The sequence below is a fragment of the Cucumis melo genome, chromosome 6, assembly GCF_025177605.1.
Source record: "Cucumis melo cultivar AY chromosome 6, USDA_Cmelo_AY_1.0, whole genome shotgun sequence".
NCBI lineage: Eukaryota > Viridiplantae > Streptophyta > Magnoliopsida > Cucurbitales > Cucurbitaceae > Cucumis > Cucumis melo.
The window spans coordinates 32,668,131-32,739,505 of NC_066862.1; the positions used below are offsets into that span (position 1 = coordinate 32,668,131).

Sequence of the window (71,375 nt, forward strand, 5' to 3'; positions counted from 1 at the left end):
CTGCAGTCCACACCAAAACTTTCTTTTCTTCTTGATTTTGGGACTTTTTAGAAAGTGTTTATACCTTGTACTGCTTTGAAAAAAATGTCCCATCTTGAATAGAGAAACAATATGCTTATTAGCTTCCCGAGCTTTGAGTACAGTACGCACATGGCCGATCTAAGCCTTCTTGGTAAAACCTTGTGTTATACTCTAAAGCTCCTTTTAGTAGCCACCTACCTAAAGTTTGATATCTTAAGTGTTTCTTTGATAACCAAATATTGTAGGATCAGGCGATTGTTCCGTAAGATTAGTTGAGATGCACATATGCTAAAAATCTTTGAAGCTCCTTCACAAGAACTGTTATTTTACCTTTTGAAAGTTTCATGTCCCAGGAACAAAGATACACAAGCCAAACATAATCACATTGTAACTTCAGGATGTAGTCAGAAAAATGAAATAGGAGCAATCGACATCAACAGCATTTACGTATATAAAGGAGTCCCGACATTGTCTCTTTCACTTCTAGAGAACTGGAAGAAGCAGAAATCGTAGTCATAATTTATATAGACAGAAGCAACATCCAGCAGCAGAAGTTCAGGCATATACTAGCAGTAGCAAGAAAATTATAGGATTGCAAATGATGTTTGAGGAACTATTTTGTCTCCGAGATTAACTTAGATAATAGCACCTCCACCTCCAGTCTGATGAAGCATTGCATCAATCTCATCTCCATCCTCCATTTCCAGCTGTGATCGTACACAAACAACGTATGAAAATGAAACTAGAAAACAGTTATTATGGTTTAATTTCTGAGGCAATGAAAGGGATGGCACAATACCTCTTCCGGAGTCTGCTCTGCACGCAGTCGGCGGCCGTCAAACAAGAATGCAATGGAGTTCAAATCAACCGACTGCCTGTCACAGTAAGCATTCATTAGCTTCTTCAGTTGGGTACTCCTTTTGATCCGGAAGAAAACTTCATTCCCATCCTATAGAAACATGGCCAGCATACAAGAGAATAAGAAACACATAAAGCAACTTGCTAGATCACATATTCAAGAAAAGTTTTATTGACTTAGGGGCTGTTTGGGGGCTGAAATGTTATGGGTTTGTAGTGTGATGTAATCCAAAACCCATGTTTGGATTACGCATTTTGGGTGCAATTGTGATACCAACCTCCTTCCATTCTGGTGGTTTTCTACCCAACCCTCCATTTTCATGCTTCACAATCCTTCGATTTTTCACTCATTACAACACTTCTTAGATCCCCAGTAATCCTGATTATATTTCAACCTCTCAGAAAACCCAACTCAAAGATACGCAATTAAAGCTTCAAGCAATCTAACATTAGTTGAAAAAAAAAACTTCACAGATTGAACATCTCAAATTTTGGAGGGAAAAGAAGAACATAGCTAAAACCCACATGGAAGAACTATAAGGGACCAGGCAAAGCAAGATAAAATAAAGCATTGCTGCATTTTCCTTCTCCCCAATACAAAATTAGTAACGAAGATACCATATGTAACGCAAAAACCGTCAATTCAACCAAAACTGAAGAGATAGAGAATGTAGATTCAAAGAATCCCAACTTGAATAGCTTACAAGCACTGTATACAGAACAACATGCATAACAAAAGTCCTGTGATCTGACCCCTGACCCATTGGTAAGCATTTGGAGTATTGAGTGAGATTATAGTCCAAATTCTAAGTTTCATGCAAAGTTTCCCAATAGATCAATAAGGTTTGTACAGATGCCACAGGTCTGAAAAAAAATCATTCACAGCTAAACATTCCTTGACAGTTCATACATCTGATTATTCACCCTATAAGTATTCCATCAAATTTACAAATAAGAAAAAACCCATCATACAAAACCCAAAATTCTAATAAATTTTCAACAGAGAACCAATCCCCACTATAACAAACAAAACCCAAAATCACTAGAACGATCCAGAACAAAAAGCATGCAAATTCCTCACGACCCATTATAGACTAAAACGTAACAAAAAGATCGAACCAGCTTAAAATCATAACCAACCCAACAAAACATGAAAAAATGGAAAGAAAAAAAAAATCATTCATAAGGTTTAGAAGATGAAGAAACCTGGCCCTTGACTTTGAGGTTGATATGAGCTGATTGATCGGTAGGTTTCTTGTCCTCTTCTTGGTTGGTGACACCCGACATTATTTGAAGTTGGAAGAAGGGAAAATTTTTGGTGGGGTTTGTTTGATCTTTGTATGTAAAGAAGAAGGGTTGGGAAAATCTGGAAGTGATGTTTTGGCCTCGGTTATGCACTATATGTGACTCTGAGTCTTCAAAAGGGAAAGTGGGTGGAATTTTTGAGGTTCTAAATGGACGGCCAGGATGTGTCGTTGGATTCATTAATCCAACGTACCTAAATACATGAGTAATGGAATTATGATGTTGCCGTAGAAACGACGCAGTTTTAAAATGCTTTGCTTTGGCTTTTGTATATATTTATAAATGGTAAGAGAGAATTGGGTGTGGATTATTCTATTTCATAGTGGCGTTGGGCACAACATTCTGTTTTGAAAAAGATTAATACTTAGGCTGCTAAAATCAGTAATCACATTTTATCAACTCATTTCTTAACTTAAATGACAAAATTACAAAAATTTAAAATTAATTAAAAGTCAACATATATTCTAAATTAAAATTGAAAACATAAATCGATTAAATTTAGTCTAAATGCTAAATAACGTCCAAATCCAACTAATTGAATTTAGAGGCTTGCTTTGTCCGTGGATCAACCAACGCAAATTCATAAATCTCACAAAAAAAAAATTATAAATAGAAGAGTTTTCTTAATACGTGGGATTTAGAAATTTTTACTATAGAAATTTTACTAAAAGACTATGACTCCTTGAAATTCAAGTTCACTTCTTTTTAAAACTTCAACTTTAAGAACATTACGTGTTCCATTTCCATAAATCAAGCAAACGTGTCCTGCGATCGAGAGAGAATTAGATGATTAAATACTAGACGTCGAACCACATTCACATCAAACTTTCATCAACACAAGTTTAACTCCACAAAATATGTTTCTTTACAAACCTCGTGTAAAAAGCATGACACTTTTGTGAGGTTTGAATGTTTGGCTTTCAATTTTGTTATTGGTGTATTCAAAGAAAAATAATTATTATTATTATACTTGATTGTAATCATTTTCATGCATTATCTTTTAAGAAAAAAATTTGCTACATGGTAATTTAAAATTAAGATAAACCCCCTAATTTTAGAATCAGTTTATAGAAAATGGTTAAATGTTATAAGTAGATTATTTCACATTTCCACAATCATAAAGCCTTTCGTATTGTAATATCTTATTTATCAATCTTACGATTGTAGTTCTAAAAGTTCTATACCTTCATATAAACCTTCTAAGTTATCATATATATAGAACTTTTATATGAAGGTATAGAACTTAGAAGGTTTATATGAAGGTATAGAACTTTTAGAACTACAATCGTAAGATTGATAAATAAGATATTACAATACGAAAGGCTTTATGATTGTGGAAATGTGAAATAATCTACTTATAACATTTAACCATTTTCTATAAACTGATTCTAAAATTAGGGGGTTTATCTTAATTTTTACCACTTGTAATGGAACACTTTGCAACTTTTATAATTCTAATGGTTGTCGTTAGATCTAGCCTTGTTCGTGTTGGTTGTCGTTGCGTACCCTTTATGGACTTGATCCCCATATGTTTTGGTCTGGTTTCACAAATTGATTCCATAGGAAGTAAAAAGTAAGGTTAGGATCCTCCTTTGAATATTACTTATTTACTCTCCCATGTATGGTTCTCGAATGAAACTATTTAATTTTATATATAACCCTCGGTTTGATACTTGGTTTATAGTTAAGTGTCTAGTGAAAGAAGTACTTATGGTCCTCAAGGTTGCTCGATCTTCCTCTTATAGTTAACTAAGGGTCATATAATGCATGAGGTCAATTCGACCAAAAGCAAAATCAAACTATCGACACTTTGACTTTTTCTTTTGAAACATGTGTTTTCCCCATGTCGCCTTCTGACACCTTTTACGCTTTGGTCCAGGAAATGTGTGAAATTGATCGAGGAGAAAAAAAAAACATAAACATATAGGTTTTGAAAGATAGAAAATGTGGAACTGAGTATTAAAAAAAAAGTGTCTTTCAAATTTTGTGTACCATTAGGCATTGATGGAAAAAGTTATGATAATTTAAGACAACACCAACTAAACTGTCCACCGTACCATAAGTCTTCTTTTAATATATTTTCTTTTTTTAATATGTTTTTATATTATTTCAATCAATATCATACGACTTTCGTTTCAATAATGGTTGAAAAATCAAATTGTGGTAAAAAAAAAATTGATGTAAAATTTCATGATATTTGTTAATTTTTCTAAACTAATTGTTCACAAATTATCCATTAATTTATATATTAATGTTAGGTGCAAAACTTAGATTTATTGAAATCGTGGAATAAAAAAAAAGGTTCTTCCTTTTCTCAAAATAGTGTTATCTTGAATAGATTTCTTTTTTAAAACTGAGTTAAATACACACTATTATAATTAATGTGACAACACTAAAATTTTAAATGCAAATAAGTTTTCTATTTTTATTTTTGATTGGTTGTGACATAAATTTGTGAACAATTGTAACTCTTTTTTTTAAAAAAAAAACTCTTTGGGTCTATAAGCATACAGACATCTTAGCTATGTGAACACCCCCTTAGTACCATTCATCATCTCCGCTTCATTAATATGAAGAAAATAGGTACATGAAAAGTGAAGGATACAATAATACAAAAGATCAAAGGACTAGAGTCAAGCCTCAATCAAAATAAAACTAGAAAGCATTGAGATTTAAGACAATGGTACTAGCACCATAACTAGAGAAGAGCATTGTTCTAGTAGCCCAAAGACCCAAGAATGAACAAACATCTTCTCATTGGTCGATTGGAAATTTATTTTTTTCATTGAAAATACAGTTGTTCCTTTCCAACCAAATGGACCAACGAAATGGAGATGAATCTGATGATGCCTTTTTTTTTCTTTTGATTTATGGAGTGGAGCTCACTTCAAAGAGAAGAAACATGAAGATGTTGATTATTCTATTGAAGGATATTTCCAAGCTTAGCCCAAAAAAATTTTAGGAGCAGAACATCTAATGAAAAGATGATCAATGTCTTCCATGCTTTGACGACACATGTAACGTCCTCAAAATTAAGATAATTTTGGAGTTAATTATCTTAGTTTTGTTTAACTAGATTTAATTTATTGAGTGTTATTTTAAATTCATTTAATAAAAATTATTTGATTTTGTGGAAATTAGAATTAATTAAATATTGGTTGGATGAATATTTAATTAATTAGAAGTTTTGGCTTGCACTGTTTGTTGAGTTTTTGATTAAATTGAATGTTATGAGGTTAGAGTAAAATTGGAGATTTTTTGTGTTGTTGAAATTAAATTAAATTAAATAATAATGGATGTTATTTAATTAAATTGTAGATGATAATTTTTGTTGGAGATTTGATAATTATATGTAATTATATGTATATGTGGAAATATATATATAATTATTATGAAAAAGGAAAAGATAATTATATTTGTTGAAATATAATTATTTAACGAAAAGATAATATGTATTTTGGAGAAAAGATATTTATTAAAGGAGAAAAAGGAAAATATTTATATTTTGGGAAAATAAAATGATAATTATTTTGGAGAAAGATAAATAATAATTAATTATTGTGGAAGATAATTAATTATTTTGGAGAAAGATAAAAAATAATTAATTATCTTTGAATAAAGATAAATGTTGATTTTAGAGAGAAGTGGTTATGATTGGGTAAATAAGGAAAGAGAAGAAATTGAGTTTATTTAAAAGAAAAATTGATAATTATATATTGAAATATAATTATTGGAAAAATGAATGTAACATCCCAAATCTTTAAGGAGCTTTTGTTAATTATGTTAAATTATTTGGGTGTTATATTAAGTACTGAAGCTAAAATTTAATGGTTGGGTTAAGATAATTCATGTTAAAGTTTATGAGTGATTTATTGAAAAAAGATTTGGTTGATCAAAATAATTGAGGATCTAAATTAATTTGAGATCTTGAAGAAAAAAATTGGTTTTGGTAGAATTGGATTTAATCGAGTATATATATACATATGTGTGTGTGTGTTTATATTTTGGTGAGAGAATAATAACAATAGAGAATTATTATTAATAATGGTTATAAATATTTAAGATTTTGTGCGTTTAATGAATTTATTTAGTAAAGATTTATATATATATATATATATATATATATATATATATATATATATATATAATGGATATTATATATGTATATATCATTGCCATATCGTTGCCGTCTCACCAATTTTAGTTCTGATCGGTCCCTTTGTCAAAGTTTGAATATTTAAAGGAATGAATTTTTCCATCAAGAATTAAGAGAATTTTTCAACTTCCATTTGAGTAACATTGGTAAGATAAGGTAATTAAAATAATAATTTGTTAATTTAATTTTGGATCTAATAGGGTTTCTTTAAAGATTCAATTGGCTAATTTGAAGATTTAACGTTGGATTCTTCCTAATCAAGGTTGAATTGGTTTCAACTCCAATTTTCTTTTAAGTTAATTAATTTGGGAGAATTTTTGGATGATAGTCAATTACTAATTTCATTAATTAAGATACTTAAATTTTCTTTTATGATTAGGATCAAATTAATTGGAGAATTTTTACTGTCAGCTAGGGAGCAATTTGTTTGGCTAAAATCTCTAGGTAAGAAATTCTCCGACTAGACCTTCGAACTAAAGTTAAGACCTTGCATGTAATTTTCCATTATGCATTAATGTAGTTAAGATGCATAATGTGTTGATGTTGATGACTGATATTATGTTGATGACTAATTTACATTGATGATAATGCATAGTATGTTAATCATAGTATATTAATCACATGATTAAGAACGTTATGATTAATATTCATGTCATGCATGCTACGAAGTTTATGATATGCTACATGCTATTAATGGACGTTCTGTTAACTTTGTCTATTAGAGTCGTACCCATATGGGTGTCCCTCAGGATCATCACCTTTTTATGACTGTGTGGTCCGTAGGATCACCAGTCTCTGAGATGTTATGTTTATGAGTGGTCCGACGAGATCATTTACAACCCGATTGTCCTAAGTGGTTTTTTGGGTTCACTGAAGACCAGTTTGTCTTAGGTGTTCTTTTGAGATCACCGAAGACCAGTTTTGTCCTAGGTGTTCTTTTGGGTTAACTAAAGACCAGAAATGTTCCTACGGAATCATTAAATTGCGTGTGTTTGGGAAAGAACCAGTTTAGGGGTACTTCTTTATAGGACTATAATGAGAAGTTAACAGCCACCTAGCGGGACTAGTAATGGGTTCTTTACTGAGTATATATTTATACTCTTTCTATGTTTAATATTTCAGGCAAAGGTAAATGTAAAGGAAAGCTGACGAGCGACAGAGAAGAATCCGTGACATGTCATATGGGGACTCAGTTTTGCTTCCGCGTCTATGTATCAGTGTTTTAGTATTCTATTTTTAATGAAAATTTGATCTTCCTCTTTTCAAGAAAGTGTATCTTGTTATTGTTTCTTTTTAATAATGACCTCAACTTAGTATAAAGAGTTGAATCGTTACAACATAACAGACACCAATTTGGATTTTAGTGGAGGGTAGAGATTTTTCTTTGTAAAATATCAGTAGTGTTAATGCACCTATGAATAAAAGACCACCAAAATCTACATATTTCTTGGTAATTTTTTACCTCCACAACTGTTTAAAAAAAAGTTAACATTTATATGTGTTGAACTTCCTTGATCAATGCTGATAATAGCTTTCTTAACCGAAGTTATGGAAAAAAAGTCCATTTGAATTCAGTTTCGAAGAGGAAAGATCTTGACCTCTGTTTTCACATGGGATCGTAAGCTCACGTTTGATAGAATCCCATTGTTGAATTTCCAAACTACGTAATGGTCTTCTAGGTTGAAAATCCCAATCCGATGGTGGTAGAATTCCAAACATCTTTAATCGACTCATTATGAATTGTGGAAATAGAAAATAATCTAGAAAAATACATTGATAAAGGGCTAATATCACTCCAAATGCCTTTCCAAAAAGAGAGATTTTCTCCATTGAACCACTATGCACATTTGATAATGTTTCTCCGAGGGGCTTTCATTGAGCTGTATTTAGCAATAGCCAGAAACTCCCTAATAAATGATTGAGAATATTTAGCAAGGATAATTCTCTTCAATAGTGGGTTATTTTGAACAGAAAATCTCCATAGCCATTTATTCAAAAGAGAAAAGTTTGTATTTGCCACTTTGAAAATACCCAGACCTCCATTTTCTTTAGAGGGAATGACTTTGTTCCATCTCAAGAGATGAGTGAGTTTATCGTTGTCGTGATTTTTTCAAAGGAAATTACGTCAAGATTTTTTCAATGAATTTGCAGATGCCAACAAGGGCTTTGAGCTTGAGAGAATAGAATGAATCAGAGTTAATTTTCCACCCTTGGATAGATATGAATATGTCCAGCTATACTCAATTTTTTGTGGATTTTTTCAATAATATTTTTTCATAAATTAGCAGAAGATGGCTTGCCTCCAAGTGGAACTCTGAAGTAATTTATGGGAAGAAAATGTTTTTGAATCCTTTAAAAGTTTGCAACGGCTTTTGATCTACAAGAATCAATATTTATAGGGGAAATTGTAGATTTTGATAAATTTATGTTTAGTCCAGAAGCCACATCAAATAGGAATACAGCATTCTTGAGATTCAAGATGTACTCATCATTATCTTCAACAAATATCAGAATGTCGTCAGCAAAAAGAAGATATGTAAGATTACAATCTTTATTGAAAGAAACAACCTTGATGCTGCCTTTTTGTTGGAAGTGTATTAACAATCTGCTGAAATAGTCCATGGCGAGAACTAATATGAACAGGAGAGAGAGGATCCCCTGCCGAATACCTCTTAAAGGTTTTATTCTACACTTCTTGGCTTGCCATTGATAATGATCGAGTATTGCATGCTTTTTGAAACAAGACTTCATCCATTTTCTCCACTGAATTGGATAATTTTTTTTCATGAGAATATAGTCAATGAATTTTCCATTCCATTTTATCAAAGGTCTTACTCAACATCCAACTTAATAACAAATCCTTTGACTTTTTTCATTTACCAGAAATCAATTGCTTTGTTTGCTATGAGTTGAGGATGACATTTGTGATCTGTCTACCTTTTACAAAGGCCATTTGAAAATCAGAAACAGTATGTGGAAGGGTTTCTTTCAATCTTTTAGCCATGGTTTTAGCAATAAGCTTATATATATATAATTGTTGCGAGACTTATGGGTCTATAGTCAGTTGTTGTGTTGCATTTTTCCTTCTTTGCAATGAGGGCAATGAAAGTTTCATTCACCACTTTGTTGATAATACCATTTTGGAAAAAAATTGTAAAGATAGCCAAAAGGTTTTGTTTAAGAGTCTTCCATGGTGAACCCGTCTGACCCTGGGGCTTTTTTTTCTACAAAGAATTGGAGAGTAGTTGTAATTTTTGTATCATCACCATCTTATAGAAAATGAACTAAATAATTAAATCAAAATAATGCACCTCATTCATTTTCTATAAGCCAAAAGTTTAAGAAAGTGAAGTTGTGTACCTTGAATAAATATATATATATATATATATATATTATGAACTATTAAATTATTAAAAAAAAAAAAAAAGTAGAAACCTATAATGAATACATAGAAAATAGAAATTAACAAACAATTTTTTTAATGAATGATTTCAATCTTTTATCTTGAGCATTAATGTGAAAAGCATATAAAAAACTTTGTGTTTATATATTAAGGTCGGACTCAAATAACTATTAGCCATTTTTTTTTTTTAATTTCAATTAAAATTCAATTTATAACGATAAAATACTATACGGTAAATTATTATTGTAATGATTAAATTATATATGTGACTTCATGCTAAAGAGAGGTGGAGGATAAACTTTTTAAAAATCAATTTAGGTAATAAGTTTTTAATTTAATATAATTAATTTTTGTTTTAAATTAGAAAAATGATAGAAATGTAATTATTAATTAAAATGTAGAGAGACAAATTGTGTAGTATATATACACTGATTATATTTCCCTCATTCACAATCATATAGGAGTTGGTGGCGATTGATATTGCTCTTTAAAGTAGCAAAAACAAAAAGAGAAAAAGAAAAACCTTGGAATCATATTCTTCCTCCTCCCTCTCTCTCTCTCTCTCTTTCATTCTCTCAATGGACAACTTCTCCCTATCTTTTTCTCCTTCTCAATAGATAGAAGTTTTAAGTAAAAGGATGTGAGTTTTTTTGTATCAAAAAACTTACAAGATGACTTTTTTCAGTCAAATATATCCAAAAAGAAGGGCTTAATTATTAGAAGTGGATTAGGCAATTTTTCAAACCATTACCTAATTGTTTTCACCCTCATCCCTTTCTTTTTTCGTATCTTCCCCCCTTGATTGCTTCATTGCATGATTGATACGATGCGTTGATTTATTTACTTTTTTTCAACCACATTCTTCAAACTTATTTGTTTCCTTCAATTTCAACTTCCTGCTTCCTACTTCCTAATATATAATTCCTTCCCTCCAAGATACATTTTCTTTTAAACCCTTTTTTTATATTAACTTTATAATTTAAATATTTATAGACCTTTTTTAAATGTTTATATACATAATTTTGTTTAAAAACCTATTTTTTAAAAAAATTTATATTTGAATTGTTTTTCAATTTCATTTTTTTTTAAAATTCATTTTAAAAAATTACCAAACACCTCAAATTTTTTTTTTTTAAATTAAACATTTAAAAAGTTAATCCAAACACACCTTTAATCTTCACAAAGATGTAATGTTGAGATCGATCATAGCTTTAATCTTTTAGAATTTTAGGAAACTTTAGGATGACCCATGATAACGCTCTTATTTAATTCATGTTCCTTAATTTTTGTTTTTTGTTTCTCGTTTCCTAATTCTTCCTTTTGAGAACAAGAAATATGATTATGTTTAATTACTAACTATTTCCATTTTCTGTTTCTTGATAAATATATAGAAACAAAAACATAAATTTGTTTGATAATTTTTTCTTTGTGCAACAATTATATATATATATATTGTGCCAACTTATATGGTTTTTTTGGGAATTTTTTCAAAAAAATAATAAAAAAATAAATTATTCAAAAGTAAATATTTGAAAATTTTTCATAAATATAACAAACAGCTAAAATAGTAACAAAATGAAAAAGTTCAGGAAGATAATCATTTTTTAAAATATTCCAAATTTGTTCTTCCTTTTCATTGTTTTTTTTTTCTTTTTAATTTTTTTTACAAATTATTATTTGGTTCAAGATCGTGCATATACTAAGGAATCTTAAAAATAATCATTTAGATTTAAAATAGCAAAATCTAAACAATCTAAACCATGATGTAAAAAAATAAATCATCATCGTGTATCAAATTAAAATCTTGAAAAAAATTGTTTTGATTTGGACCAAATCTAAAAGATAGTGCACAAAATCTAGATGTAATGAAATTAAACAATCGTCTATAAAAAAAAATCTTGAAAAACAAATCTAAGCAATTATGTAACTAAGTTAAAAAAAAAAAAATTAAAAGAGCGTGTAAAAAGAATTTTAAAAGAAAATTGTTTATGAGGTACTTTTGATATTTTTTATTGTGGGTAAGTAGCTTTTGCCGTTTTCAAAATTGTTCTAAATATTTTGTCACATTCTTATGTTTTTTAAAAGATTCATAAATATTTTGCTATTTTGGATGACTTCCTTTTTCTGTTTTCCATAAAATCAAAGCCTAAAAACAATCAACTCGTTTGGTACTATTTGATTTTTAATTTTTTAAAATTAAACCTACAAATGCCTTCTTCTACTCTTAAATTTATTGTTTAAGTACTATCAACATTTTTAAAAAAATCAGGCCAAATTTTTTTTAAAAAAAATAATAACTTATTTTTAATAAATATAATATATTATTGACTAAAAACTTTACTCTTATCGAAAAATAAGAAAAATCGGGAAATTGAAAAAAACGAAGTCATGCTCTATCTCGAGCGAAATCGACCATCCCTAGATTTTACTAAAATATTAAAATTTTCCAATTGAGTCAAGATGAACATAAATTTTAATGTTTTCGTGAAACGACGGAGTAGAACTAAGATGGGAGTAGAAAAGTGTTGCAACTACAACCAGGTTTTATAACACATAACCTGAATATGACACCAACTATTTCTTAATAAAATCTAATAAACCATTTCAATTTTCAAAACCAAAAGGATTCTAGAATAATAGGTTCACCAAAACACCTAATACTCTTTCTTTCCCTTTCTTTTACTTCCTCATTAATATGGTGTGATCAAAGAAGTTGGTTACAAGCATGGAATATATTTGTACCAAACATGGGAGAGATCCCTAAGCCAAACAAAAAATGAAGATATCAAACAAAGCAATTGCCTCTATCATCTCCTTTCTTTCAATCCTTCCTTTAACACATTCCTTCAACTATCACCAAGCTCTCTCCATTAGTCTCCTCTACTTCGAGTCCCAGCGCTCCGGTCGCCTTCCCTACAACCAAAGACTCACTTGGCGCCACCATTCGGGCCTCGCCGATGGCCTCCATCAAGGAGTATACTCTTCTTTCTTCCCTTCACTTTTTCCTTAAATAAAACGACTTCCATGAATATTTTCCATGTGTATCCTGAGTTGTATTTATTTCTTTGTACAAACCATTATACTTTTATGATAAGCACGTTCGAGTTCTTTTCTATGTGTGATTGGATGAGATCCATTAAGAGAATTATTTCAAACTAATTAAGCTGATTTTTTTAGGTGGACTTGGTTGGAGGGTACTATGATGCTGGCGATAACGTGAAATTCGGTTTACCAATGGCATTCACCGTCACAATGCTGTCGTGGGGCGTTATTGAATATGGAGAACAGATTGCTGCCGCGGGAGAGTATACTCATGCGCTGGAGGCTATCAAGTGGGGCACTGATTACTTCATCAAAGCTCACCCGCACCCAAACGTCTTATGGGCACAAGTAGTTATTAACCCAGCTACACCTGTTTACATGCATTCTTTTAATTATCACACAACAAGAAAAAAGAAAAAAAAAATCTGTTACACGTGAACTTGTGATCGAACATCTGAGTAGTCGATTTCACAAAAAATAAGTGCAGTAGCTCAAGTAACCAACGACGCATGACGCGCTCTACACTATTAGTCGTTATAATGAACAAAGGGTTTAATTTCAACCATTATTGCAGGTGGGAGACGGGGCAACAGATCACTACTGCTGGCAGCGGCCGGAAGACATGACGACGTCGCGACAAGCCTACAAGATAGACGAAAACAACCCGGGCTCGGATGTCGCTGGAGAGACCGCAGCAGCAATGGCAGCTGCAGCAATTGTTTTCAGTAGAACAAACCCACATTACTCTCAGCTACTACTCCACCATGCAGAAGAGGCAAGTTGAACAAACTTAACAAGTAAAATAAAATGAAAGTATCAACCAAAAAAATAATTAAATGAAGCATACATTAGATAAGAGTTTGTAAAGCATTAAAATAGGGTAGTTTTAGTTCAATTTAATTTAATAATTATGTGGTTTATATTATTTAAGAATAATATGAATATATATATATATATATATATATATATATATATATATATATATATATATATATATTAATTTGTTGTATTGCAGTTGTTTGAATTTGGTGACAAGTACAGAGGGAAATATGATGAGAGTATTGAAGTAGTAAAAGGGTATTATCCGTCTGCTAGTGGTTACATGGATGAGTTGTTGTGGGCAGCAATGTGGCTTCACAAAGCAAGTGGAAAAGAAGAATATTTAAAATATGTAATTGAAAATGCTTTGGATTTTGGTGGGATTAGTTGGGCCATCAATGAGTTCAGTTGGGATATTAAGTATGCCGGTCTCCAAATCCTTGCATCCATGGTACGTCTCTCTCTCTCTCTCTCTCTTCCCTTGATTTAAACTATTAATTATTATTATTTGAATTTTAGTTGGTAGTAGAGGAAAAGCAGAAAGAAGAGAAGTTGATAGTAGAAGCATACAAATCAAAAGCAGAGCATTACCTATGCAGTTGCCTCAACAAGAGCTCCACTAATAACAACCTTAAACGCACCCCGGGAGGATTACTATACACCCGGAAATGGAACAATCTCCAATACGTGGCCACCGCAACTTTCCTTCTCACACTCTACTCTGACCATCTCCAATCCTCAAATCAACGCCTAAGATGCAGCAACGATGATGAAGTGGGGGCTGAAGAAATGTTGAGTTTAGCTAAATCACAAGTTGACTACATCGTGGGGGACAATCCAATGGGCATGAGTTACTTGGTTGGGTTCGGTCCAAGGTACCCAGAAAGGGTGCACCACAGAGGGGCGTCGATGGAATCGGTAAAAGAGAAAAGGGGTTTCATTGGGTGCGTGCAGGGGTATGATGATTGGTATGGACGTGTTGATCGGAATCCTAATGTGTTGATGGGTGCGGTGGTGGGTGGGCCTAATGAGAGAGATGAATTTAACGATGAACGGTCTAATTTTATGCAGACTGAGGCTTGTACTTATAATACGGCGCCGTTAGTTGGTGTTTTCGCCAGATTTAATCAATTGCAATCTCAAAACTATGATTTTTAGGGTATCGCCCACAAGCTGTGTGTGTACCCTAAACTCAACTTTCCCAAAATATATTAGAAAGGAATGAAGAAATTAATAGAAATTGTCCTATGCATATTTAAGCATTTTTTTTAGGTAATTGTACCGTTCGTTGGATCGATTGTCATATTTTTACTTTTTTAAGCACAGAAATGATTGAGAAGCCTAATTTCAAAAGTTTGTTCCATTTGAGCATAACAAATATTTATAAATTGAAATTATGTGCCCTTTGTTAGGCACAAACCACCGGTTAAGTTGGGAAAAATCTGAAAAATGATTATTTCAATCCTAACCTACCTTCAATAAAAATACTATTTTGTCCCTCATTTGAGTATCTTTCGTTATGCCCTATCGAGGACGTTTGTCACCCTTGGAAGAGTGGAATGATTATATTAATCCACTCCACATTTGGGAAAGAGAGGAATGAGTTATATTAATCCACTCCACATTTTTCACAGTTCATCTTCTTCCCCAATCCATCTCCTTCCCCAATCCTTCTCACTTCTTACTCCTTTCCAAGTCCTTTGATTGCTTCCCCAATTCTCCCCAAACACATACCATCATATATACTACTATCTATTTTTTCCTCTCCCCCAAACACATACCATCATATATAATACTACCTCATACCATCATATATAATACTACCTATCTTTCTCTCTTTTTAACTATTCCTCTCCTTCTTGCGATCCTTCTAACTTCTTACTTTTTTCCAAATCTTTTTACTAACTTCTTCCTCTTTCCCAAATCCTTTTACCGATTCCCCAATCCTCCTCTAAACACATATCATCATAATAATCACCGATTCCCCAATCCTCCTCTAAACACATATCATCATCATAATCACCGATTCCCCAAATGCATATCTTGTCATAAGAATAACTCTTTCATAAATCTTTCACAAATTAACTCTCACTTACCTAAAGCAAAGCAATAAGAAATTGCATTACCTTACCACCATCAAACACCTCTTTAAAGAAAATCAATAATAATAATAAAAAATAAAATAAAATAAATACGTGCAACGCAAAAAGACCAAAAAATTGTAACAGTGAGTTGAAATATAAAAGAGAGAAAAAATTTCAAATATAGAAAAAATGGATTGGCGATAGAGAATAACAGTTTGTATATATATTGGAATAATTTTACAGGAATATTTTATTGAAACAAATAGAAAAACACCCTCAAAATTATATGATAATTTCAAGTGGATAACTACCAACACTACAAATGAACATAATTCAACTATGATACAAAGTCTTTCATGTTTGATCAGTCGGCCGGTCTGTCAGCTACAAGGCCGGTAATTAGGCCCTTTGTTTATGTGATTATTAGGGTCACTACTTTTTCCCATCTCTCCAGATTCTTTGGTCACTTTGTCATGTTCATCAACCTCCTCCTCCTGATCTTTCGACTCTTTTTCAGTAGCCATTCTATTAAACTCCTCCGCGGTCGACGGAGCTCGTTCAGCCTTAGACCTCTCACCACCACTGCGCTCGGCTTCATCTTTACTAATTGGTTTGCCATAGCAGCGGCGAGGAAAAAGAGATGCTGGGAAATAATCAGGCATAGACATAGAGCTATAAGAAGCAATTACGACTTGGAATAATGGATTTGACATGGCCATATTAGTATTACTTCTACGAGTGGGGATGGGGATACCAATCTTCTTCATTTTTACCTTCTCCCGAGAATTATCTGTCTATAGCGAGATTATTTGAGATGATCAGTTGAGTATGAATAACGTTGAAGGGGGTGAAGTTGGCAATAAATTGTTACCTACGTGGCTTTGTGTTAGGCAGCCACTTTGAGCTTTCTTTGTTTGCCATTTCATCCCAGTTAAGCTATGCTGTGATATTGAGGTGTACCCATCGATCCCAAACTCCCTCAAAACTCCATAATTTGGTATATTTGTAAACAATTGGATTACGAAAATTTTTAACCTTTAAATTTGTGTCATTGGTACAGTTTTTATATTAAAATTGAATCCACACACTTTCTCAAATTCTACGGATTTAACTTTGAAAGTTAATTCTATAAAAAGAAAATAAATTTATTGAAAATATTTACGAATATTGGAAAATTTTAAAATATATTAAATTCTAAAATTATGCTTCATATATAATTCTAAAATCTTTTGGGTTGATTTGGCTTTATAAGTTAATACACAGTTTAATCTTAAAATTTTGAGAAATGGGTGTTGTGTTGTGGTTAAATTATAAAATTGAATTTGTAACAATTTGGTTTTATTAATTAATCTACTAACGTGTTTGTTTTCTTTAATCAAATCTTTTTACTTTTATGTTCTACCTATTGCAAATAAATATTTTAATTCTTAATCCAACTTAAAACCTAACCGTTATTTAGAATCACTTACAAAAAAAATGTTTTCAAAATAATGTATTTTTATTTAAATATATTTCGCAACTTCTAGCAACTTCTTTTTTTAAAAACTTGTTTAATTTGTAATAGGGTAAAAAATTATATATATATATATATATATATATATATATATATATATTCAACAACACTGGGGATAGTCGAGGTTGATCGTAGTTGTCATTGGAGGTCAAACAATAACAATCACAACAAAAAAAAAAGGTCGTTAACAGTTGACCGATAATGGTTACCATAAAACAATTAACAAAAAATAAGCTAACAATGGTCACATAAAAATGACCAACAAAAGTTGATAGGCAACGACCACGAAAAAACGGTGAAAAAAAGTTGGAGAACGACAGTTGACAGAAATGGTTGTCGAAGGTTGATTGGTGACGATACCTAAAGATGTTGACCAAGTTATTTCGATTACCATTAAACACACAAAATTTATCTTTGTAAAAATTGATTTTAGGTAGACTACATTATTTTACAAATTCATTTTTCCTAAAATTTATTTTAGATTGTTTGCCAAAACACATTATTCTTTTTGAAAATAACTTATTTTTTAATTTAATCACTTAAAAATTCAAACAAACTCTTAAAACACAATCTTGCTTTAATTTTGAAAACTTTGTATGAATATAAGAATTTAACCCAAAAGGAAATGTACTTTGACTTTCAAAAAGAGAGAGAGAAGAAAAAGAAAAGAAAAGAGAAAAGGTTAGAAAGAAGATCTTATCTTTTATGTTTTAGAATTTTGTGTATCTCCCATGTTCATATCTATTCGTAAATGTAGCTACTACTTCAAATAATTTTAAATATTAAAACGCTTATGATAAAATTTCATATTCAATCCCATTTGATACATTTTTATTATTTACATTTTTTTAATATTTTAATTTATTTAAAAATAAAAAAAAAAACTATTTTAAGTTTATTTCAAGAAGTATTTGATTTACAAAGTATTTGAAATTTTTATTTGAAAGAGTATTTTGATTTTTTTTTTAATCCCTTAAAAAGCCCCACAAATAATTTTATATTTTTATTTTAAAATAATAATATGATATTTTAAATTAAAATAATAATTTCTAAAATTCATATCCTCTCTAACTATTTTGCAAAATTTAAAAAGAATCGAACATACAATACTTTAACAACTTTATGAACTTATTCTTTTACAGAGAGGTTTTTCTTTAATTTTTTCATTATTTAAATTTTTATGATTAAAGTATTTGAATTTTAGACTCACATAGATTGAATTCCTATTTTTAGTTAAAGATTTAGTTGTAATTAAAAAAATATATTTACAGATACTTTCAGTAATTACCTTCATCATCTTCTTCTTCTTCTTCATCTTTTAGCCGCGACCCTTGCTCAATTCTTCTCCGGCGGCTCTTCCAACCTACGTCGACGGCCACGATTCTCTGGCACGACGTTAGTACTCGACCACATAGATAGACGCCGAGCATTCTTTCTCAGGTGACCCACGAATCTGACTTGTATCGCGAACACCACTTCGAACAAGCTTCATAGCAGCTTTTCTTACCTGTTTGACCAGCTTCGGCATTGACCCACAGTCTGTTTCCCTTCAAATCAATTTACCCATATCGTTTTAAGGCCCAGCTCTGCAAGTTCAAACTTTTTTGGACTCCCACCAGCAAGGTTCAGAGGCTTTTTCGGTAAGTCAGTAAGGATCATTGCTTTTCTTTCCTTTTCGGATAAGATTTTAATTGTTTCAGTGTTACTCTGAACTCTTAGAACTTTTTTTTTTGGTTAAGTTTAGGTAAATTCCCAAGAGTTCGATTAAGGTTTAGCAAGTTCGGACACGTTTCGAATTAGTTCGGACTCAATTAAAGTATGAGTTTTTAACTTGTGAAAGTTTGTTGGTTCTAGTTTTGGACTAAATTGGAGTGATTAATTAATGTTTATGGTGGATTTTGGTTAAGCACGTTCTTGTTGAAAAATCTATAGGTGTCAAGGTTTTTGAATCGAGTTCTAATACGTAAACATTATGTTTACCGTCTGGGCATCTAAAAGTTACTTTTTTTCAAGGTAGTGGATTTTTGGATAGAGAACTGTCTGTTTTGATTATTGTGATTTGATAAATTTTTAAAAGTATGTTTTATATGATTTAAGGATGGACTGAAAGTGTTTTGTATATTTTTGGTGGATTTTTTTTCAAATAGAATTAATATGCGAATGTTTTGAATGATGGTTGGAAGTGTTTCAAGTGATGTTGAATTGAAAGTGTTTCTGTTTTGACTTTGGTTACTTTTGAAAAGTTCTGAAAGATTTGAATGATTTGTTTTGATGAGTTATGCTACTGAAATTTCTATTTGAAACTTCATTATTTTGTTTCAAACGTTTATGAAACAAAGCATTTCGAATGATTCGATAGAGGGTATCTTGATAGGCTAATTTCAGTGTTTTGATTGTTTGATCTAAAAGTTGTTTGTAGTAACTTGCTTTTACTGATTGATGTAAGTTGTGAAAGTTATAATGGTTATCTGTCCACATTTTTTTTTTATTTTAATACTTGTATTGGAAAATATGGGCAGTTACATTGATTTTGTTCTTTGATGTTGTTGGGGATATAAACTTCCCTGTGTTTTAGAATAATAGCATTTGCTCCTCTCTCTCTCAGCTTCTTAGCTGACCTACAATGGCCTCAACTACTGGTGAATCTTCTCGTATTCTTCACGAGATTGAGACCTTGAAATCTGCCAAGTTCGACTTAGAACGTCGTATTTCAGCTCTTGAATCGCAGCTACACAACCTCAATCAACCCCACAACAATGGTGTTTCTAATGCCTCTTCCACTTCACCATCCACCTTTCCTCATGGTCTCTCCCCTGATATGATTTACAGATACAGTCGCCATCTCCTTCTTCCTTCCTTCGGAGTCCAAGGTCTGTTTCATTCTCAATTCTTTCTTCTTTTCTTTTTTCAACTCTAATTCACTAAACAATTTTAAATTGGCACTTTTGTTTTAGGACAATTGAGGCTTTCTAAGTCTTCAGTTTTAGTTGTTGGAGCGGGAGGATTGGGCTCGCCAGCTTTATTGTATCTTGCAGCTTCTGGTGTTGGTAAGATGATTGTACACTACAACTTTATGTATTACAAGTACTGAGTTTGTGTATTTTATTCTTTTCAATCGAGTAATGGCTTTGTGCTTTGTAACTCATGCATATGTTTGGAATTATGATTCTAGGTCGTCTGGGAATTGTTGACCACGATGTAGTTGAGCTAAATAACATGCATCGGCAGGTACCCTTTTGTCTGTTTTGTTTAATATCGTGGCTGAACATTATTTTGAGCCATAATTAAGTCTTCAATGCTAAATTGTTCATGTTTTAAGTATTTTGGCCTTTTTGTTGTATATACTATTAGAACTATGTATCAATAATATGATTCAGTTACAAAATTCTATATCTACTGACTACTAAATTACATTTAATAATCAGATCATCCATACCGAGGCATATATTGGCCGGTCAAAAGTAGAATCTGCTGCTGCTACATGTCGATCGTATGTTTTCTTGCTCCTGATAATTAGTTACGTTGTTTATTTTTTTTTCCTACCTTCAGAATTAGAAGTTTACAGGGCTTTTATACCACTCAAGTTAACTATGGTTTTGTAGTACTAATGTGCATTCATCTCAGGATCAACTCTACTGTCCAGATCGTTGAGCACAAAGAAGCTCTTCGCACATCAAACGCTTTAGAAATCTTTAGCAAGTATCCTTATTCCAATGACCTTAGAGCTTCATATTGGTGCTCTTACCCTATCTTAAAAAGCTTGTGAGCGGCTGTTTTTTATTATTTGCTGTCATGAACATTTCTGTTCTCTTAACTGCAAAAACCTCTTAGATACGATATTATAGTAGATGCCACAGATAATGCTCCAAGCCGGTACATGATTAGTGATTGTTGTGTGGTTCTGGGAAAGGTAAATGATGCACTCTATTCTTCTTAGAAAGTAAAACTCAAAGCAGAAATATATAGAACGATATGTTCTATTAGTTTAACTAATGTCTGCTAGGACATAACTGAGCAGCTTACTATGTACCTTTCCTTCCACAAATACTAATCATGTTGATCTTCTTACAGCCTCTTGTGTCTGGTGCAGCTCTTGGTTTGGAGGGGCAGGTACTCTAAGGAGTTGAATTCACTTTATTATTCTAGAATCGATTAAATATATCTTTTTGAAAGAGGATATTTTAACTTAATGTTTCATCTCTGATGCAAAATCGAGTCATTAATCAATCTTATTATTGATTCTTTTGGTGTAGCTCACAGTTTACAATTACAATGGAGGCCCGTGCTACCGATGCCTGTTTCCAACTCCGCCACCAACAACAGCGTGCCAAAGGTGTGCTGACAGTGGTGTTCTAGGAGTAGGTAGGTCGAAGAATTGCCTCATTTTCCATTAGGCTAGTAATCCTTTTACGCAGACTCTTGTTGATTTATCTGCTCTCCAATGTTATTTTCCCCTTGAATATTCTATGTACTGCAGAAACCAGAAATATATTTAGTGCAATATAATGTGTGTTCTAGTTCTTGTGTTATATGATTTTCATGTTCAAGCTTTCTTCGTTAACCACATTTTTGGGCTGTTTATTATCCAGTTCCTGGGATCATTGGTTGTCTCCAAGCCTTGGAGGCCATAAAAATTGCAAGTGCGGTTGGTGATCCACTTTCAGGACGGATGCTTCTGTTTGATGCGTTAGCAGCGAGGATCAGAATTGTATGTTTCACATTTATGTAATGTTCTACAAATGATTAATTTTAATGCTATTACATGTTAGTACCATAGTTATGTTTTTCTTGGTAGGAAATCTCTTCTCTTCATTCCAACATGAATGAGAAAAGAAGCCCCAAAATAACATTACTCATTTGAGTAATTTTTGTTGGATCATCCGAAGTAGAGATGTCCACCCTCCATGAATCATGATATTTTCAACCTATTCTCTCAAGTTTCTGACATTTAGGCTAAATTAAAGTGACTCTTCTTCAATCTTCACTGGAAAGAAAAGTGGGGAATTTTCTTAGTTGGGGTCTTCAATTTTGCATTTCTGATTAATTTTTTGTTATTCTTCACCGTTCAACTTTTGAACTGATTTGATTATTTTGTGTTAGATTGTCATTTCTTGCTTCCCTTCTTTTAAGCCATGCTAAGTCTTATAGTTGAATTCAGGTCAAGATTCGTGGAAGGTCGGTGCAATGTGAAGTATGTGGAGAAAATTCTGAATTCAAAGCAGCACAATTTCAAGAATTTGACTATGAAAAGTTCACTCAGTCTCCATTATCTACGGTACTCTTCGAACTACATATGCAAATACTTTTCCTTTATGCATATCATGTGGCGTACTTTCTTTCTAGACTATCGTAGATTGAATGCTCCAATCTTATTTCCAATACCGAACATGTGTTAAGCAGTTCCTTTGATTGTCGTTGGATGACCGGAATAATTGGACTTTCAAAGGGGTGGATAGGGACCTTAGTGAGATTTGATCATTTGTTCGCTTTTGTGTTTCCTTGTGGGTTGTGATTAGAAAGACTTTTTGTATAGTTGGAAGCCCTACTTGTAGAGGGATGCGATGTTTATAAAGATAAACATCTTTCTGGCCGTGCGCCTAAGCTCAAGGTGCATGTGTGACACTTTGCCTTGAAAAGGTGAAACTTGCAAAATAAGGGGCTTGATGATGCACATGCCTTTTCTGAAACCCCAAGGCTTAAAGTCTTTAGTTTAGTTCTTTTGTATGTCCATGCATTCTTTAATTTTTTTTTCTCTATTCTTCTTTCTGCGAACAAAGAAAAAAGAAAAGAAATCCTCTAATTCTTATGCTGTTGACATGCAGTCTCCTCTGAAGTTAAAACTACTAGAGCCAAACTCAAGAATAAGCGCCAGAGAATACAGAGACCGACTTCATAGCAACGAATCACACGTGCTTGTGGATGTCCGTCCCGAGCACCATTTCAAGATTGTTTCTCTTCCCAACTCCCTTAACATCCCGCTGGCGAGTTTGGACGGAAGGCTGGAAGAAGTGGTATCAGCATTGAAGGAAGAGGAGCATAAACATAAACAGAAGTCAAAGTCGTCCTCCAATGGTGATGTTGAATTATACGTTGTCTGTAGGAGAGGGAATGATTCTCAAAGAGCCGTGAAGTACCTCCAAGAGAATGGGTACCCTTCAGCTAAGGATATCATTGGTGGATTGGAGGGTTGGGCCCAGGAGGTAGACCCCACTTTCCCTTCCTATTAATTTGGTGTTTGTTTGTATATTTTAATTTTCCCCATTCAACATTTCCCCTTTACTACTTTGTCATTCACTCATTAGCCATACTGTATAATGTGGGATCCAATTATTGACTTAGAGAGAGATACTACATGTAACTAATTGTTATTCTTGATTATTATTTCAAGTTTTGTTTAATTATTGGTTGGTAATAGAAGTTTAAAATTTTGCTATATTTTATAAATATTTTTTGAATAGTTTTAACTCTTTTAAGTTATTTGGATTTGTTTTATTAAAATTTTATAGATTTATTGTTGGATAATTACTCCTACATGAGATGAGATTAAATGAGGATGGGTTATGTGTATCCTTGACAAACTATTAATCTCTCTCTTTTCTTAAAAAAGGAATATGTATATACATAGATAAATATATTATTTATTTATATTTTTTTTAGAATTGTGGAAGTGCTTAAAATGATTGTTGATAGTTTGTATTTTTATTAGATAACTTGGTTGAACTAAAATTTCTGTTTGGAACTGTCAATTTTAAACCATATAAAAGCATATGGTTATTTGTTTATTTTGAAATAATTTATATTATTGTTGGTATGCAACTATAAAGATTGAATAGATGTATCATATTGTATTTACCAATTGAATTTATGAGTATGATTGTAACTCTCCAAAATAAGATACTTTTAATTTTCATTATTTTAAGTTTAATTTTAACCATATTAAAATTATTATGAGTGTTATTTGAGTTAATTGTTGAAATTATTTGATTTTGTGGAATTAGGATTTATTAAATATTTTGGGAGAATATTTAGTTAGTTCGAAGATTTATAATTTTTGGTGTCATAAAAGATTTGTTTTAAGTGAAATAGGATTGGTTGATTTATATTTGATGAAATTGTGGGAATTATGATTAATTATATATATGTGTATATATTATTAATTAAATTGTGAGAATGTTAAGAATAATTATATTATTGGAGGTAATATAATTATTTAAAAAAATATATTATTTTGGAACAAGAGAAAAGAAGAGTCAACGAGTAGAGAAAATATTTGAGTTCTAAAAAGGAGATTTGATTTGTTTTAAATGAAGAGAGAGAAGGGGTAGGTTTTATTTTGAAAAGAAAGAGAAAAAAAAGAAAATAATAATAATTTTTTTTTCTTAAATAGGCCTCGTTTTATGTGCGTTACTATTCATTCATCTTCTTCTTCACGTCCACCAAAACCTTAGGGGCCGTTTGGGGGAAGGGTTGGGTTATGGGGGGTTAGGGTTATGATAAACCTAGTGTTAAGATAAACCTAGGATTATAATAAGATGTGTTTGGGGGAAGGGTTATGGAGGAAGTGTTATGATAAGATGTGTTTGGGAGAAGTGTTATGAAGGAAGTGTTATGATAATGTTGTGAAGAAGGATTGAGGAAAAGTTGAAAAAGGATTAAGAAGTGTTGAAGAAGGGTTAAGGAAGGATTAAGGAGTTAAAACTAGGGTTACATAACCCTTCCCCCAAACGGGGGTTGGATTACATAACCCTAACCCTCATAATCAACCTTCAACCGTCAATCAAGACCCGTCGTCGCCTTGGTTCTCTGTCAATCTCAGCAGCGTCGTTCCATTGTCGTTGCCTTTCGTCAACGCCGCCGATCGCATGTCCTTTATAGTTGTCGATCGTCAGTGAAGCTTCTAGCCGAGCCTTTCGTTTTCTGTCAACGTCGTCATCAGCTTTAGTTTTCGATTGTCGTGTGCTGTTAGTCGTTCGAGCCATTCTTCACGTCCTAGCCAAGTCCACCTGAGCTGCCACTCCTTTGCGAGCCGCACGTGAGTCGTGTCTTTGGGATCCGAGCCGCAAGCAAGCCATCAGCAACCCAAGCCCTGTGGTGTAAGCCGAGCTTCCTTTAGCAGCGAGTCAAGTCGCACGTCTTCTCCTTTTTTAGCTGTGAGCCACATGCATCCCTCCAAGCCACCACCTGAGCCGATTTCCTTTAATTGAGCTGTCAAGCCATTTTCGAGCTACCAAGCTTATTTTTAATCTTTTTCCCAAGTTTTGATTGAGTTTTAGGTATGCCCAACAAACATTTTTTTGACCCTAAATAATTTAATTTTGGATTTTATGATGAAATTTTGGTTGAATTATGTTTTTATGGGAGCTTGGTTAGAATTTATTGGAGGAACTGAGAGCCTAATTAAGGTTGAATCGAAATTCAACCTCAACTTTGAATAAGTTGAATTAAATGGATTTTTTTTTTTATCTTTAAGCAACTGTTATTAAATTTAGTATATTTTTTCCCTAACTGTTTAGAGTTTAGTATATTTTTCCCCTAATTGTTTAGAATTTATTCTTGAAAAACCTGACTATTGCTGTTAAGAATAATTTGGTTAAACTAATCTTTAGATAAGAGATTCTCCTACTAGCTTTGTAGTTAAGAATACAAAAGTTTATAATTCAAATTTGTACCACGGAAAAATATCAAATTTATTATGAGGTAATAATTTTTAAAATTATTTGCTTTCAATTGAAAAAAGACAACTTAAATTCAAAAGCTCATTAGTTTTATTTTGGACATAAGAGTAAATCAAGTAATGATTTTTAGGTTGTGTTTTGGAGTGATAATGAGATATAGATTTTGTAAAATTGATTTCTAGTACCAAATTCTAAAAGTAAATTTTATATATCTAAAATTGATTAAAAATTATTATAAGTAATTTTTATATATCTAAAATTGATTAAAAATTATTATAAGTAATTTTTATATATCTAAAATTGATTAAAAATTATTATGTTTGGTTTCATAAATTTATGATGATTTGTATTTTTTATTTGAGAAATAATTATGATAAATATTTATATTTATTTATTTTATTGTTAAATTATTGTACAAAGAGTTGATATTTTAAGTGAGTGAATGTTTATATAAATATTGAAAGAAGATTTAAAGGACGCATAAATGTTTGATTTATTAACAATTTAGAGACGTATAATATATGGTTTCAATATTTAAAATCTAAAAAAAATTGAATTCGAAAAAGTAATCCAACAATATTTTTCATAAACTTAGGTATATAAGTTAGAAATAAAACCCACATAAATATGGATGTAAAAAGATCTCTTCTTCGTAAAAAAACAAATGATTCACATTTTGTGAGTTTAAAACTTTGCATTTATAATAAGAAAACACTAAAATAAAAGTATAAGAAAAAATTAGACAAAATGTGAATAGTTACCTATAAAAAACAAAATTGTTAACAAAAAAAAATATAAAAGAAAAGTTGGAGAGGTACTTTCAAAAGAAAAAAGAAGAAGAAAAAAAAGAGACAAACTTTAAAAAAAATTAAAGATAATATAGTCTATTTATAAAAAATTTTAGATTTAAAATTTAATTCATTTTAATCTAAATTCAAATTTCAAAATTATTAGATGCAAGGAGATTAAAAAAAAATCTTATGGTTTAACCGGAATATTTTTCTTACTTAAATCAGATCTTGAAATTATTAGAGATAATTAAATGATTTGTTATCTATACAAATCTTGAAAATTTATTATTTTTTTAGAAGAAATTATTCCATCTAAGGAATATATATCAAAGTGTATTTTTTTTATTTAAATTATGTTATTAAAAATTGTGTTATGTTAGGTGAAATCTATCGTTTGTTAGAAGTACAAATACTTTGTTTTCTACGTGAATATATCAAAATCTATTAATTGTTTTTAAACTTTTTTTTCAATTTAACGTGTGAATCTAAATGGTAGGGAATATATAGGTAGATATTTTCTTTTAAGTTTTTAAAAAGTTTTTTTTTTTCTTTTTTTGATGATTTAGATGAGATAACTTAGATAATAAGGTTTCTATTTTTTTAAGTGAATATATAAGTTGAGATTATTTTTTTCAAATTTATATTTATTTAACATGAAAACCGAAATAAATAGTTAAATGAATCTTTTTTTTTTTGAAATTTGAATATAGTTTTTTCCTAAAAAAATTTATTTAATTGGTAGAGATCTTTTTTAAATCTATATTTAAGCCAAAATAGATAGTTAGAGATTTGTTTTCTTAACGAATATATAGTTTTCTTAATAAAATTATTTAATAATTTAAATATAAAATTACAGTATATAAACCCATAACAAATTATTAAAATGAGCAAAAGAAAACCAAGCATTTCTCCTTGTTAGCCCGTTTATACGTTATTACGAGTATTTTTGTATCAATACAATTGTGCATTTAGTTCTCAAAGAAATATTTGTAAGATCGGAGACACTGATTTATGATCCATTTAAACAAATCTATAAATAGAACTTCTATCTTTTCTTATTTTTGTGATCTTGAATGACATGTGTTTGGGGGAAAGAGTTTTAAAAGCTAGTGTTCACACGGGATTTCTGGAAAAATTTGATTCGTGGAGTTGAACTTGTGTTGATGTTGTATTTATGTTGATTTGATGGGATGTGGTTCGATCTCTAGAATTTGATCATCTGATTCCTTTGAGGAAGCGAAGCAAGTGATGTTCTTGGAGTTGGAGTCTTGGAAGAAAGCTTGTATCTTTAGAATTTGATCCTCTGATTCCTTTGAGGAAGCGAAGCAAGTGATGTTCTTGGAGTTGGAGTCTTGGAAGAAAGCTTGTATCTTCGAAGAAGCTTCAATCTTCGAGAGTGTTCTTGAAGTTGAAGTCTTGGAAGAAAACTTGGATCTTCAAAGGAGCTTCAATCTTCGAAGGTGTTCTTGAAGTTGGAGACTTGGAAGAAAGCTTCGAAGGTGTTCTTGAAGTTGGAGACTTGGAAGAAAGCTTCGAAGGTGTTCTTGAAGTTGGAGACTTGGAAGAAAGCTTGTATCTTCAAATGAGCTTCTATCTATTGGGAGAATTCTCTCTAGAGCTTCTGGAGTAAAAAATTTCCAACCCCACAAATGAAGAGAACTCTATTTATAGAGTTCCCTGGTGGGCTTTTATGGACTTGAGCCTGTTCTGGTCCATGCACCATACCCATGGGCTCAATCACATGAATTTGGGTCATATTTTATTTTAGGCTAAATTAAGCTTATTTTTGGGCTCAATTAAATTTTAGCCTAACTAAATAATATTTAATTGAATCAAAATAATTAATTTGACCCAATTGTCATAATAAAGACACGTGATATCATTAGAATTGTCCAATTTGTCTTTAAATTTAATTTGGGACACATGTCAATTTTTAGTTAATCTTAAATATAATTATTTTAGTAAATGATGTGGCAATTTATAATTGGTTCCAAAATTTCTTATTCAATAGCTACTTTATGATAAGATGTGTTTGGAAAAAAGAATTTAAAAATATAGTTGTATAGGAGAATTGAAAAGATTGGGTTATGGAGAATTAAAAAAGGTTTGAGAAGAGGAGTTATGATAACACTAACACAAGGGTTACGATAACCCTTCTCCCAAACAAGAGTTTGATTATATAACACAATTCCTCATTGATAACCCTTGGGCCAAACGGCTCTTAAGTATTTGAACAAAAAATTTACATAAGACGGTCTTAACATTTTTCAATGCAGTAGAAGTTATAAAAAATTCTAAAAATATTAAAACATATGTTTAAGGAACTAACTAAATTAAAAGTTTTCTTATAGTAATTAAAAACCCTGGGAAGTATTAACTAGACTTTAGAAAAAGAGAAAAAAGAACAATATTATTAGTTTCATATAATAATTGATTAAAATAAATACATTATTTTATTATAATTCATTTAACTGTTTAGATTATAACTTTTTCCAGTTATTTGTTTAATTGCTGAATAATTTATTGTTTATTTTGAAAAATAATGTTTATGAGTTTGTTTTTCTATTCTACACTTTTTAATTATTAATAATATATACAAATAAATTTATGTTATGAAATAAAGGATATTGAAACAAACAAAGAGAGAATAGAAAAGAGAGGAAGAAGAGAAGATAATTGAATTCAATTGCACTCAATTGTGGTGTGTCTTACAAAGACACCACAATCCTCTATTTATATGACATATTATGGTATAGGTTACATTATGGAATTCAATGAGATGAATGTTACAATATGAAATTGAATGTGAGAGTTATATGAAAATTGTAACATATGTAGGTTATGGATATCTACATTTATAATATATCATTATATTTACAATACTTCCCCTTAGATATTCATATTATATAAAAATAAATGTATCGTTAAAACCTTGTTAGGAAAAAACCCGATGGAAAAAAATCCTAGTGAAGAAAAAAGAGTACATCATTTTTATACATTAATAACTGCTTCATTAAAAACCTTGCTAGGAAAATTCAATAGAAAAATCATAGTCAAAGGAAAAAAGTGCAGTATTCCTATTCCTTGAGGGCAATAATATTTCTACTCCCCCTTATGGATACATCACTTGAGTTCTCTGAGTCGTCGCATTCCAATGTTGTGCACTAGCTTTTCAAATGTTGATGTGGGTAATGCTTTTGTGAATAAGTCTGCCAAGTTGTCTTTTGAAGAAATTTGTTGAACACTGATGTCACCATTTTCTTCAAGGTCATGCGTATAGAAGAGTTTTGGTGACATATGTTTTGTTCTATCTCCTTTTATATACCCTTCTTTGATTTGTGCTATACATGCAGTATTATCTTCAAATAATATTGTTGATAAATTTTTACTGAAAAACAAACCACATGTTTCTCGAATATGATGAGTCATTGACCTCAACCATACACATTCTCTACTAACTTCATGAATTGCAAGAATTTCTGCATGATTCGATGAAGTGGACGTCATGGTTTGCTTTACAGACCGCCAAGATAGAGCAGTTCCTCCACATGTAAACAGATAACCTGTTTGAGATCTTGCTTTGTGTGGATCAGATAAATATCCAGCATCCGCATAACCAACTAGATCGAAGTTTGATTTATTCGAATAAAACAAACCCATATCAATTGTTCCTCGAAGATAACGAAGTACATGCTTAACTCCATTCCAATGTCTTTTTGTTGAAGAAGAACTATATCTTGCTAACAAATTTACTGAAAATGCTATATCTGGTCTTGTGTTATTAGCAAGATACATTAGTGCACCTATTGCACTAAGGTACGGTACTTCAGGACCAAGTAATTCTTCGTTATCTTCTCCAAAGAAGAATAGAGAAAAGAGGAAGAAGAGAAGACAATTGAACTCAATTGCACTCAATTGTGGTGTGTCTTACAAAGACACCACACTCCTCTATTTATAAGACATATTACGGTGTAGATTACATTATGGAATTCAATGGGATGGATGTTACAATATGGAATTGAATGTGAGAGTTATATGAAAATTGTAACCTATGTAGGTTATGAATTTCTACATTTATAATATATCATTATATTTACATAATTTATAAATTATTTTTAAATATAAATTTTAACCATTTTAGAAAATAACCACAGATTCTACGAGAGTACTCAGACTATTTTAGAATATATATTTATAAATACTATACAATTTTTTTAATATGTATTTGATCATTTATAAATAAGTATTATTAATAAGTATTTGAAAGGTAATCAAATTCTTTATTAATTTACATATATGTGATTCTACAAATAATTGTGTTTAACAAACCATTTAGACATGTGCCAGCTTCTTTCTTTCTTTTTACATTTTTATTTGGTCATTTCTTAACATTTTTATGTCTATTAATCAACTTTTTGAATTCTTCATCTTAAATAGACTTTTAAAAGAGACGACAAGAAAAATAGCAAAATTAGAAGTTTACTTTGAATAAATGACAATTTTATTTTTAAATTGACAAAATAGCAAAACATAAAATTTTTATTTAATAAATGGGAGAACAATGTCTTAAATGCCCCTACCTAATCGACAAATGTGATTTCTAAATACATTTGTAATAGAATCCACAAATACTCTATAATTAATACAAACTATGCACCCACATCCACAAATACCCTATAATTAATACAAACTATACACCCACACTTGGGACATGACTGCTCGAGGACGAAGGCTTCTTGAACGGCGAGGAGAGCACGCCCTGGTGCGGCAGTGTGCTATGGAGAAGGATGGATGGTGCAACAAGCTTCATGCGAATAGAAGATCGTGACGGTGGTTAAGTTCGTGGAGATGCGACAACGACGGTCAGAGCTTCGTGGACAAACATCGGTTGGAGCAGACACAATCCACTCGCTTCAAATTCAAATGTCGCGACACAGAGGATATGGCTGACGGAAAGGGGAGCGGCTTGAGATGTGGTGGCTTAGGCTAACGATGTGGCGGCTTGGGCTAACGACGAACAGAAGCTTGACGGAGAACGAAGGTGACGGTGGCGGCTTTGACGGAAGGAGATTGTCGCCGGAGATCTCAATGGAGAGAAGAGAGGCAGGGGCAACGACGGTCGTGTGATTTCGAAGAAGAAGAAGATGAGAGTGGGGGCTTCGGCTGAGATGAAGAAGAAGATGATGAATTTAGGGTTTTAAAAAATATAGTAATAATAATAATAATATAATTCATATTATATATATTATATTATATTATATTATTATAAAATTTATATCTTTTTTTATTTTTTATTTTCCTTCCCAAACTTAAATAAACACACAACAAAATAATTTATCTAAAATTAATGGATTGTACATTATCTTTAGCAGAATTTTAGGAATTCAACTTAAGAATCTAAAATTAATACACTATATTTTGTACTCTAATAATTAGGGAATGTTACAACTAATGACATATATTTAGGGATTGTTCAAACAATAAAATATTTTTTTTATTTAGTTAAGAATTATTGTTTACAAATACTCTGTATTTGTGATATGTGATATTTTGTTTGATTTTTTTATCTCAACAAATACATCAACAGGGCAGAATCTTATGAATCTAAATTAATGAATTTTCATAAATAATTTAGAAAAAAATGTTAAAATTAAGAGAATGTAAACTTAATTTATTATGTGTGATTTTTTGGTAAATAATTTAGAAAATAAAAAATGATGAGGGTGGGAGGTTGAATTTTGGCATAATTTTAGGGAGGGGTTGAATTTTGAATTTAAACTTAACTAATTTACCAAAATAATTATATTATATTTGCCATGATTTTAGGAAAGGATTGGTATGTGATGCTTAAAAAATTGAATCTTTTAAATTTTTTTTCGTTAATTTATTAGCATTATCTTTGTCATGATTTTAGGGAGGGATTCAATTTTGAATGTATAATTTCAAAAAGAAAAATATTGAATATTTGACATTTTTTTTGTTAATATTTGCATTGTATTTGGCATGATTTCAAGGAGGGTTGAATTTTGAATCTAAACTTAATTAATTTACGATAGATAATTATTTGCATTATATTTGCCATAATTTTAGGGAATGATCGATATGTATGTGCATTTAAAATTTGAATCTTTTAAATTATTTTTTTTATTAATTTTTAATGTTTTTGTTAATAATTAATTGTTGCATTATTTTTGCCATGATTTTAGGGAGGGATTCACTTTTGGATGTATAATTTCGAAAAGAGAAAATGAATATTTGAAACTCTTTTTCATTAATTTCTTATTTTTTATAATATTAATTAATTATTGCATTATATAATTTTGAATCTATAATACTTTGGATAAAATATTAAATACTTGAAGTTATTTTTGATTAATTTGAAGGTAAAAATTGGGATAAGTATGGGATATTGAAACCAATCGAACATGTTTAGGGATCTCTCAAAGAATATAATAATTTTTTTTATTTAGTTAATAATTATCATAAGTGGGTGTGCTTACAAATACACTGTAATCGTCATATGTGATATTTTATTTGATTTTTCGATCTCACAAAATATACTGTATTTATATATGGACAATTGTCATCCGTGGTGGGTAATTTCAGGTCAAAAAAGTGGGAAAATATTTAAGACAATTAGTTTTGCCATAAATCAAATTAAAATAACAGTTTGCTATTTTTGTATTTTCTATTCTTACATTTGCCATTTGCACGGATTCTCCCTTTTAAAACATGCTAAGTCCCTTTTGCATCCACACTTACCATAAACTTCATTTTAAAATTATTGAACTGTGTAATTTAAATAATTTGTAAATTTTTTATTTTAATAACCGTTGAAAAATCAAAGTATGATGAAAAAATTGATATAATTTCATAACATTTGTTAATTTTTTAAAAGCAATGTTCATAGATGTATATATTTCAATACAATTTCAAACATATTATAATAATATGCAACAACCACAAAATTTTAAATGTAAAGAGAGTTATCTATTCTTATTTTTGATTTGTTGTGATATAAATTTGTGAACAATTATAACTTTTGTCGATGACCTTCTTACAAAGAATTTCAAACTTTATTAATCACAACATTTTTCATCTTTTTATAGAAAATGAACTAAATAATTAAATCAAAATAATGCACCTCATTCTTTTTTGATAAACTAAAAATTTAATAAAAATGAAGTTGTGTACCTTTTATGGATAACTAGTATTAGGAATGGTAGAAACTATAATAAACACACAAAATATGAATTAACAAATAATTTTTTATTATGAACAATTTCAATCTTCATCTTTCATGATCTTGAACAATCTTCGATCTTCAAAAAATGAGAATTGACATATAATGTGAGAAACATCGAGATAATTTGTGTTTATATATTAGATTTGGACTCAATTAATTATTAGCAATTTTTTATTTCAATTTAAACTCAATCTATATAACAGTAAATTAAATTTTAGTCAATTATTATTCTAATTATTCAATTATATGTTAAGTTTATTTATTTTAAATTAGAAAAGTCATAAATTTAATTAATTAAAATTGAAAGGGACAAATTTATCTTAAAATGTTTTTTTATTCGGGCTTTTTTATATATTCTAGATTATAGTTAGAGATTGTTGAAATTTACTTTCCTCTTTGTATTTTTATTTAGGGAAATTTTCGTAAATTTAACAAACGGTCAAAATATTTACGGCCTGTGTAACAAAATGAAAAAGTATAAGGTGGTCGTTTTTTTAATATTCTAGATTTTGGCCTTACTTCTCATTGCCTTTCTTCTCTAGTCTGCTATTTTTTTTTTCTTTCCATCTTTTTTTTTTTTTTAACTATTATTCGGATGAAAATCGTGTATCAAATATAAAATATCTATTTTTTTTCAAACTGTTATTTGGTTATTCAAGATCGTGCGCTTAAATATAAACATCTTGAAAAAAACATTGTTATGGGTAGCCAAATCTAAAAGATTGTGTACAAAAATAGATAAATCTACAAAAAAAAATTAAAAACAATTGTTTAGATTTGGGTAACCAAATATAAACGATGTAAAAAAAAATCGTCAAATTTAAACAATGTATAGCAAATAATCTTTAAAAAAATTGTTTATATTTTAGTAGCCAAATCTAAACAATCAAATCTAGATAATCTTATACCAAATATAAACTATTGTTATAACCAAATTAAAAACAAAAAAAATCATCTAGATTTGACTACCCTAAACGATCAAATCTAAACAATCAAAACGGTCCTTTATCAAACAATAATCAAATAGCAAAATTTCAACGATTGTGTATCAAATATATTACAGGCGTTGCTAATGGCCCGGTAAACGGAACATTTTTAATATTTTTTTATTGTGAGTCTTTCTCGTTTTTGAAATTGTTCTATAGTGTAGATATTTTGCCACTTTGTTATATTTTTTAAAAGACTCCAATAGCTTATTTCTTTATATCTATATTTTTCCTTAGTTGGTCTTTCTCTATATAAAAAGACTTTGTATTTGGTTCAATAGAGTAGATAAATAATATTACATGATTTTTACTTTCCTTTTGTAAGTGATATAGATAGTCATTTTAGAACTAATTTTCCATCGATCACAACTTTAATCTTAGCTAGATCAATTCTAATACATTTTTTTTCTATCTAAGGAAACTTTAAAAATTTGGGATCTTTTCAAAAAATATAAAAAAGCGGCAAAATATTTACGTTGTATAGAACAATTTCGAAAACAGAAAAAGCCTAGAGGCCCACCGTGTAAAATACCAAAAAATATCCCGTCTACTGCGCTATCAATAACACGCATAATATATTTGTGATCGTTTAGATTCGGCTATTGTTTAGTACACGATAGTTTAATGTTTAATTTTGTTATATGATCGTTTAGATTTAGGGTCTCCAAATCAATCTAAACGATCATGTAACAAAATTTAAACGGTAATTTACTTTTTTTACACGATCGTTTACTTTTTTTTTCACGATCATTTAGATTGGAAACCCGATCGGTTAGATTTAGGGTCCCCAATCTAAAGGATCGTGTAACAAAATTTAAACGATAATTTATTTTTTTTTACACGATCGTTTACATTTGGCTACTCCAATCTAAATAATTTTTTTCAAGATTCTTTACACACGATCTTGTATTTTTTTACACAATCGTTTACTTCTTTTTACATAATCGTTTACATTTGGCTACTTCAATCTAAATGATTTTTTTTTTCAAGATTCTTTATACGACCTTTTAGTTTTTTGTATATGGTCGTTTAGATTTGGTTAACCAAATTAACCAAATCTAAACGACGTAAAAAAGAGGAAAAGAAGAAAGAGGAAAAGAAATCACAACGAAAAAAAAGAGGAAAATAAGAAATATGATAGAAAGATTAAACCACAACAAAAAACAGAAAAAAAGAAGAGGAAAAGAAGAAATACGATGGAAAGAAATCACATAAAAAAAGAAAAAAAAAGAAAGATGATGTAAAGAAATCACAGCAAAAAAATGAAGAAAAAGAAAAAGACGATGGAAGAAATTGCAGAAAGACATGAAAGAAATAGCACGAAGACGATGAAAGAAATGAGAAGTAATAGAAAAAAGATAGAAGGACAAACCAGAAATATTTAAAAAATGACTAACTTTATCGACTTTGTTATATATACCGTAAATAGTTCGATGTTTTGTTACATTTGTAAAAGGTTCCCTAAAAAATTTCTAATAAAAGTAATAGTATTTCATGTGCATTACAAACATATAAGTAAAATATTTACTCAATAATTACTAAAAGTTAACAATTTAAATCTTACAATATCATAATTTAATGGTTCATAAGGAAATCTAAAATATTAAGACATTTCTATCTAAAAAAAATATCCAAAGTATGAAAAAATGGAATTGAAAAATTAGACAAAGAAACTATGACTATTTTAAAATATAGCAAATTGAATTAAAATATAACAAAATATCACCGCCTATCTAGGGATGAGCACGAAAGATCGAAAAACCAAGCACTAAAACCAAGAAAACTGAAGTAGGTGGTTGGTTGGAGATAAGAAGAGATTTTAGTTGGTATCGATATCGATTTGTACTCTTCGCAGTTGGGGTTGGTCTGAACGTTTACTTAAACGATCATAATCAATTCGATGTCTGTTTGGTAGGAAAATCGACTCTGATTGATCGATATTCACCCCTATACCTATCTATGATGGACTGCAATAGACTAGAAATAAAATAGTATTCTAGTTTGATTAACCGTAGATTATCACAAATAAATTGTGATATTTTGTTAAAAAGCATTTTCTTCGATTATTCTCCATTCTCCGACCAATAGAAGATTTTCTTCATTATTGGAGGCTGGTGGAAAGGAATAAATGGGTATCTCTACCCATGAACGCATTCATGATTCCTATTGTTTCCCTCTCTGTAATCAATCCACCTAAAGCTAAAAGATTATTAAAAAAAATATATATAGAAAAATAACGCTATTTCTTTTGTTTTCATCACCTCGAAAAATGTGGCATTAAGGAGGAGGGAGTGTGGGTTTTGGGTTCCTCTTTTGAGTTCTCCCTCTAATTTTGACTTCCTCCTTCACCACCTACTAATTGCACCACCAACACTCTATGTTTGTTCGGGTCCCGATTTATAAATTTTGAAATTAGTATTTTGTTATTTATCATTTTTAATTATACCAAAGTCAATAAAAAAAATTTAGATTCTCATGCACTTTTTTCGATGTTTGCTATTACAGAATAGAAGTTTGATGAGAGAGCAAGATAAACGTGAGAGAGAAAAAACGATATGTGAGAGAAGGAGAAGAAACGATTTATTTTGGTAATTTCACCGAAATTTGATGTCAATAAAGATTGAAAAAAACGCATTTTAAAAAATAGACAAATCTCAAAAGTTAGATAATCTATATAAAAATTCAATCGAAATTTTTTTAACAACTTAAAGGTGTGTTTTAGATTAAATTTGAAAAAAAACCATTTTAAAAAAAAAATTAAGGGGTCTTGTAATTTTTCAAAATACATTTTTTAAAAATAAGATCGAAAAATGATCCATTTTAAAGGAAAAAAAGATCCTTCCAAATTTTGAAAAAATAAGTTTTTAAACAAAATTATGTATATAAATACCTTAAAAAAATGTAAATTTAAATTTTAGCTAATTTTAGAGAAAGTATTTAGAAAAAAGGAAAATTTTCATAAATATAACAAAAACCACTAAAATATTTATGATGCGTGTGATAAAGGGCACGAAGTTAGTCATTTTTAAATATTTCATGTTTGTCCTTTCGTTTTTCCTTTCCTTTTTGCTTCAATTTCTTTCTATCATTTTTTTGGTTTAAATTTGGATTTGGGTAACCAAATCTAAACAATAGTTTTTTTTGTACACTCGTTTAGATTAAAATAGCCAAATCTAAACGATCATATAAAAAAGATAAATGATCACAAACAATCGTATACCAAATAATCTTGCAAAAAAATTAAAGCAAATTTAAACGATCGTATACAAAAAAATCTTGAAAAAATTCGTAAATTCGTTTAGTCAAATGTAAATCACTGTGTACTAAATTTTGAAAAAGAATCAAAATTCTTTAGAATTAATTATCCAAATCTAAACGATAAAATCTAATAATTAAATAAAACGATGTGTAACCAAATTAAACGATAAAATTGACTAAACGAGTGTACCAAATATATTACCGACATGGTTGAGGCATTTTTGGTATTTTCTATTATGAGCTCGTGGATTTTTTTTTTGTTATATTTTTTTAGAAGACCAGTAAAAGAAAAGGTATTATTGAAGTATATTTTTAGATAATTCAAATTCAAAATTTCAAAAAATATATATGGTTTACTTTTCAAGAATGAACACATTTTGGTTCAATTTTGCATATTTGTAAATGGACCACCACCACCATCAATACAAAGCATCTTTTCTTCAAAACATCCGCTTCCTAAGTGTAACGCTCAACTCGCCGCTCCTCTTATTCTCCACTCCCTCTCTTCCCTCTACCTTCCCAACTTACTCTTCGCTTTACTCTCAGGTACCTCTTCAATTTCTTCTTAATATTCCTTCAAAGTTTCTATCTTTACTTCAATGAATGAAACTTAGGATTTCTCTTTGAATCCCTCCAATAATTTTTATCTTCTTTTTTCTCTTCTCTTCCTTGCTTTTGTTGATTACTTGTTATAGTGTTTGAGATGGTGAGGAGATGCAGAACAATCCTCTTCTGGGTCTGATATCTATTAGTTCATATATTTACTTGCATTTTAAAATTAATGTTTGCTAGAACCAGAAGAGTTGGGAAACATTTTGGCAGATTCTGATTTGGGAACATATTAATTATGGATATATTCTCTGCTTTTTTTGAAAACCCCAGTATTTTTCCGTTTTAGTATTCTTGGGTTGATCTCGTAGCCCTTGTTATAGCTTTTTCTAATTGAGGGTCAGCTTAGATTAACTCTCAACGTGTTTAGAACTGTTTTTCTTTACTTGATTATGCTCTCTAATGGCTTAGCATATTATTTCAAATATGCTTACTACGTGAGTTTTAGGGACTACTGACCTGCCATCCTTTTTGTATGAGATTCATTAAGGTAGGCCCATGCAGAGAGCTGAATGGTTTTGGATCTTCTTTTGGTTATTTGTTATGTTATAAATAGTTTCTTGAGTAATTTCTTTTAATCATGCTCTATGTGTTTTTCTGTAAGGCAGACGCAGACTTCTTAAGTAATATTTTTGTATGTTGTTGTGTGAACAATAAGATATATATATACATATATATTATTTATTATTGAATACTTCTCTATGCTAGATGGTTATGTCATAGTTGATTGAATAAGGTGTTCTGTTTCACTAGGACTCGAGGCTAACCAGTATACTTTTGACGTTAAAATGGCTGCTTCATCATCCCTTATGTCACACTCTTTGCAAGCGCATGATTCGACTGAAACAGCAATAAAATGCTGTAAGGGGTATATGTATGGTAATTTACGTTCATCGAATTCTCGGATTGGATACTCCAGGTCCAAGTTCCTAACAAGTCCTAAGTTTTTGTATAACAAGAATTCAACAAAATGGGAACATATTGAGAAATGTCCAACGAGGAATGAAATCCGGTGCCGAGCTGTGGAAATTGAGAATTCCGTTTCTCCTTTTGTTAGCAAAAAGTTTGAGCTTGATGATGTGATTGAAGCTCAACAATTTGATAGAGAGATTCTCAACTATATTTTTGAAGTTGCACTTGATATGGAAAAGATTGAAAAAAGTTCGTCTAAAAGCCAAATGCTCAAGGGATATTTGATGGCTACCCTGTTCTACGAGCCCTCAACTAGGACGAGGCTTTCGTTTGAATCTGCCATGAAAAGGTTAGGTGGGGAGGTATTGACAACTGAAAATGCACGGGAGTTTTCTTCAGCAGCCAAAGGAGAAACCCTTGAAGGTGATTGAATTATTTCACCTCTTCTTCACCTTCCTACAGTAGTTTACTTGTAATTTATATGCGCTTGATTCAGATACCATCAGAACTGTTGAGGGATATTCAGATATAATTGTGATGCGGCATTTTGAAAGTGGCGCTGCGAAGAAAGCTGCTGCAACAGCTAGCATTCCTATTATTAATGCTGGTGATGGTCCTGGACAGCATCCAACTCAGGTTTGTCAGCACCTTTGTTCTTTTTATCTTGAATGGTTGTATGAAATTTGAAAACAGAAAGTTCATTTGAGAGTAAACAGTAAGGAAGTGGTATAAACATGATTATTGTTAACAAAGTACAACATGAGTGGCAGAAATTTGAAAACAGAATGTTCATTTGAGAGGATTTTGATGCCCAAATATTTCACTGAATTTTCAATCCTCCTCACAAGAAAATTCAGTTTTGATGAATTACTGGTTCCATACCTCTCTTATGTATTCATTAGGCAATATAAATAGTAAGCTACCATAGGATTTCTTGCAAAATGATTAAATAATTGACTAAAATTGAGATTCACCACATGCCGTATCTCTCAATTGTTGCATGCACATTACAAAGAATTTTTAATGAAATGAATCAATTTAGAGTATTTGTTATACATATATAGCCACTAAGTATGTGCAACTTTATCTGTGATTCTCCTAGCATCCGTATTTGGCTGTGTTGCCGAATTTCGTTCAATAGTCCAAACAAGTAATTTGAATGTTGGTCTTTCAATGGGTTTGATTCTAATGGCTAACATGAATATAATAAAAGAATGAGATATCTAACTTATTTTGTGCGTCATTAAAAACACATCAAGAAAAATAAGTATGGATATAAGTTCCAGAGCTTCTTTTCCTAAGCTTTGCGAGAAGTTGAAAATAATGCTGTTGGCAATCTTCTGCTATGGTGCATGTCTGCATCTATTTCTTTTTTGAAACCCTTGGACCTTGTTTTGGTTCTGGCAGGCTCTTCTAGATGTATATACTATCCAGAGAGAGATAGGAAAACTTGATGGAATTAAAGTTGGGCTCGTGGGAGATCTTGCTAATGGTAGAACTGTACGGTCACTTGCATATTTGCTCGCCAAGTATAAAGATGTGAAAATATACTTTGTCTCTCCAGATGTTGTAAAAATGAAGGTAAGTTTTAATTTTAAAGCAAAAATCTAACATAATTGCTTATTGAATGACATTCTTTGTTGTGCCATGATATTTGAGAACAATGTTTGGAAACCTGACTATGCTATTACTTGTTGCTATTTTAAAGTTAATGGGAGCAGTCAAAACGGTATAAAGTAACTGGTTACTTTAAAATTTTCCAACTACTAAACTTGTTTGTTTATCTAGGATGATATAAAAGACTATTTGACATCACAAGATGTGAAATGGGAAGAATGTGACAACTTGATGGAAGTTGCATCAGAGTGTGATGTGGTATATCAAACTCGCATTCAGCGGGAACGATTTGGAGAGAGGATTGATGTTTATGAACAAGCTAGAGGCAAGTACATAGTGGATAAAAATGTGTTAAAAGTGATGCAGAGACACGCTGTGGTCATGCACCCCCTCCCTAGGCTTGATGAGGTAACTGGGATGAACCATAAGCATTTCCAAATGTTTATCTTTAATCGCAAATGTGGTGACTATAAGTTATACATTAATTTGCAGATCACTGTTGATGTAGATGAGGATCCAAGGGCTGCCTACTTCCGACAAGCAAAGAATGGTCTCTATATACGTATGGCCCTTGTGAAACTCTTGCTACTTGGTTGGTGAAGAATGCCATCTTTCTAAATTTTGACATCTTAAGCATGCTTTAGTTTTATAGGATGATTCTGTTTAAACAAATTGCTATGCTAGAACGTGGGTTGTACCATGGGTTATAAGTTTGCTACCAGGTGAATGGTTTGATCCTGTTTCCTAGGGAGAAATGCAAAGTTCAATTTGCTTCGTTGAAATATCGAAGGGTTTGTTTGATAACATTTTCGTTTCTTGTTTCATGTTCTCGGTTCTCACTTTTTTAGAAACATACTTGTTCGATAATCCATTCTATTTCTTGGTTCCAAAACTTAAGTAAGGTTTTTAAAATTGAGGTTGAATTTTAGAAACCACAAAAAAGTAGTTTCTTCCTATTCTGATTTTGTTTTTACTTTATATTTAAAATTGAGGCAAAACTTTAGAAACAATAATGTTAATCAAATATACTATTGCTTCTAGTTATTAAGAAAAGGGCATCTAAAATTGATGGTCGATGATGCTTCGTTACAACCTATTGTCAATTATGAGTTTCTTGAGAATACTCTTGTGTCTTGGTCCTCTATGAAACAAATTGCAGTTTTCAGATTAAGCACATAAGCAGCATATCAAATCCACTCACCCAAGATTTGAAATTACTTAGATTCATCAATTACGTGTTGATGTTCTTATTCTCTCCCACTTATATCGTGGTGCGATGGCATTAGTTCTGGCTGGCTACAAATCCAATTTTTCATACTTGTATAAAATAAATCTAAATTGTTGTTCATGATGAAAGTGCTTTTAGGAGATCTTGAGGTTTGACATACATCTTCTTTCCATAGTTTGAATAAATGATTTACTCGGTTTCGATGAAATCAGCTGGCTAAAGGGACACAAAACGTTTATTCTCTTACCCAATTTGTGTTAGTGTAATTCACTATTATTGTTTCAATGATTGTTAATTTGTTATACAAAATCCTAAAAGAGTTGGATAAGTAAAGAGCTTTATGCTCCCTTGAAGGAATAAACAATATAGAAAAACCTCCATCTCTCTTTCCTATGTGCAATTTTTTTTAGTACTTTATGTTTTTTGTTTATATTTCTTTACGAATATTAAAGGTTAAATTATAAAAAGTATCTTAAAATATGAAAGGATGTAGTTATTGATGAGTGAAAATTTGAATCACCATATCGTTTTAGGTAATTCTTACACAATTCTAATTCTAGATCTTTTTTCAAGAATTCTAAAGAATTTATATCAAGAATAATTTTGAAACATCTATGAAATGTTAATAAAATTATAGGATATCAAATTGTAAGTAATCATTTTAAAACCTCTCTAAGTTGTATGAGCTGATTCTACTTTCTACCATTTGCCCTTGGAAGTACTATGTATGAGTTAGCAAATATATATAGTCATTATCTATCTGCCCCTTATGAGACTTCAATGATAATGGATACGTATACTTGCCCCACATTAGGAAATAACTAAATGTGTGCTTAAAAGAAAAAAAAATGTTGGTTTTACAAAATCATAAAATTTCAATCTTTTTTGAAGTGCGGGTAAATTTATAGAGTGATATATACTTTGGTGTGAATCGTAAAGAAAAGGTCTTTCCATTACTAATGCAAAGTAGAAAGATATTTGGAAAAGTAAAAAAAAAAAAAAAATAATATTAAGAGACACAAGAATTTAGGTGGAAAACTTCAAATTCAGAAAAAAACCGTCCCATTAGAAAAAAATTCAATATGTGAAAAAAAATGTTACAACTACATATAAATTAGTTTTCTTTCAGATCCCTACAAAGAGTACTCTCTTCAAGCTTTTGTACTACTTACACTCTTTAATTCCACTCTCGAGAAGAGAATATAAAATGTAATTTTACTAGAGTTTGTTGAGCACATCTAAGCTTATATATTATTTTTAACTAAGATGATTATAATCGAAACTGTGAGCTCCTTTCATAAAGCATGGAGTCCATCATTTCCTTAAACCTTTTCGGTGTGAAAAAAACTACCCTTTCAATATTTTGCCAAAACCTTGTGAGTCCGAACAAGTCCCACATCAGTTAGATAAGGGAATGATCTTGGGTATATAAGTGAGGACGACTATCTCCATTGGTATGGGGCTTTTTGGGATGATACCAAAAGCAAAGCCATTCGCGTGTATATCCGAAGTAGACAATATCATATCATTGTGGAGATATTCATGGGGTTTGTCGTCCTAACACTAACACTTCCTACCGTCCCTTTCAATCGTATAGAAAAAACCAACTTCATATATATATTTTTAAGAAGGAAGATCGTTGACTATAACAAATTATGATTTAACTACTGGTGGAGTGCAAAGGTTCGTAATTCTAGTAAAATATATATATATATATATATTTTCATCAATGAGTACTACTTTTTTTTAGTAAAGAAACTCAACAACATCCCTATACATACAAAACCACATTCTCTTTCTTTCTATGTCTATAAATATGGCCAAGAAACTTTTCCTCTATTTTCCACTACAAGAACAACTCCTATACACTTTTGGGAGAATATTTAGTAGCTAGCTAGATCAAAGGTTGAGAGAAATGATGAACAAGTTCAAGAAATCAGAAATTCTAGTGCTTTTAGGCCTCACAATTCTTCTAGTAATAACTCCTCTTCTTTCCTCATCCCTAAGACCAACATATCTCTACTTCATCTTCAACCTCCTCATCATTGCCCTTGGAGTACAAGCTGGCCTTCTTAATGACCCTCCTCCTGATCATCAAGACAAGACCAACAAGCTTTCTCTAACTTCACCTGAAACCGTTGCTTCGTCCACGGAAACCTCGCCCCTCAAGAAGCATCGGGCTTTGGAGAAGGCTCACTCCGACAAGATTTCATCTGGCAATGTCAAAATGGAATCTCTTAAGAAGTGTCCCTCCGCTTCGAGTATTTTCTACATCGGAGAGGGCGATAGCGAGGCCGAGGAGACGACAGGGATCGAGGACATGGAAGAGGAGGTTGTCGGGGGCGGCGGAAATAATAATGGTCAAGAATTGTTTGCTCAAGCTGAGACGTTTATTGGGAACTTTTACAAGCAGTTGAAGATGCAGAAAGAAGAGTCTTGGAAAAACATTCATGGTTTCTATCAAAAACGCTTTTGAGGGGTGTTTTAATTTTTTTCTTTCCTCCATGAAGTTATTTGGGATGAATGAAAATTATGGAAAATTAATATATGAAACAAAGACACAAAAGAGAAAGCTGTTGTTGGTTTGTACAGTTTAATCCCAGTTTTATTGTATTGTGTTTCTAATTTTACTTTTCTTTCTTAAATTAACTATAGAAACTCTATGTAACAAAAGCCATAATATAATTTAATTTAAGAAAAATATTGAGATGAATCTAATACTAGCTAGCAACGTAAGCACAAATCTTTCTTTTTTTTTTTTTCTTTAATAAATATATGCAGAGTGAAGATTTAGATCTCAACATATAGAAAAAGGAGTATGGGTCAATTATTTGCTATGCTCATGCTAGCCAAATTATATGATTTACTTTTTAGCTATAATGTCACTTACAAAGCTTTATATTACTTAGCTTAATTAAGGATGAAATTGTATGATAGAGTGGTAACTAAAGATAATCTCTCTATTTTTGCTTGATATTCATGAGTTTAATTTTGGCCTTGAATTGTTTGTTTGAAAATTTTTATAGCATGAAAAGTTATTCAATTTGGACTTAATCTTATAGCTTTTAAAACTAGTGAAATAAGGTCACATTTATCAAACCGCAATAAAAATTGATAGAAATCATATAATATAATTTTATTGATGGATCAATTTAAATGAGTTGTAATTAAATTGCTTAATGATTGCATCTAATTAAATTATGAAAGTTTACCGACAGTTTAAGTGGTAATAGTAACAGTAAAAACAAAGGTATCAAATTTAGGGTCACATTTACCTCTATGTTTGAGGATCATCAAATGGTAATGGTAAGAGTAACAATAAAATGTCAAGTTAATAAAATTTTTAATTGAAACAACAACAACAATGGTAGCCATATAATGGTAATCATAACAATTATGGTAGCAATAGTTATGTATTAAATTGGATTGAACACATCTAATTTGTCAATTGATTTATCGTTTGTTGATTACAAATTTGAAAGTGGATCCCAAATGTTAATAGGATAGCATGACACAAGTAAACAACATCAAAAGTGATCAAAAAAAAATATATATATATTTTTTATTTATTGATCTGTTATGCTTACGTGGACTAACCTCGAAGCTCGCAAATATTAATAAACTTTAATTTAAAGGTGAGGTTGATAGGAAACAGCTAAGATAATTGCAACTTCCAAAATGTTGCCCTTAGGCCTTGGCCATAACAAAATTTTAGTATTAAATGAAGGTAACTAAAAGAACCAAATATTCTTTTTGGGATTTTACATTATAATGTTGTGAGAGGCAGAAGGTGAAAAAGATGGTTCAATGAGAGAAAAAATGAGATATTTTGGTGGGAAAGAGAAGCACTTTAAGAAAAAGTTAACAACTTTTGAAAAGAAATTCTTCATACAAAAGAAAAGGACATACACACACACACATACACATATCAACAATTTTGATAGGGACATATACAAAGGAATTGGAAAGATGACAAAAATTTTAAACACATACCCTCACATGGCCCAAAGGCTCCAATTTTGTGCTCTTCTAAAACACACTTTAAAAGCTTTTTTAACATCATTTCTCTAATTTTATTCTTTACAAAAGTTGAAAAGAATTGATCTTCTCATTTTGATTAACCATATTTAGTATTTATTTATTAATTAATGTTTTCTTTATTGTCATGGTAGAATCTGATCAGAGTGGCCATCCCTATCTTTTTTTAGGTACAAATTTATATTAATTTAATGGAGTTTAGAAGAAGAAGAAGAAGATTTGATTATGAATTAAATTACTTAAATTTCATGGTCATTATATGCTGTGGTATCCATAAACTTTATAAAAATATTTTAGTATATATGATTCTTTGTTAGAACATACTAAACAATGCGTTAATCATTCCTATCGTATTAAAGTGTTCCGATTCTCTTTCACTTAGTACTTTTCTTCTCTTCTTTATGATTTTTTGTGCACCTAATCAAATACATCAGTGTTTTTATAGACCGGAAACAACTTGAGTATTTCCTTGTGATGCACCTACCTTGGTGCATCCCAAGTGTAGTCCAATAGAATGATGTTGTGTGACTTTTTTTAAAAAAATTTGCTAATTACTTTTGTTCGTGGTAGAGAAGTGAGGAGTACTACAGGACTTGATTATTGCACTTCATAAACTAGAGTCCTTCTTCTCTCACTCCTTTTACACTAGGTTCCTCTTGTTGTAATTTTTGCTAATAATTGTTTTTTGGGACACGTTTTTTAATGTGTCACTATAAATTAGCATTTAGTGCCATGTTTTTGCTGTGTCACTAAAGTTGAAATTTGCAGAGTTAATTATCTTGTTATCGTAGAGATATCATGTAGTATATTTTATATAGTCTAATTAGGTTACTATTATATTGTACATTTGTGTATATATACAAGGGAATGAAATAAGATATTCAAATTCTCTAAATTCAGAGCTAAATGAAAAGTTAAAAGCACTTGTGTAATGGTAAATCACATCATGATATTAAAAATTATTGTTTAATAATACTTGGTCAAGTTTTTTTTTTTTTTTTATTTAGTTTTTGTATTATGTATTTATATGTATATATGAGCATTGTGGGTGTGGTAACATATTTGTTGCTAAGTAAGAATCTCTGCCTTTTCATAGAACAAAGGGATCTCAAAAAGTTGGAAAAAGGAGGTTGGAGAAAATGCTATGGTACACCTGTTGTAAAAGCCAGAATATGCAAGACACCAAATTGATATATATAGATGTATATATATGTATATCTATTATAATTTTACATACACCTTAAATACAATACATGTTGTTTTCCATGATATCGACAATAGATTTTTTTAATATATCTTTTTTCAGGGTATTGAATCGCTAAAAAGAGAAATGACGAAACTTACGGCCTAAGGTTAATATATAAATAAAACACAAGTTTCATTCTAAAGTCAAGATACAAACAAAACACCATCGAAATAGAAAGGAGACAAAAACTTACTAAACACAACAAAATAAATTAAAACAAATATAACTCAAAAAAATGTTACAACAAGAAGAGTTATATATTGCATCCCTCGATAGAATCCTAATCCTAGGTAGAACAAGAGTACAGAGAAACCTTAAATTATATTAAATAGTCTGGCAAACCAACTTAGGAGATGACACAAAGGTAACTCTATGGATTACATATTATTTTAGCTCTAAATTTGATAAATAACAACACACCAAGAGATACTTCAAACTTTATGGCTTAGTTGTGAGTACTATAAACTAAAGTTGACAAATCCAATTATTGAACTCTATATTCTAATGCGAGATCTTACAGAAGCATCTCCGAATCTCACAAAAGCACATGTCCCTTCAAATGGCCTTACTAAAAGGGCACTAAAAGAATAACGAATCACAATCACTAGAGATATCATACCATACTACATACTAATGGATTATGAGTGTTGTAGAAAAATTTAAAGAGTTAATTATATATATTTGAAGTTATTCAACAATAAAATTAATTAGTGTTAGTTATGGTGTATGAATTTCCCTATATAAGTATATATAATCCAATTCATGATGTATTAATTTAAGAACTCTATCATGTTTTTTCTCAAGCATGTCATGTTCATTTCAAAGGGATGGAAGAATATATGAAGTAAGTAGCCTTTTCTTTTTATTTTTTTTAATTTTTTTTTATTTTTTTTTAATTTTTTTTTTAATTTTTTTACTTTCATTTTTTTAATACAGTAATAGTGGAGATTTAGGTTGGAAATGAATATCATCGTAATAATTTCTAACTAATGTTACGATTGAGAATATAATAATAATAACAATTATTGTTTTGATGGTTATAATATAGGGATCTTTTCAAAAATATAAAAATACGCAAAATATTTACACTCTATAGAACAATTCCGAAAACAAAAAAAGTCCAGAGGCCCACCGTATAAAATACCAAAAATGCTCTGTTAATAACGCGCGCCTAATATATTTGCGATCGTTTAAATTTGGTTATTGTTTGATATGCGATCGTTTAGATATGGCTACAACTTATACGCGACCGTTTAGATATGTCTACAATTTATACGCGATCATCTAGATATGGGTACAATTTATCTTTTCAATTCCATCGTTTAATTTTGTTACACCATCGTTTAGATTTGGGGACCCAAATCTAAATGGTTTTTTTTTTTAAAATTTGGTACACGATTTTTTTAATTCGTTTGGTGCATGATCGTTTATATTTTTTTACACGATCGTTTACTTTTTTTACATGATCGTTTAGTTTTGGCTACTCCAATCCAAATGATTTTTTTCAAGATTTTTTATACACGATCTTTTATTTTTTTTACACTATCGTTTACTTTTTTTAAACGATCATTTACATTTGGCTAGTCCAATCTAAATAATTTTTTTTCAACATTCTTTATACACAATCTTTTATTTTTTTTACATGATCGTTTACATTTGACTACTCCAATCTAAATAATTTTTTTTCAAGATTCTTTATACACAATCTTTTAGATTTTGCTATTTTTTTTTACACAGTCGTCTTATAGACAGTCGTCTGGATTTGGTTACCAAATGTAAACGACGTAAAAAAAAAAAAAAAAGAAAAAGAAGAAAGACGATGGAAAGAAATTGAAGTGAAAAAAAAAGAAGAGAAAAAGAAGAAAAACGATGAAAAGATAAACGACGTAAATAAAGAATTGAAAAATAAGAAAGATGATGGAAAGAAATCGTAGAAAAAAAAAGAGGAAAGAAAAAAGATGAAATCGCAGGGGAAGACGAAATAGCAGGAGGAAGACGAATCGCAAGGAAGAAAAGAAAGATGAAAAGACAAACATGGAATATTTTAAAAATGACTAATTTTATGAGCTTTGTTATACGGATCGTAAATAGTTTGGTGTTTTGTTACATTTCCAAAAGTTTCCCTATAATATATTGTAACCATTTTATATGGTTATAACAATTTTGAGTTTTAATTTAGTTTGACTTGTACATCTAAAATTGCTTTTTTGCGTAAAGATTGAGGAATTTTTTTTTATTAAATTAATTTTCTTTTCTCTTTTTCCAAGCTTTTTATTTTCTAAAAGCAAGTTTTTATCTAATAGCAACAATACATCTGATAAGAGGATGGTTACAAAAGTAGGTAGAAAAACAATAACATAAAAATTGATAACCCAGTTCGGTGCAAAATCACTTACGTCTGGAGGATTGTGTGTTTGATGGAATGAAACTTATCTGACAGGCTCGCTCTTTAGTGACTCTCGTATAACTTGTTCTTCAATGTTTCAACTTAGGCTCTCCCTAAGTTCAACTTTCCTCTCTTTCACAATATGCTTATTCAAGCTTTGTATGAGATTTCTCTCAATAGTACAACTTAGGATCCCCTCATTCATTATATTTAGGTTCCCCCTAAATACAATATCAATATCAAACTTGAACCAAAAGTCTCAGAGACAAGAACAATGATTTTCTCCATCAATACATGAATGTCGAGGTTTAGACAAACCCTAACCTCAAAACGTTTAATGCGCCGCGCCCAACTATTCTAATGAGGTGGCTAACCCTAAAATTAAAATGAATATGAACACAATATAAATATGACTAGCTATTGAAATATATTTTTGGAGAGAATAAACATTATTTGTAGGAGAATAAAGGTTGAAGATAAGTTGAAAGAATAAATGCACCATGAATATGCAAATCAATCTTTCTTATATGGAAAGAATATTTTGTTGAAGTAGTAGCCCCAATGTTTGTCCTTGATATGTTGGTAGCTCAAATTTTGTCTTTAATAAAATAAGCTAACCAATGCATTAACATCATTATTCTTTTCTATTACACGAGATTGGACCTTTGTGTTAATCAGTGGCGAATCTAGAAATTTTATGTAGGAGGCACTATATAATAAACACACTAAAGAAAAAATTAAATATTGAAATTTACAAAGGCAAGACTCAGATGTGGTTGTAAGAGTGAGGGCACAACCACTACACTACAACCATATTTTTCTTTAAAATAAAGTATTATTTAATATATATTATAATCTGACACTTCACAACTAATATTAAAATACAAAAAGCGATAATGTGAAAGGGCATGTGCCCTTGCTGACTCCTACATAAATCCACCGGTGATGTTAATCATGAAGAGCGATCAACACACATGATTGAGCACCAACAAATTGAGTCAAATTTTACTTTTAAGAAAATGAATATTCCACAACACAACAATGATCGACATTTGTTTCCAAAACATTCATACAATTAGATACTTCTTCCTTTCTTAACTACAATGAATAGAATGCTAAGCCTTTGCTTAAATGGTTGTTAACACACATGGAATATAATTAATATGCCTAAGAAAATGCGATAGTATTGACTTGCCTTAGAGGTGGAGTTATTTGACAAAAGCGACGTATAGACTTCACGAGGTTGTTTCCTCCATCACGTTCCCACTTCCTACATATTGTTAGCATTAGACTATGTCTCGACCAAATGAATGAAAAGACAATTTCTTCCACAAGAAAAAAAATTGATGTTATCACTGAAATTGACGATTGAAAGCCAACTAATAATCATAAGCCCAAATGAGTGGCATTAGATTTTGTTTTATGACTAACTAAAGTTAGAACTCAAAGTGCACATGCATCTCAAGTTTGATTCAATCCAAGATCCTTAGACATTTTTATTAGATCCACCCACCTTTTGTCTTTAATTTTGATCCAGGATACATGTCGACTTACAATTAATCCTCAAATTCAATATGATTTTGTCCTTCATTTAAGAAATGACACGACAATATACAATTGGTTCAAAACAATGTTCTTTTCATTTAAAGACAATAACTTAAAATGCTAAATCTAACTTAAATTAAATCTAACTACTAATCGAAAAGTTAAACACTAAAAGACGTGGTTTATAATCATTTTGTTTTTTTGGTTATTGGTTTTTAAAAATAAAGCGAAGTGATTTTTTGTTTGGACATAAATTGGTCAAAATGGTGGACTTTATGAACAAATCAAACTAGTTAGGTTGTTACCTAGTTGAAAAGCACTTAAAAATTCTTTCTAACTTTTTAATTATTTAGAATTATTTTTATTATATTTAATGTGTTTGCTAGCATTTTTAAGAGATTTATCTAGAAAACAAGATTTAAGAGGCAAAAGAACCAAACCAAGTCAAATCCCCCAATAATTGAGATGAAAAAGTAAAGATTGGCAAAATTAGGGGCACCGCAACACTACAAGAAATCGGAGTTCTCCCGACGCAGAAAAAGACGTCGACAAAAAAATCGTCGGGAATAGCTCACTCTTCCGACGTCAAGCGTTAGACGTCGGGAGCAAAAGATTTTCTCGATGCATTATCCTAGGCATCGGGAATAAGGCCAATTTTCGACGTCATTTTGGTGCGTCGGGAAAGCCCCGTCGTAATTACGACGAATTAATTACTGTGGGCATGTATCCCAAACGCTTTTTCCTATGCGTCTGGGACGTCATCAAGAATAAGGACCATTCTCGACGCCGTTATGGTGCGTCGGGAAAGGATGCGAATTTTCGACGCCGTAAGTAGGACCTCCCGACGTTTTCGTGATGCATCAGGAGACCCCCTATAAATTCATTTAAGTTCTGTGAATCACAGAAATGAAAGAAACGAAAGAGTTAAGAAAGGGAGAGACGAACCCCTATCGCCATTGTCGTCGCAACCGTTGTCGTCGTCGTTGTCCGTCCTTGCCGCCGTGCATTAAGGTAAGTTTAAAATCTAAAAGTTTTAGGTTTAGGCTTTTTTTTAAAAAAAAATTGTTTGAGGTATTTTTCTATTTTTGTATTGAATGTGTGTTGGATTTATTGAATTGAAATTTGAATGGGGGTTTATTGTTGAATTGAAATTTGAAGGGGGTTGTTATGTTTGAATAATTGAAATTTGAAAGGGGCTGTTATGTTTGAATTGAAATTTGAAAGGGATGGGGTTTGAATTGAAAATGTAATATGTGTTAATATTTGTTTTGGCTATCATGCAATTATGGTAGTCTGTTTGTGTTGAATAACTTTGTTGTTGATTTGGGATGACTATCCTGCAGTTATGGTAGTCTTTTTTATTTTGCATTTATTTATATTTGGGATGACTATCCTACAATTATGGTAGCCTTTTTTGTTTTGGATTTGTTTATGTTTGAGATGGTTTCAAAGAGTGGTACTAGGATAACTTGTTAAGGTAGTGTTGTTGGAAGGGGTGGGTAGGATGCGAAGATACAATATTTTGTTATTAATAATTACTTTGTGTTGGCTATCCTGCAGTTATGGTAGCCTCCATAGTTTGAAGTTAGTTTTAGTAAAAAATTTGAGAGATTTTATATTATTGAAAAATAGTGAAAATTCAGGGGAGTAAGTTATGGATGTGAGAGAGGGAGAGAGATATGTTTCTAATCTGACCTATTTATGTTTTAGGGACTTAAAACGATAGACAAAGGTTGGATGAAAATTAGAAATAAGTTCTCCCTTGAGTATAGACAGGGAGTGACCCAATTTTTAGAATTTTCCAAGTTTCACGTTGATGCCTATGGACGATTAAGGTGTCCATGCAAGAGATATTTGAATTTAAATTGGAGCTCATTAGAGGGTGTGGAACGACATCTATTGACTATTGGAATATCCCCCTACTACACAGAATGGGTGTATCATGGAGAGTTATTAAGCTTTAGATGTACAGCGAACTTTGAGGAAGGAACTAGTAGTAATAATCCTTTTGATGAAGGAACTAGTAGTAGGCAATTTAATGAAGAAGATGATATGTTTGATATGCTAAAAGATTTACAAGCCCCGACTGAATAGGAAGAGGAAATAGATGAACGTCGTTTGGAAGATGAAATGCCGATGAATGTTAGGGTAGATATAGATGAAGATAGAAAAAATATATTTCAGGACTTATTGAATGAAGCACATAATGAGTTGTACCCCGATTGTTCTGAATGTTCTAAATGGTTGGATTAACAAGTCGTTCGACATGTTGTTAGAACTCTTAAGAGCAGCGTTTCCAATATGTAGTACTACTATCCCTAATTCATTTTATGAAGCAAAACGAAAACTTCGTGACTTGGACTTGAGATACGAGACTATTCACGCGTGCAAGTATGAATGTGTATTGTATTGGAAAGAGTTTGCTGATTTACAACATTGTGCTATATGTGGCGAGGCTAGGTACAAGGTTAATCATAATAGAGGAAAAAAATTCCACACAAGGTATTGTGCCACTTTCCTTTGGTATCGAGATTACAGCGCTTGTTTGTATCGCAGGAAGAGTCTGCTGACATGAGATGACATAAGGATAAATGTGTTGAAACAGATGATGTATTGAGACATCTAGCTGATGTACAGGGTGGAAGCACTTTGATTATGAATATCCTGATTTTGCTTCTGATCCACGGAATGTGCGTTTGGGCTTGGCTTCAGATGAGTTTAATCCATTTGGTCAAATGAGTACCTCGTACAGTAGGTAGCCTGTTGTGTTACTTCTTTACAATTTGCTACCATGAAAATGCATGAAAGAGACAAATTTCTTCATGTCACTGCTCATACCTGGTCTTAGATCTCCTGTAGGGAAATTGATGTGTATCTCTAACCATTGATTCAGGAATTGAAAGAGATGGACTTTTAGGATGCGTACGTATAACTCTCTTACAGGTCAATTCTTTTAGTTATATGGAGCCTTGTTGTGGATGATTATTAATGACTTTCCAGCGTATGGTGACCTATCAGGGTGGAGTACAAAGGGGTATCAAGCATGTCCTATATGCATGGGTGATAGATCGTCCTTCGGGATACGAGGTAGAATATCTTTCATGGGACATAGACATTATCTTCCAGAGAACCACGTGTGGCGTAGAAGTAGGCTACACGATGGAAAGGTACAGTGTAGGGCTCCTCCAGTGGTGATGAATGGGCATGAAATATTAGAACAACTAGATCAGTTGGAGTTTCCAATTATGAGTAAACATCCTTTAATACAGGATAAGAAAAGAAAGAGAGCTCTTAATTGGACGAAAAGAAGTATTTTTTCGAACTTCCTTACTTGTTGAGACTACTGCTACGTCACAAACTTGACGTAATGTACATTGAGAAGAATGTTGGTGACAATTTGGTTGGTACGTTGTTGAATATCGAAGGGAAAATCAAGGATACTACGAATGCTCAGTTGGACCTACAAGATATGAAGATAAGAAAGGATCTACACCTTGTAGAAGTTGGTAACCGATTGGTAAAGCCACACGCGAGCTACACGTTGACTAACGTGAACGAGTTGAGTTTTGCAAGTTTCTAAAATCAGTTAAGTTTTCTGATGGATTTGTTTCCATTATATCGAGATGTGTGCATGAAAGAGAGAGAAAAATATCAGGACTAAAAATACACAATTGTCATGTTTTATTACATCGATTGCTACCCATTGGTATTCGAGCATTCTTATCGAAAAACGTGTACACTGCTATTATCGAACTAAGTAATTTTTTTCGTGACTTGTGCACCAGAATGATAAGAGTAAGTGATTTGGACAAATTGGAAGCAGATCTCATAATCATACTTTGCAAGTTGGAAAGAATATTTCTACCTGCCTTATTTAGTGTTATGGCAAACTTAACCGTTCACTTACCATATGAAACGAAGCTTACTGGTTCGATTTTTTACAGTTGGATGTATCTGATTGAAAGAATTCTACACATGTTAAAACAATATATTAGAAACAAAGCACGTCTTGAGGGGTCAATTGCAGAAGTGTATGTCATGAATGAATCAAGCACCTTTTATTCACATTACATAAGTGGTATAGAAACTCGATTCACAAGAAATGAGAAAAATGATGATACCATTGTAGAGGACGAGGTAATTGGTGACTTTGAAATTTTCAAGCAGAAAGTATGACCCTTAAGTGCATCAAGTGTTCGTGCTATATCACGGGAAGAGAAACGACTATTCCATTCGTACATACTGAACAATGTAGACGAAATATCAGAGTATCGCAAGTAAGCATTAGTCATCTTCGTAATTCTTAAATATTTGTTATACATTGTTCTTACAGAAATTAAACTCATCCTCATCCCCGGTAGGAAACATTTGAGGCTAATACGTCGACATGCTCAAAATGCTATGGATTTGTATAAAAGACATGAACTGGCATTCCCCGAATGATTTCGAGCATAGGTATATAGCAAGTTTTAGTGTGACATATAAGCACTAATATATTTAAGCACGTGAGATATCTATAATTTTTGTGACATTCATTTCAGGTGTTAGAATTACGTGAGTCTGCAAATCTATCTGACGATTTCTTCTCACTTGCGATGGGACCATCATTTGACGTTCGTTGTTACAATGGATGCATTGTGGGTGGTATGAGATTTCACACATCTGAACTTGATTCCCGATGTACTACTCAAAACAGTGGAATAATGGTCATTGGTGAAAGCGATGCAAGTGGAAGTGGCGACAATAATTTCTACAGTATAAAGCACAAAGTCTTGCATGTACAATATCCTTTGGGAAGAAATGTATGGTTATTTAAGTGTCATCGGTATGACACCGACCTAAACAAAAGTCAAAGAACATATGTTGAACTATGGTACAAATCTGTCAACACGTCTCGTTTTTGGTATGCGGAGGGAACCTGTAATTTTTGCAACTCAAGCACATCAAGTTTTTTACCTAGATGACCCAAAAAATGGTAGCAATTGGATGGTTGTGTAAGTCATCCAAAATAAACGTATATGGGACATGCCAGAAGTAGAGGATGTTAAGAACGACCACATTAATGTACTAGAGATCGTTATAAGCCACCGAGTGGATAATCACATCGAGGATGACACTCTGTATAGGATTGACATTGATCCCACAATCGTCAAAAGACCGATTGTGCGTCATGTCACTGACGACTTCATCGACGATGTGGATGAACACTTGTCACATGCAAGTGACGACGACGAATTATAGTGACAACCCACTTACCCACATATTTATGTATTTTATATATTTGATTACAGCTATGTGTTTGTATTTGCTTATTGAATGTTTGTTTGCTATGTCCACAGGCATTATGTCATACGCACATAATAATTTTTTGGAGACAGACACTATGTTCCTCGAGTTTGAGGACAATTTAGATAACCTTGCAGGAGGGTCGTCGTCTGTGGGCGACAATGCGGGTGAGTCTAAGAATTTCCTTCATTTTAACTTAGGATTATCTCATGTTTTTTCTCTAACATTATATGTTATTATAATTTATTGAGCAGGGTCGTCTTCTCAACCACCTGTGACTCCGACTCCTAGGAGACGTGTGCAGTCTCGACTCCTAGAGTTGGAGCGCCACGTTACTGTCAATGGGCGCATTCCGATGACGATCGTCCTTGGAGTGGAGAAGCCTATTTTTCCACACTCGTTCGCTTCAACCAGGCGATAGACGTGTGCGTGCGAAAGATATTTTTCATCCGCTGCCTTAAATGGGTGGACGTTGGCAGAGAATACATTGAGGTCGTCAAGGGCGACCTCCAGGTAATTAAGTCCACTACATATTATATTTATGATTTCATTTGAAATATATCTATGTTAACCAATCTAATATGTAGCGGTTTTTTGTGCTTGATTTCAACGATCAAGTAATGAATAGGTTTTTTGAGCATCAGATGCTCACCACCTTTAAGGAGTTTCTAGGCGACTATCACAGACATTTCAAAAAGTACAGCGACCCGAAGAGGCTCGTGCCAACCCACCAAACGTATTGGTTGGACGTCATGAGGATTGACACTTCCTCTGCGACCACTACATGAGTCGTGCATTCCAGGTATTTGTCATGCTTAATTATGATTTCATCTTTTAATATATATAAGAAATAAACAATATTATTGTTTTCGTGTAGGAGCAATCACGGATGAACAAGGCTGCTAGACAGAAGCAACCTTACAATCATAGCAGCGGTTCAAAGTTGTTTCTACAACAACATCATGAGCTAGCTGAGAAAAAAGGAAAGTTGGTCGACCGTATGGAGTTGTTTCGGGAAACACACATTCGAGTCGGAACGTTCGTGTCACAAGCCGTAGAGGATGCGCATGTAAGTTATCGAACCAACTCTGATGCCCTTATTAATTATCCTCTTTCATTATATATTTTTGCATTACCTAACTTAGTTTTTAAAATTTGTTGCAGAATCAAATACTGGAATTCCAGTCCTAGCCTACCTCAGAGGGTAGTCAACCACTCTCTGGGGATGAGATATGCAATCAAGTGTTGAGTAGACGACCAGGCTACTCAAAAGGCCTTGGCTGGGGACCCAAGCCGAAGGCCCACAAGATGACGAGTGCGAGCAGTTCCACGACGTCATGTTCTCAGTCGGCTACAAAAAGAGAAATTCAAATACAAGCTAAATTTGATCAAGCTTTGGAACAGATTGAATTGCAAGATAGAAATTTCCAAGCGTTAGCTTCAGAAATGGAATAAATGCGAAAGCTAATACATGACATGACTCGGACACAATAAGGACCAAAGGACCACCACATGATCCTTAGCTTTGCGGTACATATATATGTTCCCATTATTCTTAAGTTTTTGCAATGATAGTATATAGTGATGCTATAGATATATGTACTAAACTTAGTTACTTTTGTATTATTGTAGGACTTGCGATGTAAAATGGCACGTACTAACCTCATTAGGAGACGTATGACTTTGTTTGTGCTTTTTTTTATTATGAATACTATATATTTTTTTTTATTATTAACGCTATTATGTTTTTTGAATTATGAATATTACGAATATCAAAATTTTTTTTTTTGAATTTGTATTCGTATTTCGTAATTTATTAATTTATATTGAATTTTCTTTAATTTAATCCAAAACGAGTGTTATTATTTCACAAAAATAGAGAACTTGTTTAAGCAAAAAAAATTTAGAAAAAAATTAAAATTACATATTTTAAAAAAATTACATATAAAAAGGAATTTCCGACGCAACATACTATCAAAAATAGGATGCACGACACATCGAGATAGTTCTCCCGACACATCTCCAACATCGGATAAGAAAACGTCTGGAGAAGCGTAGTCCTGACGCAACGACAAGTGTCGGCATAAGAGATGTCGGGAGAGGGTATTCCCGATGCAATGAAAAACGTCGGCGTAAGAGACGTCGGGAGAAGTATTCCCGACATCGTGTTGGTCATGCATTGGGAATTCGTCTCCCGATGCGTTTCTTCCAACGTGCATCCCGACGCAGTAGACGACGTCAGAAAAAGATATCCCGATGTTTTTTTAGTTTCTTCCGACGTCGTTGTGCGTCGGGAGTCCCCCTTCTCTTGTAGTGCAACACGACACTAATCATAGAAGCAAGATTAAATGATAGTTGCACTGCGTTGCTACACCGTGTGAGAGCACCACATAATGCCACGAATGAGAGCTAGCTGATGAGGGCGACACATGAAACACCACCGATGCACTAGAGTTATTTTGAGAACAAATATATATATGGTTTTCGAAAATTCTCTATAAATTCTAGGCTTTTCAATCATTCAAACCACGAAATTTTACGGCTCCATGATAAGTTTTTGTTGCAAAAGAGAGTAAAAGAGTGAGAGGAGAAAAAGTTTTGGAGGCTGGTAGAGGTCTTGTGGTGTAAGTTAAGGAGAGATCGAGGGATTTCAACCTTGGGAAATCACACTTCGACAATAGTTGTTTTCTTTTTCGTTTCATTCTCTTTGCTATAAATGCTACTAATGGGGTCTAGTTATTTTTAATTCTAATGAATAATCTTTTTTTATCTTTACTAACATAGATTGGATGACCAGAATATTGCTTAAGTTACAACTCCCTTTTTACCCATAAATTTTTTTGTTGATCTCATAAGGTTAATTAACATAATATCCCATGGGAGATTGTTAGGAATTTCTTATGAAACCCACATGTCCATTAATTAATTGATTTTGTTGTTATTTTTGCTAACCTCTCAATTTATAATAGGAGAGGTGATAAATTACACCCTTAGAAAGAAATATGAACTATATGTATATGTCGATACTAATTCTAATTTAATGAACCATGTGAATTAGATTTAAATCATTACAAATTGATTATAAATTAATGCACTCCAATATTAGATAAATGGTATTATGTCGTTTTCTCTCGTTCCATAAAAGAGAACTCTTCTTCCAATAAAAAGAGGAGAAACTATAAGAAGATTAAACATAAAATACAATCTATCTAAACTTCAAAAATTATTTACCAACAGGTTTAGATGGTTTTTTAGTTTTAGAAGCCTAATTCTCCTAAATTCAATACAAAAAAACAAATTAGTTAAGTAGTTTGAAATTTGGATTCATTTCATATACTTCCATCGTCATGTTTAATTAAAGAATCATTCAAAATAGTTCAATCATTTTTAAACTATATATATATATATATAAAAAAAAAAAAGTAGTTGGGGATTTTTATAATTGGACTATTTAATTTTTCTTTTGATTTGTTAATAATTATATATTGTTTCTAAAACTATCCTACCTCGAAAATTAAGTTTAAACAGAAAACGAATAAGACCAAAACAATAGAAAAAGACAAGGCGGCTATTAGAAGAGTTGACTATTTAAATGGTTTTCAATTACATACAACTTGCCTTTCACTTCATTTTTAGCTAATTCTTTCAAATAATACAACATGTATTAACAAAAATAATAATAATGTATATATAATCGTATAAACAACATCTAACCTCTCTTTTTATATTTTTTTTATACTATATTTAGAGTAAAAAGATTCAAACCAGTTGACACCTGATAATGAAAGATTATGTCAATTACTGTTGAACTATGTTTAGTTTGACATCTGAACTATATCTAATCATTGATGATGTTGTAACAAACAAAACTTGAAAGTCTTTCTACGGGGCATTAGTAGATAAGATAGCATTTAAAAATTTATGTCCAACCATTGAGCATCCGTTGCTAAGGTTATGTAAAAGGACAAGCTAAGGTAGTTGAATGGAGAAAGCAATCAAAATGGAAAGAGTCTTCCATTAAGATGTATGACAATACACCAACTTTATTATTTGGAACTATATTTTAAGTCTAATTTTCATTATAATTATTGTTTGATATTTGTTTAACTAAGAATCATAATAATGGTGAGAGAAAAAGGAGGAAACTTGGTGCTTATTGCAGCATGTTCATGTTGTTTACTCCTCTTTGCTTTGCTTTTTTCTGCACTTTTTGCCCCCTTTGATCTTCTACCATTTCACTCATGTACGTCCTTTATGTTTTCCCCTCTTTTTCTGCATCTATTTATATTAATTATTATTCAATTCGAGATCGAGTTCGGTGTTAGAATGAGTGTGTGTTATCATGTTTGAATTTCTTTAATGTCATTTTTGCCATCAATGATCATCTATCATCTAACGTGTGTTAAAATTTTCAAGCCTTCGAAGGAAGAAATTACATTTTTAGTTTAGGTTGTGATCGGTGATTTAGGATTGTTTTGTGTTTAATGTTTTGGTTTGTACATTATAGTGAGATGGCAGACTATGGGAAATTGGAGAGATGGTTTGAGCAACAATAACAATTCAAGAGTTATTGATGAGAGCATAGAAGAGATGGAGCCTCTTCAACTTCTAATGGGAAGACTTGTGAGAGGTATGAGTTTTCTTTCTTTACGAATTACTACTTGTTTTTGAATTTTTCTTTAGTACAAATGAGCTGGAATAATTCGAATTACGAACTTCGTGGTTTCTAACACGTTCGCATTTGTCGATTAAGTTGTCCACGTTTTGACACTTTGCAATTGAAAATTTGATATGTGATGTATATGTTCTCTTATTTGCCTAATAAAATGCGTTCGAATTCCGAACTCATGTTTTGACTGAGTGTTTTAGATTCGATCTATAATACGAAACTCATTCCACGTCCACCGTTTTTATACTTCACAATTTTATTCATATTTTGTTCTCGATTTTCCGCTCATTCTTATACTCTTCATATTTATGGTATTCATTGTGATTACATCTCAACCTCCCAGACTAACTCCTACATATTTAATATGAACACAAATATTATTTCGAATTAAATCACAAGAAGTTAATTATATGTTCGAGTTTATCCTCTTCACAAAATTGTTTATTTGGTTACTTAAATAATTATTCGATTGTTTGTTTTTTTTTTTTTTTTTTGTTAAAAAGTTAAATCTATAAACACTTATTCCACCTCTAAATTTCTCTAATCACAACCTCTATCGATATTTTAAAAAACTAGTCTAATTAACCAAATAAAGTTTTGAAAACTAAAAGAAGAAAAGTAACTTTTAAGAACTTAATATTTTAAAAATTACACCAATAAACTGAAGCTCGAATAATCACATGTAGTAAGAAAAAATTTCTATAGAAACATTAAGTTTGTTTTATATATAATTCAAATTCTGTTTTATGTTTCAAATTTGTTGAGATCAATAAATATGCATTTGATAGATAACTTGAATTTTTTTCATCTAAAAACTGTTTTTGAGTTCTACAATAGAAAACAATGCTTATTCTATAAACAAAATGATACGACAGATTATAAACTTAATTTTCTTTTAAAATATAATATGTATTATGTATAGATGGTATAATATTACAAAATAAAAATAGTGATTATACATTTTTTTTAATATAAATTATATTCATGAACAATAGTATCAAACACATTTTAAACCTCTACTTAAATTAAAATATAATTTCTGAATTCTTTCTAGTTTTCAAATTTTTTGCATATTCTTTACAGAAACATGTCCTAATCTCTTCATCATTTTCTTTCAACATTTCTCTTGCATATATCTATTGGAAGTTTGGGACAGAGATCTAAAAAACCTATAAAAGTTCCATTGTCTTAACGTTTTACTGAAGAAAAAAACGAGCATAATTTTCACAAACGGAAAACTGAAAATGAAATCATTATTATTATTCGTCCACGAAAATTGAAACACTTGTAGTGAAGTTATATAATTGTTTGTTGGTTTACATACAGGTGAGGATCATACCCAACTACAGAGAACAGGATTTGCTTGTCATACAGATTTACATTCCAAAGTATGTTTGACAGACAACCCAACAAGAATCAACAACACCAACCTTCAATTTTACATCTCAATTACCAACAATGATTCTCAACAAACCAACTTTTCTCCAATCTTAATTCATCCATATGCAAGACAAGAGGACAAAATTACCTTAAGAGATGTTACTCCACTCCAAATCATATTCCAACCAAACAAAACCCTTTTACCCCCTTGTCAATTCCTCCATAATGTTCCTGTTCTCATCTTCTCCACCGGGGGCTTCACCGGCAATCTATTCCACGAGTTCGACGAGACCATCATCCCTTTGTTCATCACTTCTTACCACTTTCGAACTCGGGTTCGGTTTCTCATTACCGATCACAAGACTTGGTGGGTTCAAAAATACAACCGAATTCTCTCCGGTTTATCTCGTTACAATGTCATAAATCCAGCTGATGATGGATCTGTTCATTGTTTCAATGGAGGTGTCATAGGATTGAAATTCCACAACATTTTATCGTTGAACAACACTGATATTCCCGGAGGTTATTCCATGTCAGATTTTCGGAGTTTCCTAAGACAAACCTATAATTTAAAAGTGAATAATGTGAGTGAATTGAGTGGGAAAAAACCAATGGTGATGTTGATATCTCGTCAAACCTCAAGGAGGTTTATGAACGAAGGAGAAATGGTTGAGATGATGAAGGAAGTTGGGTTCGAAGTGATGACGACAACGCCGCAAAGAATGTCGAATTTGGACAAGTTTTCGTCGGTAGTTAACTTGTGTAGTGTGATCGTTGGGGCACATGGGGCTGGGCTAACGAATGAGGTGTTTTTGGCAAACGGCGCGGTAGTCGTGCAAGTGGTGCCATTCGGGCTTGATTGGCCTTCTACATATTTCTTTGGGAAGCCAGCAGCTGAGATGGAGCTTCAATATTTAGAGTATAAGATTGAGGCAAAGGAGAGTTCTTTATGGGATAAATATGGAGAAAATCATCCTGTTATTAGAGACCCCGAGTCCATATTTGCCCAAGGTTACTTTGCTAGTAGAGCTATTTATATAGATGAACAGAATTTGAAGATAAATTTGACTAGGTTTCGGGATACTATGATTCAAGTCAAGAAATTGATTGAAGAAAAAAGAGGAAGTTGGTGAATTGAAACACAAAACTCGTGTAGAATAAGTAAAGTCACTTTTTTGTACATGAACAATTTTTTTCTTCCGACTTGTTAAATAAAACAGTCTACTATGTAACAATTGTACAAATTCGATAGTGCATCTCAAATTTTTCTATTTTCAAACCATATAGACATTTTGATACAGTAACTTGTACTCAGAAAGGCAAGTAGAACAATGGTTTACAACATACCCACCTCCAAGATATCCGTGGAAAACGAGGGCATTAGAAAGCATAAACTTACTATACAGTTATGCTAGATTCTGCCCTATTGAATAATATATAAATTAGAGATACTTCCTTTCCTGTAAATTACGAATCATCAAAGAGGCTGCAGAGTTCTTTGCCTCTTTTACTCTTGACTTCTCATCTCCGATAATAGAGTGCGTACCATTATAAGTGGAAATTTTAACAGAGCAAACAAATCTTTTTTCATGTGGGCGTCCAAGAACTTCCTCAATACTGCAAGTAAGAAATCCATGAGGTGTTTAGTGGTTGAACACTTTGGAAAAAGGAGGATACGGAGAAGGGAAAAAGACAGACAAATAACTTACATGGTAACTAAATGATCTGCGTTGAACTTTTGTTTCTGACCCAAAAAATGACTTGCAATCAATGTTTTTTTAAAGCTCAAGATGCAATAAAAGCGCAACATTCTTCTAGAGCATTTTTTTAAGCATACTATATATACATAAAAGTAATACGTTCAGGAGAGAAAGTGTAGTTGAAGTAAAAATATGAAAGAAAAAAACCTTTCAAACAAAGGAAAATATGCATTTAGGCTTGCTAAATATATTTTTTTTAGGTAATAAAGAAGAAAACACTCTAATTATTACTACTTTCCAAGGAGCCTTGAGGCTTCACGAAAGGTGTACGTCTTATTCTGTGAGCGTCACCTTTAAAAAGAAATGTGCCAGACCTGATCCTTGGGCCTAGGTGCGTGTCCAGGAAGACATTTTAAAACACTACTCAATATAATGCAAACAGGTATCCAAGAGTTCCATTCACATAAAAAAATCAACATCTAAGAAGGAAAAGGAAAAGGAAGCAAAACAAGTTTTTTAGTTTTACTCATACAAGGTAAAAGTATATTGCAGAGAGGGTGGAGATTCAAAAGAACACAAGTTTTAACAAATCAGTGTATAGATATTGTTGAAAACAAGAGGCTTTGTTGATAGTTTATTGTGTTAGAGGGTATTTTAGTATTGTACTTTACCCTAAGTTTATTTCCTTTTCTATATTAAGGCTTGCTAAAACTTATAAAGTTGTCTTCTCTTGTAACTTTCAATGTGTGTGAAAATAATAAAAAGTAACTCTCTATCGTTGTTCTTTCTTTCTGTTTTAAGGTTTTCCACTTAAACGTAGTGTTCTGTTTTTACTGTTTAACAAATATATTAACATCAAATTTAGCTGAATAGTTCAATGTCATTGCTGAAACTAACATCATGCCTTATAAAAAAAACAGAAAAGAGAACAGGTGAGTACTGATAACTAAAATGAATCTTAAAATTTGAGGGAAAAAATAACATGTCCATGAACAGAAAGAATGAAAGTAGTTTGATGAAGATATAAAATTACAAGACTACAATTGAAGCAGACAGCCTAAAAAAGTGCATTTCATCATAATTATTGAAGAAGTCATTTACCACTTGGTTAGAAAGCAAATATATAAGTTAGAGTGCATACTTGTAAATGAAAAATCCACAACTACAACATCTAAACTACCTCCTAATTCAGAGTCCAAATAATGCAAGTATGCAACACCTCAAATATCATGTAATATATACCTGTAACTTGGATTCTGCCACTTTTTCCTGGAACAAAAATCATGTAGCTTCTGCATTGCCCCTTCAATTTCACCCGAACCATCAATACCATCAATAGTTACAACCGTTTTAATTTTGGTATCCATAGAATCAGACAATATGATAAGAGCTTGTCTGGCAGCATTAAGTCTTGCGATTGGTTTTTGCTTCGAAGAGCCAGAAGCAACAGGCGTACCGTCAACATAGACACTCGCGACGTTCCTGGAACCCTTTTCCCGATTCTTAATATCAACCTGCTTCCCATTTTTTTGGCAAACTTCAAAGAGCAGAGTTACGGGTTGGGGCTCTGCCTCTAAGTCTTCAGGAGTATAGATAGGCTTTAACAAATCCTTAATAATCTACAAAATATTGAAAGAAAAAAAACAAGAAGAAGAAAGAGAACTAATTGGTGTCTAGCTAGTAAATTAATAATAATCATTCTTCAAATGTACCTAAGACCTCACCGCCCATAGTTTTTGAAGATCAAACTCAACATCAACATAGATAGCACCGGCCACAGATTCCACAATGTCAGCAAGAACTTTAGGAGCCTTTTTCAACCCACCATAGGGAATTGAGTTGTCTTCTAGAGCGACGGCATCGGCAAACTCTCTAACGTTATCATCGAGATCGGCTGCGCTGCGCCTAACATAATCATACAATCCATGGAGGACTGCAACACGAGCAAGCTTCTCGGTGCTAACGTTAGCAGCCCTAAGTAAAGTGAGTTGGCCTTGATCAAGGTCCGGATAAAGGGAGAAAAAGTAATTGGAAATAGCGAGGCCAATAGCAGAATCGCCGATGAACTCGAGGCGGTCATAGGAGGCAGAGTTGGGGTAGGAGGAGTGGGTGAGGGCTTCTTCTAACAGCTTCTTGTTCTTAAACTTATAGGATAGTTTGCGCTCAATTGCTGTCATGGAGTTCCTCAACCAAAAAAAATAAATAAAGAAAAGAAATGAAAAGAAAAGAAAAAATGGTATCATGGAGGATTCCGTAGGTCAGACCTTAAAAGCCGGCGGCCGTGGTTGGTGAATGGCCGGTCGCTGGAGTGTGAACCGTTTGAAGAAAGGAGAAGGAGGCCCAGCTGGGAGCTGAGTGAGCGGAAGGGAAGGGGTGAATTGATTTGTATATTTGAGCTCGCTTTTGAATCAAAATGAATGAATAGTAAATTAATAAATGAGTCTATGTGATTATATTTAATATTGTTATTAAAAGTTAGGTTTATATCACGGTCACTGTTATGGTTACTATTATTGTTACTCTTTTTAGAAAAAAGTTATGAATTTTGCCATATTTACTGTCGAGTTTGAGCATGAGTGACAAAGATAACCATAACAATAATTGACACATTTGTTGTTACCTTTTATGCTTTGGCCATGAGAGGTCAAGTTTTTTTATTGTTTTTTATTTATTTTCTGTATGTGTGTATTCATATATGTATGTGTGTAAATGTATAGTGTGGGTGGTAACATATTTGTTACTAAGTAAAGATCTGTCTTTTCATAGAGGAAAGGGATCTAAAAAGTTAGAGAGAAAAAACTACGATTTACATTGCATATTTCCCTATCAACTTTAGCTTACTTCTTACGAAATGGAATAATCTTAACAACTTTAATGGAATAACTTGGGTTCGATTGAAATACAACTAAATTTTCTCCAATTTATCTCGTTACAACGATATAAATCCAACGGAAGATGGAGTAGTTCATTGCTTCAATGGAACTATCATAGGACTTAATTAAATTCCACAATAGTCTATCATTGAACAACACCGATATTTTGGGAGGATGTTCGATGTTGGATTTTTTTGAGTTTCTTAAGACAAACCTACAATTTAAAAGCGAAAAATGTGAGTGAAATGAGTGGGAAAAAACCGATGGTGATAAAACAAGGAAAACGTCTAACAACAGTAAACTTAATGAAAATTCGGTTAACCAATAGATGATACATCTACTGGATCAGATAAACACGTAAGATTGTTAACCCAGTTCAATGACTTCTGCATCTATGTTTGGGGGTGTTTCTTGACCCCAAGCTAGTGTGGGGGGTCCTTGACCCAAAGCTAGTGCTTTTATTAATTTGATTTAGATCATAACAACAATCATATGATCTCTAGTACAGAGTTTACATAGTCAATTGAATACTCTATATTGTAAGTGATACATTAACCTAGATCACTTAGAATCAATCAAATAAGATATAATCCTCCTTTTTGGAGTAATTCTTCTAGTTTTGTAATTGAGAAAACTAGATGAAGTCCCCCCTCCCCCACAATTAAACATTTCTTAAAGATTCATGAACACGTTGCGAACATCACACACAACTATTTCTTCAGTCGAGATTCACGAAACACTCAAACTATTTACTAAGCAAACTTACTCAGATCTTCGCTTTGTTCAAAGGTTTGCCATAAACTATTAATCTTGAGATACTTGAGTGTTGTACAATCTTGCTTCAATCTGGTTGTGTATATTTAGGTTATGTCACACAATGTTCAGATGAACAAAATCTTTATCAAATGAAATCTTTCCTTAACAAGATTATTTTTGTCAAATAAAATAATCTTTTTATAAGAGAATTTTTATAAAGAAAACTTTCTTAATTTGACAAAATAATATATTATGAACAAAAAAAAACATCTTTTATGAAAAAGGTCCCACCAAATAACCAAAAAAATGGTAATGTTGATTTCTTGTCAAACATCAATAATGGTAAGAAAAAAATTATGAATTTTGACATATTTACCGTCACCGTTACGGTTTGGGCATGAGAGGTAAAGATAACCATAACAATAATGGTAAAACTTGATATATTTGTTGTTATCATTAAGGTTTGGCTATGAGAGGTTAAGTTTTTATTATATTTTATTTAGTTTTTGTATGTATATATTTATATATGTATATATGTATAGTATGGGTGGTAACATACTATACATATATTTCTCCTTAAATTTTAGCTTACTTCTTAAGAAAGGGATCTAAAAAGGTTAGAGAAAAAGTTGCGGTTTACATTGCATATTTCACCTTAAATTTTAGCTTACTTTTTAAGAAATGGAATAGTCCCAACCACTTTAATGGAATAACTTTGGTTGGATTGAAATACAATTGAATTCTCTCCAGTTTATCTCGTTACATCATCATAAATTCAACCAAAGATGGAGCAGTTCATTGCTTCAATGGAACTATCATAAGACTTAAATTCCACAATATTTTGTGGTTGAACAACACTGATATTCTAGGAGGATATTCGATGTTGGAGTTTCCTAAGACAAACCTATAATTTAAAAGTGAAGAATGCAAGTGAAATGAGTGGGAAAAAACCAACGATAATGTCGATATCTTGTCAAACATCGAGAAGATCTATGGATGAAGGAGAAATGATTGAGGAAATTGAGTTCGAAGTGATGACAACAATGCCTCAAGGGATGTTAAATTTGGACAAGATTTCGTCAGTTGTTAACTTGTGCAGTGTAATCATTGGGGCGCGGCGCATGAGACCGGGCTAACGAACAAGGTGTTTTTGGCGAACAGCGCGATGTATGTGCAAGTGGTGTCTTTCGAGCTTGATTGGCCTTCTACATTTTTCTCTGAGAAAGCAGGAGCTGAGATGGAGCTTGAATAATTTGAGTGTAAGATTGAGGTAAAGAAGAGATTTTTATGAAAAAAAAATATGGGAAAAACCATACGGTTATTAGAGACACTAAGTCCAAATGTGTTCAAGGTTACTTTGCTAGTAGAGCTATTTATATAGATGGACAGAATTTGAAAATAAATTTGACTAAGTTTCAAGATACTGTGATTCAAGTAAAAAAAAAATTGTTTGAAGAAAAGAGGAAGACAGTAAATTGAAGTACAAAATTCATATGGAATAAGCAAAGTTACTTTTTTCACGAATCCTAACTTGTTACATAAAACAATCACTACAAAACAGTTGTGTAAATTCAATGATACATTCGTCCGAATGTACCAGAACGATTAAGTCTATTTTCAAAATCAAAACATAGCTCAACGATAATTGACATGTAATCGTTTTTATGAAGTTAGAGGTTTCACTCTTCATAACCATTATTGTACTAAAAAAACAAAGAAAAGCATCTACCATTTTACAACACCAACCTTAAATTTTACATCTCAACCAACCAATGATTCTCAGCAAACTAAATTTTCGCCAATATTAATTCATCCATTTGCAAGAGAAGAGAACAAAATTAGCTTGAGAGATAGCACTCCACTCTAATTAATTTTCCAACCAAACAAACCTCTTTTACCCCTTTGTCAATTCATCCATAATGTTCCTGTGCTAATTTTCTCCACCTATGGCTTCACCTGCATCCTATTCCACGTGTTCGACCAGACCATCATCCCTTAGTTCATCACTTCTTACCCTTTTCGAACTTGGGTTTAGTTTTTCATTACCGGCCACAAAATTTAGTGGGTCTGAAAATACAACTCCGACTTATCTTATTATAGTGCCATAAATCTAATTGAAGATAGAGTTGTTCATTGCTTCAATGGAGGTGTTATAGGACTTAAATTCTAAAACATTTTATCGTTAAACAACAATGGTATTCCCAAAGCTTATTTGATGTCGGATTTTCAGAATTTCCTAAGACAAACCTAAATTTGAAAACGAAAAATGTAAGCGAAGTAAGTGGGAAAAAACAATGATAATGTTGGTATTTTGTCAGAAATAAAGAAGTTTACGAACAAAGAGAAAACGGTTGAGATGATGAAATTGGATTCGAAGGGATTACAACACCACAAAGAATGTCAAATTTGTACAAGTTTTTGTCGGTTTTTAACTTGCGTAATGTGTGTGATTGTTGGGGTATATGAGATAGGTACTGAACAAGGTGTTGGTGGCAAATGACGCAATAGTATAAGAGGTGCGTACGAGCTTGATTGGCCTTCTACCTTTTTCTTTGGGAAGCCAGCAGCTGAGATTTGAATAATAGGAGTGCAAGACTGAGGCAAAGGAAAGTTCTTTGTGGGAAAAACATGGAAAAGATCATACAGTCATTAGATCCTGAGTCCATGTTCACCTATGGTTACTTTGCTAGTGAACTATTTGTATAGATGGACAATTTGAAGATAAATTTGACTAGGTTTGGTAGTACTATGATTCAAGTAAAGAAATCAATTGAAGAAAAAACAAAGGGGTAGAGTTAATGAGTAGAGTTATTTTTAGTGCATGAACCATTTTTTTCTTAGACTTGTTAAGATAAAATGTGAGCATGAACCATTTTGTTCTTGGAACTGGTTAAATAAAAAGTCTATCATGAAACAGCTGTGTAAATTCAATAATACGTCCCCTAGTTTGCAAGGGAAACAATTGTATGCTCA

General features: G+C 31.7%; 7 protein-coding genes across 9 annotated transcripts; 4 read left to right on the forward strand and 3 right to left on the reverse strand.

Annotated features, from left to right (window-relative positions):
* Positions 1-307: 307 nt before the first annotated feature.
* LOC103491091 (small ubiquitin-related modifier 1) lies at positions 308-2,396 on the reverse strand. The gene is made up of 3 exons (XM_008450920.3): positions 2,086-2,396; positions 821-970; positions 308-728 (listed from the first exon to the last, which is right to left on the reverse strand). The coding sequence occupies exons 1-3, from the start codon at positions 2,362-2,364 to the stop codon at positions 657-659; spliced, it is 501 nt and encodes a 166-aa protein (XP_008449142.3). The 5' UTR covers positions 2,365-2,396; the 3' UTR covers positions 308-656.
* Positions 2,397-12,517: 10,121 nt separating this feature from the next.
* On the forward strand, positions 12,518-15,106 carry LOC103491092 (endoglucanase 11-like). The gene is made up of 5 exons (XM_051085678.1): positions 12,518-12,717; positions 12,921-13,133; positions 13,360-13,560; positions 13,801-14,055; positions 14,124-15,106. Exons 1-5 carry the CDS (start codon positions 12,520-12,522, stop codon positions 14,760-14,762), a joined length of 1,506 nt encoding a protein of 501 aa, XP_050941635.1. The 5' UTR covers positions 12,518-12,519; the 3' UTR covers positions 14,763-15,106.
* Positions 15,107-15,882: 776 nt separating this feature from the next.
* Positions 15,883-18,633, reverse strand: LOC107990980 (uncharacterized). The gene is made up of 2 exons (XM_051085680.1): positions 18,490-18,633; positions 15,883-16,331 (listed from the first exon to the last, which is right to left on the reverse strand). The coding sequence occupies exons 1-2, from the start codon at positions 18,629-18,631 to the stop codon at positions 16,069-16,071; spliced, it is 405 nt and encodes a 134-aa protein (XP_050941637.1). The 5' UTR covers positions 18,632-18,633; the 3' UTR covers positions 15,883-16,068.
* Positions 18,634-18,691: 58 nt separating this feature from the next.
* LOC103491093 (adenylyltransferase and sulfurtransferase MOCS3) lies at positions 18,692-23,602 on the forward strand. Of its 2 annotated transcripts, none has more exons than XM_008450921.3 (12): positions 18,692-18,841; positions 19,807-20,071; positions 20,156-20,248; positions 20,374-20,429; positions 20,627-20,691; positions 20,826-20,900; positions 21,033-21,111; positions 21,273-21,311; positions 21,455-21,563; positions 21,791-21,909; positions 22,360-22,476; positions 23,024-23,602. In XM_008450921.3, exons 2-12 carry the CDS (start codon positions 19,825-19,827, stop codon positions 23,426-23,428), a joined length of 1,404 nt encoding a protein of 467 aa, XP_008449143.2. In that variant the 5' UTR covers positions 18,692-18,841; positions 19,807-19,824; the 3' UTR covers positions 23,429-23,602. The 2 variants fall into 2 exon arrangements, with proteins under 2 accessions (XP_008449143.2, XP_050941636.1); XM_051085679.1 differs by having other exon boundaries at positions 18,698-18,841; positions 19,777-20,071.
* A 14,946-nt stretch (positions 23,603-38,548) lies between these two features.
* On the forward strand, positions 38,549-42,077 carry LOC103491094 (aspartate carbamoyltransferase, chloroplastic). Its single transcript, XM_008450922.3, has 6 exons — positions 38,549-38,703; positions 39,520-40,101; positions 40,175-40,314; positions 41,086-41,259; positions 41,467-41,703; positions 41,788-42,077. The coding sequence occupies exons 2-6, from the start codon at positions 39,555-39,557 to the stop codon at positions 41,893-41,895; spliced, it is 1,206 nt and encodes a 401-aa protein (XP_008449144.2). The 5' UTR covers positions 38,549-38,703; positions 39,520-39,554; the 3' UTR covers positions 41,896-42,077.
* A 19,017-nt stretch (positions 42,078-61,094) lies between these two features.
* On the forward strand, positions 61,095-64,317 carry LOC103491099 (alpha-1,3-arabinosyltransferase XAT2-like). Its single transcript, XM_008450929.2, has 3 exons — positions 61,095-61,267; positions 61,532-61,654; positions 63,020-64,317. The coding sequence occupies exons 1-3, from the start codon at positions 61,147-61,149 to the stop codon at positions 64,204-64,206; spliced, it is 1,431 nt and encodes a 476-aa protein (XP_008449151.2). The 5' UTR covers positions 61,095-61,146; the 3' UTR covers positions 64,207-64,317.
* Positions 64,318-67,332, reverse strand: LOC103491098 (ribonuclease 3-like protein 2). 2 transcript variants are annotated; one of them, XM_017045143.2, is made up of 4 exons: positions 66,498-67,332; positions 66,016-66,392; positions 64,783-64,817; positions 64,576-64,690 (listed from the first exon to the last, which is right to left on the reverse strand). In XM_017045143.2, exons 1-3 carry the CDS (start codon positions 67,014-67,016, stop codon positions 64,790-64,792), a joined length of 924 nt encoding a protein of 307 aa, XP_016900632.2. In that variant the 5' UTR covers positions 67,017-67,332; the 3' UTR covers positions 64,576-64,690; positions 64,783-64,789. The 2 variants fall into 2 exon arrangements, with proteins under 2 accessions (XP_008449147.2, XP_016900632.2); XM_008450925.3 differs by lacking the exon at positions 64,783-64,817 and having other exon boundaries at positions 64,318-64,690; positions 66,498-67,287.
* Positions 67,333-71,375: the final 4,043 nt, after the last annotated feature.

Bases quoted from the DNA above. Each gene is read 5' to 3' on its own strand.
- LOC103491091 (XM_008450920.3), bottom strand. From the start codon at position 2,364: ATGAATCCAACGACACATCCTGGCCGTCCATTTAGAACCTCAAAAATT. The intron at 971-2,085 runs GTTTCTTCATCT...ATGTTTCTATAG, and splicing joins ACCTCAAAGTCAAGGGCCAG to GATGGGAATGAAGTTTTCTT. The intron at 729-820 runs GTATTGTGCCAT...GTACGATCACAG, and splicing joins CAGAGCAGACTCCGGAAGAG to CTGGAAATGGAGGATGGAGA.
- LOC103491092 (XM_051085678.1), top strand. From the start codon at position 12,520: ATGAAGATATCAAACAAAGCAATTGCCTCTATCATCTCCTTTCTTTCA. The intron at 12,718-12,920 runs GTATACTCTTCT...TGATTTTTTTAG, and splicing joins CCGATGGCCTCCATCAAGGA to GTGGACTTGGTTGGAGGGTA. The intron at 14,056-14,123 runs GTACGTCTCTCT...TTTGAATTTTAG, and splicing joins TCCAAATCCTTGCATCCATG to TTGGTAGTAGAGGAAAAGCA.
- LOC107990980 (XM_051085680.1), bottom strand. From the start codon at position 18,631: ATGCTCGGCGTCTATCTATGTGGTCGAGTACTAACGTCGTGCCAGAGA. The intron at 16,332-18,489 runs GTAATTACTGAA...ATTATTTCCCAG, and splicing joins AGAAGAAGAAGATGATGAAG to CATCTCTTTTTCCTCGCCGC.
- LOC103491093 (XM_008450921.3), top strand. From the start codon at position 19,825: ATGGCCTCAACTACTGGTGAATCTTCTCGTATTCTTCACGAGATTGAG. The intron at 21,112-21,272 runs GTAAATGATGCA...ATCTTCTTACAG, and splicing joins GTTGTGTGGTTCTGGGAAAG to CCTCTTGTGTCTGGTGCAGC. The intron at 22,477-23,023 runs GTACTCTTCGAA...GTTGACATGCAG, and splicing joins CTCAGTCTCCATTATCTACG to TCTCCTCTGAAGTTAAAACT.
- LOC103491094 (XM_008450922.3), top strand. From the start codon at position 39,555: ATGGCTGCTTCATCATCCCTTATGTCACACTCTTTGCAAGCGCATGAT. The intron at 40,102-40,174 runs GTGATTGAATTA...CGCTTGATTCAG, and splicing joins CAAAGGAGAAACCCTTGAAG to ATACCATCAGAACTGTTGAG. The intron at 41,704-41,787 runs GTAACTGGGATG...ATTAATTTGCAG, and splicing joins CCCTCCCTAGGCTTGATGAG to ATCACTGTTGATGTAGATGA.
- LOC103491099 (XM_008450929.2), top strand. From the start codon at position 61,147: ATGGTGAGAGAAAAAGGAGGAAACTTGGTGCTTATTGCAGCATGTTCA. The intron at 61,268-61,531 runs GTACGTCCTTTA...TGTACATTATAG, and splicing joins TCTTCTACCATTTCACTCAT to TGAGATGGCAGACTATGGGA. The intron at 61,655-63,019 runs GTATGAGTTTTC...GTTTACATACAG, and splicing joins AATGGGAAGACTTGTGAGAG to GTGAGGATCATACCCAACTA.
- LOC103491098 (XM_008450925.3), bottom strand. From the start codon at position 67,016: ATGATACCATTTTTTCTTTTCTTTTCATTTCTTTTCTTTATTTATTTT. The intron at 66,393-66,497 runs GTGAGGTCTTAG...AATATTTTGTAG, and splicing joins ATCTTCAAAAACTATGGGCG to ATTATTAAGGATTTGTTAAA. The intron at 64,691-66,015 runs GTATATATTACA...TCTTACTTGCAG, and splicing joins TGGCAGAATCCAAGTTACAG to TATTGAGGAAGTTCTTGGAC.